General features: G+C 34.1%; 1 protein-coding gene across 1 annotated transcript; it reads right to left on the bottom strand.

Moving 5' to 3' along the window:
• Positions 1-34,801: 34,801 nt before the first annotated feature.
• On the bottom strand, positions 34,802-56,994 carry LOC134857147 (zinc finger protein castor homolog 1-like). The gene is made up of 12 exons (XM_063873523.1): positions 56,169-56,994; positions 51,619-51,703; positions 49,908-50,072; positions 49,255-49,400; positions 48,612-48,820; positions 42,415-42,513; positions 40,510-40,597; positions 40,377-40,401; positions 39,417-39,635; positions 37,208-37,416; positions 35,455-35,542; positions 34,802-35,074 (listed from the first exon to the last, which is right to left on the bottom strand). The coding sequence occupies exons 1-12, from the start codon at positions 56,582-56,584 to the stop codon at positions 35,003-35,005; spliced, it is 1,821 nt and encodes a 606-aa protein (XP_063729593.1). The 5' UTR covers positions 56,585-56,994; the 3' UTR covers positions 34,802-35,002.
• Positions 56,995-72,089: the final 15,095 nt, after the last annotated feature.

The raw sequence follows: 72,089 nt of genomic DNA, 5'->3' as shown, positions 1-72,089 counted from the left end.
GGCTTCATGTACCCAAGTAATTTGAGGAACAACAGCTCATTATGATACCAAACTTTAGATTTCAAATTTGGAGTAAATGCGAGGCTCTGAGCTTTTCCATACTTAAAGTTTTTGACAACCGTCATTGGTAGTAAGACTGAAGACGAGTGTAATCCCTTCTGCAATTCAAGGTTTACTGTGTATGATGTTTGTAGTTAATACAATATGCGGTAGTGAGTTAATTTGACCCTTCCGAGATATACGCCCCTGTAGAGCTACGGTTTCTGTCGATTCTTCTGCATGTAATAATCAAGCAGATCCCGAATCGGATACATTTTCAATAATGCTGCAAGTTGCAATGAATGCAGCAGATATGTTGATGATACTCGATACCGGAGTTGACGCTATTTACGGAGGTGCAATGCCTTTCTATTTTCCTCCTGTTTCACGATATCCGCCCACCTTTTTGTGAGAGAGCTTGAGTTACCCAACTCAATTGTATTGAAGTCTAATTAGAGAACCGCATCCGTATCAGGCACCGAACTGATGATTTCGTATAATGTCTTGTTGACCTTGAGACGAAAAAGGACTTGACGGCATTATACCTTCTGAACAATAAATTTTAAATTTTATAATGACGCAAGTGCGGGGATCTACACGTAACAACCGTTCGGTCGGAAAGAAAGACTCAGTTGGAGCACTTTGAGTTATGACCGATGTGGTTAACTCATAGAGTAATTTCGGATAGGGTACACCGTCTGCTCGTCACGCTATCTTGTTTTCGGCCGGATAGATTCGTGCAACTTCTTAGTCTAATACCGATCCTAATCTTACTCTTATACTTTCTAGTCTCAGGGTGTTTAACTAGTCTCTGCTAGGCTCAATAGATCTAGGGTATACTGGTTTGTTGCGGCTGCTGAAGTTCTCTTGGAGAGACAACTAATTTCTAAGTTAAATTCAAATCTCTCTGGTGCTGAAATTACAAGTAATTTCAGCACTTACAAATAAGTGGGTTGTTAGTTAGATGGATCATGATTGGTTAATATTAAATACTTTACAGTGGTAAAATAACTAATTTATCCAATCATAAAATGTAGTTTAGATCAGGTTCCACCCATCCGGGTTTTACAGAGTTTTTTAGAATTACCTTTCTGCAATTCAAAGGATGGATGATGAACGTTGGTATTTGGCGAACATCGTATTCTTGTCCGGTTCCTCTTGTTAGAGAAGTTCCAGGACGCTGGAGTTAGGGGCATCAATCGTTGTGTCTTCTTGTGACAACGACTGTGTTTCCCAACGAAATCAATCTGATTTCAAAATGGTTTGCTGTGACGGGTTTTTCTGTATTATGTAGAGAACTTGTTTTTTGTTCAACCTGGTCTGGGAATGGCGTGGAGATTGTGCGTGGAGGGGATGCCTTGTAACTCGGATCTGTACGTATACTTGAATATCGAGGTGGTCATTGGTCTAGTTCAATGAAGTCCTTTTCTGCGAAGTCAAGTCGTACTCTAAATCCTTTGAGTTGTGATTGTGGACGGCATATCGGTTGTGGTTAGCCATTCTTGTTCGAGTGTGATGGGATCGTTTTGTCTTTGGATGTTTGTCTTTGTTGTTGTGTGTTGATCTATATACTGCAAGGTATGATTTACATTTTATAAAATTTTATTAGTTCGGTTTTTTATTCATGAATTTAGTTAGTTGTTTTCACAAAAGCATTTTTGTTTTAGTTCGGTTTTTTTGAAGAGTTACTCACCCTTGAGTACCTCTTATTAAAAAAAGAAGTGTGGTCACAAAGCGTGGATGTAGCGCGGTGGGTTAGGCCGGCTATAGAGCATGCTCAGGACGTCCTCTCTGGTGGGTTAGGCCAGGAGTGGGAGTATGATTTCGTGCGGTTTCTTTGAGAAGTCCTGTTATGTGATAACGTTTTATGTTGGGTTTGTGTTGGTCTTTCTTATGTTCCTTTGGTTGTGTCCTTTTTTCAAAAATCAAATTGTTTTTGTTATGGGTTTGTCTTTTGACTTTTTTGTGTGTTATTATTTCTTTCTTAGACTTTATAATAGTCTTCAAATGAATAAATTATCCTGTTTTAAACTGGGTTAATCCGGTTTGGGTACCGTTGGTTTTCTTTACTTAGTCTTGCTGTTATTTTATGATTTGTGGTGTTTAGTAAGCTGCGTTGGTTAGTTTGGTTTAGTATATAATTCCTTTCCAACCGGGTTAAAGGAAAGTTTGAAACTTGTTATCGTGTGTTAGAGTTGTTGAGTGTGAAAACTTGAAATTGAAATTCATTATTTAAACAATTCTTCGTGGGCGAGCTGTGCGAGTTTGGAGAAATTTCCTGTGCGAATGAATGAAAATATCAAAAGGTTAGTACTGCATTTTCATTTTATCAATTTATTACATAGAATTTCAATTTTACTGCTAGTTTTTTTGGGGGAAATTTAAAGTTATAAATTTTCATTCTATTTAAATTTACTGCTTTCTGGGGGAATAATTTATAAATTAATTTACTACATTTGGTATAAATTTTATCAGATTATCTTGTGGAAAATATTAATGAAGTTTAGAATAATTTTAACAAGTTTTTATTTTTTATTTTTCTTTTCTGTTTTTTGCAGATGATCGTGGTATGAAGACTAAAAATCTAAAAGAAACATGAGTAAAGAATGGTTAGTATTAATTTAAATTTATTAGTTAAGAATATTTGTAAATTATACTTACCTGTTAATCGTCTGGGAAAAAGCCGTGGGTAAAGATGTCGCGTATTATGTCTGAATTTGTTAGTAATTTTGCTAGTATGCAAATGATGTTTTTAGTTTGGAGCAGTGGCCAAAACAATTGAAGTGCGATAAGCTCGGTGATTGCTATTTGATGATTCGGTGGATGTGGATGATTGTGCTAACGATGCAGTATAGGCTGAGGAGGGTGTAGGAGTAGGTGGGTTTGAGGATTCTATTGTGGATGAAATTTGATTTATAGTGAGAGTGTTAGGGTGTATTAGCTGTTGTTGTAGAGTGATAAAATTATCGAGTTCTTGGGAGAATTGGGGAGTATCGGGAGAATTAGATGATCGGTCGGAATGAAATGGAGAATAGGTTGGGGTTACTTGTGAAGCATAAGAGGGAGTAGAAACGGACGGGAGTGGATTATTTAGTGGGATCGGTTTAAAAGGGGGCTTTGAAAAAACTGAGGAGTTGGTTTGAAAATTATTGGATGGAGATGGTTCGGAGTCTGCAAATTCGTCAGGGGTTTCTATATTAGGGTTATTAAGTTGTGAAATGGAGTATAAAACTGAAACTTCTGAATTAGTATCCGAATTCATGCTTGATGTTATATTAATAGTTGGAAAATCGGGTGGCGGGAAAGCAAAAAGTGGGATTATTGTGATGGGAGTGTTGAGGTTGGTTGGATGGGAATTTGAGCGGTGTAGGGATCCAAGTTGTCGGCTCATCGTGGGCTAAAAAAATTATTATTTTGAGACTGAAAAGCGGTGGTATGGGGTTGTTCTATAATTTGTTCATATGTGTTATCATCTTGTGAATGATGTGTCATTATATGTTGTATGGGACTTTGCGATATGTTTGGTCTAAAATTTGGGTTATTTGTTATTGCTAGGTTTCGGAAATTACGTGGGACTAAGTATAATGGATGGTTATGTGGTAGGGGTGGCAACTGTGGTGCTGTAGGCGTTACTTCTATGTTATTATGTTCTTCGTTGTATGTGTTCTGTGTTGTCGCTATTTTTGTATTATATTCTTTGATTTGTGCGTCTAGAAAAATTTTGTTAATTGATGATGAAAAAATTCCAAAAAATCCTGCAAATAGTATGCGTGCTACACTTGCTTGTCTATTTACTTGTGTGTGTATAGCGCATGTGTTATAGATTCCTTTTAAAAAAGAAAAAAGAAATCTTATAAAGTTAAACATTGCGTATAGGATAGTTAATTTTTCTAAGATGTAATAGGGCCATCCTAGAAAATCGAGAATTTCATTTTTTAGTGTAACAAAGCTAAAAATATTTATAGGTGAAATATCTTGTGGTCTGTATTTTTCACTGTTTAGATATATATAATCTTTAATTTCTTTAAAATATCCGCTATAATCTTGTGTATAGATATCTGCAAATCCTGCGGTTTCGGCAAGTTTGCGTAAGTTTTGGTCAATTAATTGTCTTTGTATAGTGTCCATTTGTGTTAATAATTCCTGGAATTGTTGTGTTCTAATGTGGTGTTGGATATCGGATTTTGAATATATTCCAATTGATTGTAAATCAATATTTGGGTTACGAGCAATAGCTCTGATGCTTTCGGGTGAAAATTTTTTGAGTGATTGCATTAACGTGGGGTATGGGGTAAGAAGATAATATTTATCTTCATCAGGGTTCAATTGTACTACATTGTGGCTATTTTCAGATCCACATGGGACTGCGGTATCCCAAAAATATGTTCGTCTTGAAAGTGTGTCAACAAAAAGTACTTTAATTTTATAAAAGATAGGGATTCTTTTATAGCATCTTTTATCTTCAAAAACATATAGTGGTGACACTTTTTTGGTACAAGTATAAAACCATAAAATGTTTCCTTCGTAGTCTAGAAAATTTGATCTATTTCCTGATAGTAAATATCCTGCGTAGGGTATTTTTAACACTGCTAGTGCAAGTGATTGTAGGATTTGTGTCCTTTCTAATTCGCATAGTTGGTGAAGTGTTTCTAATTCGGAGAGTGACATTTCTTGAAAAATTCGACTAATCGTGTAGTCTAACTTCATATCTAAGTGGATATCATAGTGGATATTACCAAAATAAGAATTATTCATTAGTGATAGTTCTTGTAAACGTGTGCTTCTAGTGTCATGTGGCTTTAGATGTCCACCAGGTTGACCATTACTTTTTTGAAAGTTAACTGGTATATATGATGTTCCTTCGTGTAGAGGATGACCTGTGGCATAAGGGTCAATTTTTATTTTTCCAGTGGTCATGTCGAAACCTTTTTCGTATTCAACTAATATTTCAGAATATTGTGTTTTGTGAAGTGGGTTTCTGTATTTGCATGCGATTTCTGTTTCTTGATATATTTGAAAACGTGTTAATTTATTTTCTATATTATGGATATTTCGAAAATCAGTAATTTGTTTTCTTGATGGATGGACTTGTTCATATGGAATTGATTGTATAAAATATTTTTCGTGAAATTTTATCATTCGAGCGTGTATTTTTGCTACTTGAAATGTTGTACATGTATCTTCGGGAAACCAAACAATTGTTGCTTGTGTCCGTGTTGTAATTTCACAATAACCTTGATCGTTTTTACAGGGTAGTCTAATTCCTTGATAGATCATTGTTGTGTTGTCAGATAAATCTCGTGTGAGTTGTATTTTTTCGAGTTGTATTTTCCAATCGAAAAACATTATTTCTTGATATCCTTTATTTTTTGTGTCTACTTTGCAGTTTGATGGATTATTCATTCCAATGTGTGGTATCCAGTGCTTATCGTGTATGTCATAAGTTAATCTTCCGTGTGCGCCGTTGTATGGGTATTTTTCATCTGTTTTATATGTCTTTGATATCTTTCAAGTTCTGCTTGATGTACAGAATCGGCAAAGACTTGAAAATATACTATTTTTCTGTCGGTGTTTTTATTTCTTGTGATGGTTAATCTGAGTAGCTTGTTTTTACAATCATCGGGATTTAGATGTAGAAGTCGTTCTATATTACTTTGGTAGAATGATTCGTTGTCAAGTTGGTTTTTATTTCCGTTTGAAACTTGTGAACAATGTACTTTCTTTTCGAAAAATGTTGCTGTAAATTTATATCCTATAACTGTTGTTGCTCGGGCTTTTGAATATAGTGTCGCTATTACATTTGTAGTTTCTATAGCTTGTGGTTCCGTTTCGCATTGTGATACTTGATTTATTGCATATTTGTGTAGTGTTTTTTGTTCATTTTCTTCGCAATCGTAACTTATTACTAATAAGTCTTGGGGTCCTGTGCGGGGAGAAGGATTTATGTTCTGATCGGAGATTATTAGAAAAAGGAGTTAGAGAAATATCAATATTTTTAGAAAATACATGTGTATGATAATCCTGAGTACGGGTTATAAAATGTGATGTAACCAATTGTCTTTTTGGTATATCTGTCGTTTTTATGTATTACTTCAGTTGTTATAAATGGTGGTGGTAGCAATTGAGCTGTTGTATTTGGTGGGTTTAATGGGTAAGGATGTTGAGCAATGTTGTTTAGTTTAACCGTGATTTCAAATTTTAATTGTAGACTATTTTGTTGGAGTATTTGGATGTTATGGTCACGAATGTCTTCGTGGATGTGTTGTCTATACTGTAGTCTATGGAGTGCCCAGTTGTGGAGTCGGTTACTTTCCGGGTGTTGTCCAAATAATGGTGGGGGTGCTGTGAACGTGTTCCAATCTAATCTTAAAGGGATATTTGTTGATGATTGTTCTCGATATCTAGCGTCGAGGTTATTTGGAAAATTTAAGGGGAAAGGCGTCGGTGAAATCTGGCTGATTGATGGTGTTGACGGTAGTGATAATGTTTCTGGTAGTGATGATGATGTTGTTGTATCCGTAGAAATATCTATTGGGTCATTTATTAAATTTGGTTCACCTTGTGTGAATGATTGTGTTGTCCAATATGGTAGTCGTGATGTTTGGTTTGGGGGGTTAAAGGGATTTTCACGTATTTGTTCAGATGTTGGTGTTGAACCTAAGTAATCTGAGGGTATACTTGAGGTGCTACGTTGTGAAAGAAGTGTAGGGGTTTCCGGTAATATGCTAATTGGGTTTTCTGGAGTACTTGGTGATGGGGATTGGGATATATCAAAATGAACTCGGGGGGGTTTGAAAATTTCTATTTCGTCGTGGATGTATAATTTGTCTATTTTTTTCAACTGTATTTTGGTTTTGACTAATATTTCTTATTCTACTTAATTCTTGTGGTAGTGTTGGGTACAAGTTATATGTTGGTTCACTTAGAGGTGCCTGTCGCTGAACTGGTTCTAATGGTTCAGATAAGCGAGCGTGTCGTTCTTCAAAAGTATATGGGTTATCTTGGAAAGAAATTCGTGTAGATGTTTGGGGGTTTTGGGTAGTTGTAGGTATTGTCGGGTTTTCTTGGGATGTTTTCGGTGAAGACTGACTGTGTGATTGTTGGTTAGCAATTTTTGAGGGTTTTTTGATTGATTTCTTTTAGTGAAAAAATTTATGTTTATTGTAGTATTCTTCAAGAAAAAAAATTAAAAGGATTGTTGCTAAGGCGAATGTTATGATTGCCTTCTTTATACATTTGCATATTGTCAATATTAGGGATGATAAAAATGTTATAAAAATTACAAATAGTAAAAAAATATCTGTTCTACTAAAAATGGTTCGTATCATTTAAATAAATTTTGGGTTTTCGTACCTGTGAATATTGTCAATGACTTGGGAAAGTTGGAGATATATTTCAAATAGGGAGTAGAAAATAAAAAAAATATTGCAAAAAATGATTAAAATTATTATAAAAGCTTCAAAAGTATCAAAGAGAAATATGAATAAAAGTTTAAGTATTGTTAAAAAGTTTATGAAAATGTTGAAAATTGTGTTGACTGATCGAGAGAAGAGCATTTAAGAAATGGCTTCTTGGTCGAATATTTTTTGTTGTTTGGGGCAAGTTTCAAGTGTGGTCGAATTATTTATTGATTTTTTGACAAGTGGGTTGAGTTTTGTGAAAAGTTGTTTGGGGCGAAATTTATGGTGTTCGGGAGGTCTTCTTTTACTTTATTTTTATTTGTCAGGTGATCTGGGGTATTTTTTCGATTTTGTACTTTAGGCTAAATTAATATGGTCGTACTTTTACTTTGGGCTAATTTAACCTTTTTGTTTGTGGGGTTTTTGAGGTCTGAGTTGGGAAAATATTGTTGATTTTTGCGTTATTAGATAAGGGAGGGTTATGATATTATGGTGGTATTTATTTTAGTTGTCAAGTTTGAGTGGTTTGCTTATTTTTGACCCGGAGGTTGTAAAGTTATAGTTAGAGATATGCCTGGAGTTTAATATTTTTCGTCTAATTGGTTTGTGCTAGAGTTATAGAAGGTGACGGATTGAATGAATCCTATTGGCTAATTTTGAACTAGAATCGCTGCGTGTTTGCAGCATGTTATTTTGAAAAATGAAAGTTCAAAATCTTTCAGAGGTGTAAATATTATTTACTAATTGTTTCTGAAATTCAACTTTCTTTAATATTTTAGATTGTGGGATGAATGTTTTGTAGTTTTTACGTGGTTGATTTCTAAGTCGTGATGACTCTCTATGTTCTGATTTCTCGACTTGTTCTTGGGGTATAATTTTTTTTTAATCATTTTTCTGTTTTTCCTTTCTTTTTGAGGTATTTATTGATCTAGCTTTTTTGTATTGTTTTGGTTTGTAGTTGGTTTTTTATTTTGTTTTTCAAGGTGAATGTCATTTTGTTCATTTATTTCATTTTCCGTATGTGGGTGATTTTGAATAACTTTTAAACCTGTGAAAGAATATAATTGAGTTAGTTCGCGTAGTGCGTATTCTTTTGGGTAGTAAGGCAATAGATTGTTTCTATGTTGAACAATTTCTTTTTGGTCTGAATCGGTGATTTTATATGTTACGTCAGTGGGTTTGGCGATTATTTGGTATGGTCCTTTACGAAGGGGTTGTAATTTTTTAGAAATTCCTTTTTGTGTATTAAAATTAGGTATTAAGACAAATGTTCCAATTTTTAAATCTGAGGCTGGTGTAAAGCGTGAATTTATTTGTTCGTTAATGTTTTGCCTTTGTAACAATTTTTTTGTTACTCTTTGGTAAATTTCATTGTGTTTTTTATCTCTATTTAAAATCCATCCGGTGTGTGTACCGGAGGCTAATTTAAGGATTTGTGGGTGATGAAAATGATCTTCATCATGCGTGTGTAAAAGTAGATTATAACAAACTGAGTCTTTATTCGGTTGGCAATGACCTTGTGTACTTTATGAGAGTTTGCTGTAAACATAATTGGTTTACGTGGCTTTTTATTAAAAACCATTTCGTATGGTGACATTCCTAGAGTTGTCGTCATTTGTGAAATATATGCTAAGGGAAATAATTTTACATCTGCTGACCATTCTGTGTATCTTGTATCATTTCCATTGATGATACATCTAAGATATTCTTGTAGTGAACGGTTCATACCTTCGACTAAACCGTTTTTGATTTGTTTTTGATTTGGATAAGGTTTATTTAGCTGACATACTATACAATCCTTGCATAGTACTTTTATCCAAATTGGTGCATTTGGGAAATAAAAATTTTGTGGAAAATTTGAATATGTTTTCTCTGATCCAGAGTCTCTTTTAATGTTTTGTGTGTGTGAAATGTTAAAAGCTATTAGAATCATACTTAAAGGGAGACAGGGAACTGTAGAATCATTTAAGTGATATTCTAGAAGGTCTGTGTTTTCTTTAATTGTTGTATTATTAAAATTTCGAAAATATCGGAGGAGTGTTTTATTTCCTAAAATTGTGGTATTTGCCTTTACGGGCTTAGTTTTGTATTTGTATTTAGTTGTCTAATTACTGGGTCAAGATTTTGATATTGTTTCAAGATATTAATTGTAATTTTATCTGTTGGAGGGAGAAAAATGTTTTCAATTTTTAATTTAGATAAAGGAATTGTGTCAAGTGGGTCATGGAGGTGAAAAACTTGATTTATTGTGTATTTTGAATCATTTGTTTGTGCTCCTGATAAATTTATTTTATCAGTTAAATTTTCTTTTTCAATTAACGGAAAAAGGTCTTTTTTATGCGAGTGGTGTTTTATTCGTTTTTGTTGGGTGTTATTTTTTATCCATTGTAAGTATGGAATTGGTTTGAAAGTTGATGTTCCAAGTAGATCAACTTCGTAGTGATTATTTTGGCAATCTAAGTAAAGTGGGAAGTGTTGTAGATTATTTAGTTGTGATTGTTCAATATCAGTTTTTACTGCATATTTGCATTCTAGTCGGGGTAATGTTTCGTTTTTTGTAAGGTAAAATTTTATATTTTTGGGTATTTCAACTGTAGTTTTTCGTGTAAGTAATTCAGGTGGTGTATTTCGACTTAATGTATCTGGTAATGCAAGATTATTTCCTGCTGTCCAAACTATATGTAAGTTTGGAAATTTCATTAATATTAATGGAAATCTATAAACTCGATGATTAGGATTTGGCTTTTGTGTAAAGAGAAAAATGATTGGTTTATGATCTGTGAATAGAACTGTTGGATGTTTTGATCCAAGTATCAGAAATTCATATTCTGTAAGTGTATAAATTATAGCTGTACATTCTCTCATTAGAAATGAGAGTCGTAGCTCTGCTTGAGTGATTAATCGGGAATTTGCTGAAATAAGGTTCATTTTATTTGTACCACTGTGTGATTGTAGTGATGCTGCGCCGATGCCAAAATTTGAAGCATCGCACATTGCATAGAAAGGTTGATTTGGATCTGGGGTTGTGTTTGAAATTTGTTCAGTTAAAAGTTTTTTAATTTCTTTAAATCGTGTTTGATCTTCAGTGGTCCATTCAAAATTATTTTGTTGTCTGAGGATATTATAGAATAGTCTTAAATTTAATTGCATTTTGTAAACGTACTTGCTTAAGAAATTTAACATTCCAAGGAATTCTTGGATTTTCTTTTTGTTTGTTGGTGGTTGAAGTTTTTGAATAGCATCAATGCGTGATTTCAATGGAGTGATTGTGTTTCTTTCTATATTATGTCCTAAAAATTTAACTCGTGTTAAAAAGAAGTGTGATTTATCGGGGGCGGCCTTCAGATTTTCGTTCTGAAGTATTTTATGATAGTGTTTTAAGACTGTAAACATTTCTTCTTTTGTCTGTGATTGCATGAAAACATCGTCTAAATAGGTGATTGCGTTTTTCTTAAGTATTAGTGGTCTAAAAATTTTGCTCATAAAAGCTGAAAATGCTGCTGGTCCTATGGATATTCCATAGAATAGGCGGTTGAATTCATATTGCTGATTTCCAATAACAAATTGTGTTAAACGTCGTGATTGTTCATCTAGTGGCATTTGATTGTATGCACTATTCATATCTGCGGTTGTAAAGTATTTTCCGATTATTTTTGTTAAAATAACTTGTATTGGTTCAATAGGCCAATTGCATTTTGATTCGTCTATTAGTGAATTGAGATATCTAGCGTCTAAAACTGTTTTTAATGATTCTCCTTTTGCTAGTATTATAACAGGGTTAATAAATGTGTTACCTTTTGGTTGTTCTTCTTTGTTTACTGGTGAGATAATTTTGTATTTTTCTAAATTATCCAGTAATCTGTTTACCTTATCGTGTAATTGAATTGATACTTTACTTGCTCTTTGTTTTTTGAAAACAGCGTCAGGTTTTAACGGGAGATGTAGTGATGAACTGATTTTCCCAACATCAAATTTTGATGTTGCGTAGACTGTTGAATAATTTAACAGTTGTTTTGCTAGTTTTTCAAATTCGATTTGTGTAATTTGCGAGTGTTCAAAGTTAAACATCGTTAAAATTGTTGTTGTTCTTTTGTGTAGTTTGTTATATTGAATGTTGGTTTAAAATATGGTGTTTTTGTGAAATAATCTGTGTTCCTCTTTTCATTGCTTATAATGTTATTTATGGATAGTTCCTCGTTAAGAATTGTGGATTGACAAATATCTAATAATTGGAGTATATTATTTACGCGGTATGCTTTTTCATGTACGGGTGATATTGTAGCGTTTGTTTTGCAATATCCTAAAAGTCCTAAAGGTAATGTTACTTGATACGGTGTATTGTTATACACATGTAGCGAAATGATGTCTGAATTCGTATTTTTCAAATATTTTATAGATGGAATCGTGATTTTGAAAAACTTATGAATAGGTTTAAACTCAAAGTCTGACATAAAGAGTTGTTGTTTATTTTGACTTTTATCATATTGGTGAACTTGTTTTATTGAAAAGTTATACATATTTCCTGATAGTGGTTTCAGGTGTTTCCGTTGTTGGTTATAAATTGGATAAAATTTTGAAAAGTATGGTGGTTGTTTATTTAATCGTTGAAAAAAGGTTTGAGCTGTATTTTTTGTTTTTGTGTACTTATCTTTGATTAGTATTTTACTATTCAAGATGTTGATTGTTGGTATATATTTAGATATAAATGGTATACCAATGATATTGTGTTTAATATCAGTGATATGAAATATTTGTTTAAATGGTTTGTTTAGAATTTTATTTTGCTCCATTGTTCTTGTGGGGAGGAGGAATAATTGGACTTTTCCATAATTTACTAATGTTGATCCTTGTGCTGTTGCTAGTTTACTAGAGGTTGCAAGAGGCGTTAATTTTGGATGTAATGTTTTGATTTCTTTCCATGTGGGAATGTTAATTATGTTTGATTCTGCTCCTGAATCAATTAAAAAATCAATTTCAAGATCTGGTGGTTGAAATTCTTTGTTCCTTGGACTTTCTAAGAGAAATGGTATTGTCCAAATTTTTTCTCTGGGTTGTTCTTTTTGTATATTTTGATAAATATGATTTGTGTTTAAACATTTTGTTTTGTCATTTTCATTGGGTTTATTTACCGTGTTAATTTTGTTTATTTCTTGTGCAGTTTGTGTAGTATTGATGGGTTCAATATAATAATTGTGAAGGAGTTCCAATTGTTTTTCATATATATGTGATGTAAAAAGTTGTTCATATATAATAGGTTCGTAGTCGTTTTCGACTGTTATCATATTTACGGAGTTGGTATTTTCTGTATCACTTTCTGTGTTTGATGATCCACAGTTTATTTGATTTAGTTGTAGTTCGTTATTTCCTGTGTCATCAATACCTGGGGGGTCTGATGTTGTTTCTTCATTTGACTGTACTTGATTAATATGTTTTAAATGTTTTGGTGTACTACTTCTGTATCGATGTTTAGAATTATTATAATGGTTATTATTCCTATGTGGTGATTGGGAATAATTTCTATATTGATTATTATAACTTGAATTTCGATTTTGTGAATTATTCCGTGATCTGTTTTGATAATTGTCATTTGGTCTGTGATAGTTTGATCTGTTATATGAGTTATTTCTTGTTCGATTGTTCGGGTAATTCTGATTTCGATTGTTCGAATAACTTCTATTTCGATTATGTGAATAGTTTCTATTTCTGTTATATGATGAGTTTCGTGATTAATTATTGGAATAGTGTTTATTTCTCGGGTTTGATTGGGAATTGGATCTAGAAACAAATTGTGTTGCATTTGAATTTGATCTCGTCTAGTTATTTTGACTATTTGATCGATTATAATGATTTTGTGAAGAATTCTGTGTATTTCTTCGTTCTGGTGATCTTCCTCTATACCTTGAGTTATATGGTGATTGATTCCTTGTGTAATTGGTGTTGTTCGGAAGTGGTTTTCCTGAATTGTTGTTACTGTATACATTTTTGTTTGGTAGATTTTGATCTTTCTTCATATATTGATAGAATGATTTATTTGGTTCTTTATACTTTTGAGGTTTGTTTTGGTTATCTTGTTGTTTTTGTCTACATTCGGAAATACTATGGCCGTATCGTCGGCAATAATTACACCATTTTTTGAAAGACGGTTTGACTTTAAAATTTGGGTGTTTTTCATAAATATTTAGTATTTCAGTGATTTTTTCAACTAGGTCTGTATCTGATTCCTGTATGTTATTGATATGTGTAGTGTTTGTTTCAATTCGATTAACATATTGTTGTTTTAGATTTTCTGTTTCTTCAAGTTTCATTGTGATTTCCGCTTGCTCTTGTTTGTCTACTAGTTTTCGAAAATCTAAATCTGGCTCTCGAATTGAAGAAGGATGAGATGCTCTCTTTTTTATTGCTATTTTCCTTAATTGAGCTGTTAAGGTCATCATTAAAATTTCCGTCATTTTTGTGTTTTTATAGTCATGTGTATTTAATGAATATGCTTTTCGAACTAGTGTTTCGATACGTATTGCTAATTGTTTGATGGTTTCATTTGGTAATCTGCGAACTTCATTACATAAAACTCTTTGGTGTTGTTTATTTATTTCGGAGTCAAACATTTTTGAAAATTCTTGTGTAAATCTTTTCCAGTCTGATTTTATTTCTATCGGTAATACTGAAAACCATTTTTGAGCTGCGCCATCTAAGTTGTTTGTATCAACGCTGTGCGTCGATGTATCCAATTTTGATGTAATGGTGTATTAATTGGTTCAGGTCCTATATTTAAAATTAAATTTGCTGTTACTGCATTTAAATAATCTTCTACAGAATATTCAGGGTCTGTTCCTGTGAATACCATTAAAGGTTTATTTGATGTTATTGATGATCCACCCATAAGGTATGGATTCAATGTCATCTGTAGTGGTTCTGCGGCATTTGGCATTTCCGAAAAATTTGAAAGTTGATTTTTTGTTATTTCGTGTTGTTGAAGGTAATATGGGTGTGGTATTTCATTTTGCATTTGAGTTGGTTGATACGAGTGCATAGTCATTGGGTTTTGTGGTTGAATTGGTTGAAAAGATTGTGTATTAGTTGGATTTGGCATATGGATTGGTTGTTGATTTCGTGTATCCGTTGGATTTGGAGAAAAAATTCTATTATATGTATGAGGTCGTCGCGATCCTTGTTTGCGATATTCTTGGGTATATGGTGCAAAAATGTCTGGTTGTAAATAATCATCATCAGATGATAAGTATTTCGTATGATGAGGTGCTTGCTTTTTATTTTTATTTTGTTGAAAGAATGGGTAATTTTCACTATGATCCTGTGGAGGATGTGAATTAGTCCGAAAATTTACTGAGTTGGTTGTTGTCATTGGGTTAACCCAATAGTGAGAACATACATGATTTTATTAGTTTTTCGTGGGAGAAAGTTTGTTTTTGACGAATGTGCATAATTATAATTGTGTTCTGCAAAAGTGTTTCTTGTGAACGTTCTTCGTGGTTTTGATGGTACTGTCATAGGTCTATATGTTTGATAATCCATATGTGAATATTTTGGAGCAACCGAAGGTTTAACGGTTGATTGTAAGGTTACTTGTGCCAGTGAAGTGTTTGTATTTTTTGGTGTTGTTAAATTTGAATGTATTGGTGAAATACTTTGTTGGGTAGTTGTTGTTGTTTGGACAATTTCTTCATTTATGAAGTGTGATGGTGTTTGGATATCTTGTTGTGTAAGATTCCTAGTTCCATTAAGGTTTTCATTGTGTATGACGGTCGAATTTAAACTGCTATTTCGCGTATCAGGTAAAAATGTATTGTAGTTTAATGGTGTTGCATCAATGGTTAGTGGTACTACATTTACATAATCTCTTTGGTAAGATATTGTACTTATTGCTTGATTTGAGATTTATTGTGGGATATTCATAAATGCAGGATGAGACCATTCAGGGTCCCAAACGTAGTCTGACTGTTCTGTAATGGCAGTATCATCATTTGGATTTTGAGGTCTGAAATTTTTTCTTGCTTGTGAAATTAAGTCTATATTATGTGTGAAATAATCTATTATAAACCATGCCAAAATTTTTTGTAAGTCATGTTTTGTGTGTTGTGAAACATCGTCTTTAGTGAAATTTTCTTTGAATATATGTAGAAAAATTGAAAATAAAGCAATTTCATTTCATACTTTTGTATGTTTGGATGTTTCAGTTGGTGAGATACTGGGAAATTCTGTTTTTTCTAATATAGAAATATAGGTATATATTATTGCAAAAACTTCGTTAGTGAATATGGAGTTTGCTCTTTGTGAATTATGATATTGTATGCTTTTAATATATTCTAAGAATACTTTTGAAAATTCTAATTCAAGATCGTCTGTTTGAATTACATATTTACGATGATTCGTATTTGGTGTGCTGAATTCTATGGTGTAGATTCCATATTGTTGTGTTAAATTACATATATCTTTCAGATAATGTTCAATAATTTGTCTTTTGATTTTTACATCTGGGAATTCTGCTTTGCATGGGCTGATTCCGGGTTCAAACAAATTTACGAGTAAATTCTTGCACAAATCATGTTGCCCTCTATTATCGGGTGCATCTATGAGGAAGGGGTAAACCTCTTCGTCATCTGGACTATCGTCACTTTGAGTGTGGCTCATTTTTTTGCTTAATGACTGTTAATATATAATATCGATGTGTCTAATTGGTTGATTCCAATTATACAAGTGTACTGGTTTGTGTTTATATTGCTTTTTTATTCTTCTTTTTCCTCTTTTTGATGAATTTGAAGTTGTTTCTGAATCGGAAAAATATATTTGATCGTGAATGGGACAATTTTTATCAATCGATTCTTTTAATTTGTAGAGTTCATCTAAATTGCTGGCTTCTGATTCTGAAAATGCGTTTCTATTTTTTGAAAATTTTTTTCGTGTGATTTGTTTTTGTTTGTTTATTATTTTTCTTTTTATTGTTAGTCGTTTTGTTCTAATGTATCCAACTGTTTGTGTATGAGGTGTGATTACAAGATCGTATTTTTGGTTATCTATCTCACAGTTGTGTAAAACGATTGTTTGTTTATTTCCTAGATTTTTGAATGACATAAGGTTTAGGATGAGGGATGCAAAAAGTTGTTAGGTGATTTCTATTTTCTTAGACTGTTAGTCCTTACGATTTTTTGGTTAGCTTAACCTGGTTCTTTTTGTTCAGGGTTGGAGAAAAAAGTATATCAATTCCGAAGAATGATTTTTTACTTTCTCGTGGCTAGTCTAAGCTAAGGTGTTAACTTACTTAATCGTACTTAGGGGTAGTGATTGTGTTCAAGGGTTGGAGAATAGTAAATCGATCCACAAGGTTCAGGTATAATTAGAACGCAAGTAGTTCGTTAGATACTATTTTAAACTTACTAAGTCTAAGATTTATCCTGGGTCTGGTAAGAGGAGGGTTCAAGTGAAGGATGAATAACCGAAGTTCTTCACTGTTTATCCTAATTTTGAATGGTTAATTTTGTTGAAAAATTTCTATTAGTCTTGGTTTTTTTTGGAAGGGTTGGATAGTGAATCGACGTTTGAGGTCGTTAGACACTTGTTAAGTAGGTGATGGAGAACAAAATTGTTCTTTTTGATCCAAGGATAGGCCTTGATGATCAGGTTTTAAATTTAATGAAATAGAAAATTTATTAAGATCCAAGGATAAGCCTTGATGATCTAATTTTAAAATTAAGTGAATATAATTTATATTGGTTTAATTTTATTCAAGAAAAAGATTTAGTTTTTTATTGATATTAGTGAGCTTATGATTGCTGTTATGTTTAGGTGGTGAAGCTGAGACAACAGATGATTTTATGATTACTAACAATTTATTGTCATGCTACTAATTTTTATTTTGATTTTCAATAAATATTTTCCAAACATGTTTTATATAATACTGCAGAATTTTAGGAAAACGATCTGAGATCTTTTTATCAATCGTTATTGTATTTTAATAGTTTTGTTTAGCGCCTGAGATGATTATGAAGATTGACTTCAAGATTTTATGTTTGCAAATGAAAATCTAAATTCATTGCTAATAAAATTCTAAATATAAAAGTCTGTGTTGGCTTTTGCCGTACTATCATATAACTATTTGGTAAGTTTCTACTTTGTCGTATGTCGTTTCTGGTTCGAGGTCTTCTTGCAATTCCGGGTAGTTCTGTTATCGTTCGGAATATTGGCTCTGATCTATTGAGTCGTAGAGACATTTCGATTAAATTATCGTGGTATAACATTTTAAAAATGCTTTGTCTAAATTCTAACCTATTTTTGGTTAATTCTCAGCTATTAAGGTCTTGTTTGAGACTTATGGTCGCACCAGATGAGTTAGGACCGATGTGGTTAACTCATAGAGTAATTTCGGATAGGGTACACCGTCTGCTCGTCACGCTATCTTATTTTCGGCCGGATAGATTCGTGCAACTTCTTAGTCTAATACCGATCCTAATCTTACTCTTATACTATCTAGTCTCAGGTTGTTTAACTAGTCTCTGCTAGGCTCAATAGATCTAGGGTATACTGGTTTATTGCGGCTGCTGAAGTTCCTTTGGAGAGGCAACTAATTTCTAAGTTAAATTCAAATCTCTCTGGTGCTGAAATTACAAGTAATTTCAGCACTTACAAATAAGTGGGTTGTTAGTTAGATGGATCATGATTGGTTAATATTAAATACTTTACAGTGGTAAAATATCTAATATATCCAATCATAAAATGTAGTTTAGATCAGGTTCCACTTTTCACTATCACCGCTTTTTAAAAAATCTGTTTAGCTTTTTTTGCATATCTAAACGCACCATTTATTCGCTTAATAAGTTTCGTGTTTTTCTATAAAAAAATTTTTTCACAATGGGAAAAAATTATGAACAGATATTGTTCCAAAATTAGAAGAACGCAACGGTCCCCCTATTGATACTTTTTCAGAAATCCATTTTGGCCGACCAACCCTAAAATTTTTCTAAAGGCGCCTTTGGCGCCAATATATACTAACTTTGAGGGGGAGCGCGCGCCAAAAAAAACGCGATTTTTTGTCAAAATTTTTCAAAAAGTGCCCAAAAACGGCTTTTTTGACTGTTTTTTCAAAAATTTGCCTGCGGCGCACAAAATTTTGCCGAAATAGGGGCAAGACAGTGCTTTGGGAGAGCTCGAAAAATCAAAAAAAAAGGTCGTCAAAATTTTCGAATTTTTTTTGAAAATCCGTCCCCCCTCGAGAAAATCCCAGATCCGCCCCTGTCTGTATCTGAAAAAAAATTTTAAGTGAAAGAGTTTTTTAAGACTGTCGATCTGTATCTGATTTTGATTGCACTAGTCGAATTATATGTGATCTGAGTTGAGCATAAATTGAACATTTTTTTTTCAGTCAAGACAGTCGTGACAGAATTTTTTGATGACTTTAATATTCAAATGGGGTACGTTGATAAATACTTCCGTTGCATCAATTGTGGCATGTAGAAGCAATTTTCTCAGTCTGGGTTCAGATTTCAAAAAGATTTCTCACAATAACCTCTTAACATTGAAAAAAAACAAGTCCAAAAGCTTCGGTTTTTATACTAGTGTAACTCTAGGTTGATGGACAGAGTCAATTTTACGGCCAATTCAGTTTTGTTAAGCAATAAGTATACATAGTTTTGAACCGTCATCTTCTGTTTCCCAAATTTGTAGATTAACAGGGGAAACACTCGCAACCCGTCACAAACTAGTCTATACGTTTTCAAGACAACAAAATAAAAAAAAATCACACAGTAATGCTTCTACTGTGCTTGAGATTATGTTTTGGCCTTGCTCGAGGTACATTTGAACCTGCTTGACTAAATTGAGTATCAATTTTTTCGTTTCTTCTAAGTGTTCGAACCGTATTCAAAGTATATTTCATCCAAATTTGAGCAAATTTGGGTCGTTTTAGTTTTCCACCAGTAAAAACTACAAATTAAGACACAAAATAAAAGACATTTCCCGTATAAATTCGTTTTAAAGAAGATTTTTCTTTTGAAATAGTTATTTAATCTTATGTGGATTCTGTTTTTCAAGTTATAGCGAAAAAATTCAAAATCACGGTTCATACGCGTATAAATGTTCATAATTTTACTAGTATTTAGCGTTGAAACCCTTCAACGTTTTACAAGAACGCCTTGAAAAGTAATTGTTCGTGGACCACAAAATCTGGACCAAAGGTGTTGGTTGATGCTATAGACACACTGTGATTGAGTTGTTTTTTTGATCAGCCTTTCTGTTGCTTAAAACTTCATCTTTTTGATACAAAACTTAAAAAAATGAAAAAGAAAATGTTTTAGGCCGTGCTCGCCAACAGTACGTTTTTGGGGAACGTATAGGCTTTTTACATTAGTTATTTGGGCATTTTTACCAATTTTAGTACGTTTAAACCGTTCCGAGGTATGATTCGGCTTAACTTTTCAACCAAATTGTGTTTCAATCTTTCTCGACTACATTTGGGTGAACTAGAACGCGCTCATATTATAACAAGACTGCTCGTATTAGGGCAAAGCCCTGAATGTTCCGACTGCCTTTTAAGGTTTATGAGGCAGTAATAACATTAAAAAGTTAAATGTAATAAAACAAAAAGAAAATTTTTTTCTTCTAAAATTTGAAATTTTTTACAAAAATCATCCCCTCACACGCCATATAAAGTACAAAAGGATAGATTTCGCTCCTTGTCACAAATCAATTATGGCGAATAAGCTTCTTTCAAACAATTTGGAACGATTTATAAGACGGATTAAATCTCCGCTTACGCGTTAATAGCGCGAATTATATCGCGAGTTAATAGTCCCAAATTGGCCAAAATGGCAATCTTTGAACCCCCATAACTTTACGAAAAATGATTACATGTGAAAAATTTTTTCAAATTCGAGCTCAGGAAAACAACACCTTTTGAATGATATAAAAAAATTCCGTCAAAAAAGGCTAGTTAAAAAGTCGAAATTTGTCTGAAGAAAAAAAACCCACCACGAGCACAAATTTCCGTTACTTTCGTATCGAAAATCGGAACAATAATTCAATTTTTTTGCTCTACATAAACTCCATTCTCGAGTTACACTGAAAAATACTAAAGTTTCTGATAAAAACAACGGTCATTAGCCGAAAAACTAATAGACGCACACAAATTCAACATTTTTAACAACAGAACATCTTATGAAAGGTGTGGATCATTTGAACATACTTTGCAAAATGTCTCAAAAAAAACTAAAAATTTTAAATTTTGCAATCCGCTCGACCCAAAAATCGAACTTCCAGCTATGAATAGCTTCCACTTGATTCAGTTTCCTATGTCCTTCAGTATTATTACATTTGCTTGCTTCGCTTTCTTAATAAAAATTTCGATATATTTTCTGCGAATGTGTGGTGCGAGGAAGAGATCCGAATACCTGCTGGGTGTCAGAAGAGCTCTTCTGATGGGACAATAACACCTTGCGACAGTGACTTTGTGAAATCAGGATAGAATTTTTCGCATGGAAAAAGATTAAAAAGCCTAAAAGGTGAAGCATTAAGTGACATTGTTCCACTGTTTTTCACAGAAATTTTAGACTCAATGGAAACCAATGATCATATACTGCAAAACTGCAGCCATCCTACCGGACACGAGCTACGGTACAAACAGCCTTTAGACAAACTTTCTTCATTTTCTTCTATTTGTGTCAACATAATTGTGTCTAAACTTAAACAAGACTGCTCGTATCAGGGCGAAGCCCTGAATGTTCCGACTGCCTTTTAAGGTTTATTGAGCAGCAGTAATACATAAAAAAAAATTAAATGAAATAAAATAAAATGAAATTTTTTTTTTCCAAAATTTGAAATTTTTTTATGAAAATCATCCCCACACACGCCAAATAAAGTACAAAAAGATAGATTTCGTTCCTTGTAACAAATCAATTATGGCAAATAAGCTTCGTTGAACCAATTTGGAACGATTTATAAGACGGATGAAATCTCGCTTCCGCGTTAATAGCGCGAATTATATTGCGCGTTAATTGTCCCAAATTGGTCAAAATGGCAAAAATGGCAATCTTAAACCCTCATAACTTTACGATACTTGATCGCAGGTGAAATATCTTTTCAAATTTGAGCTCAGGACAAGCATACCTTTTGAATGATATAAAAAAAAATTCCGTCAAAAATGGCTAGTTAAAAAGTCGAAATTTGTCTGAAGAAAAAAAAACCCACCCGAGCACAAATTTTCCGTTTTTTTCGTATCGAAAGCCGGAACAACAAGACTGCTCGTACCAGGGCGAAGACCTGAATGTTCCGACTGCCTTTTAAGGTTTTATGGAGCAGTAATAATATCAAAAAATTAAATGTATCAAAACAAATGAAAAATTTTTTTTTCTAAAATTTGAAATTTTTAATGAAAATCATCCCCCCACACGCCATATTAAGTAAAAAAAAGGACAAATTTCGCTCCTTGTAACAAATCAATTTTGGCAAATAAGCTTCTTTCAACCAATTTGGAACAATTTTAAGACGGATTAACTCTCCGCTTACGCGTTAATAGCGCGAATTATATTGCGCGTTAATTGTCCCAAATTGGTCAAAATGGCAAAAATGGCAATCTTAAACCCTCATAATTTTACGATACTTGATCGCAGGTGAAATATCTTTTCAAATTTGAGCTCAGGACAAAAAAACTTTCGAATGATATAAAAAGATTCCGTCAAAAATGGCTAGTTAAAAATATTCCTTTAGTTTCGTATCGAAAGTCGGAACAATAAACCCAGTTTGAGCTCACAGCGAAAGTCAGCGTTGAATCAGTGTTAATGAGTAGGTTGGCAATTATGAATCAGACTCTGATCAGCGCCATTTTAACTTTTATCAGCACAGCAAAAACCCTTTAAAACAGCGATGACATTAACAACGATAAAATAACAACGACTTTAAAACAACGATAAAATCACTGGAAGAACAAAAAGCGCTGCGACAACAGAACAGCACCGCGGCTGTTTAATCTGCTCTAAATCTTATTAACATAATTTTTTCCCGCTTATGAAAGAATTAAATCTGTCATTATTCGAGGTACTACAACCATTAATAGCACAAGCTCGAAATAAAAATATGTTATTTTTTTTTGATTACTTGGTCCAACTTTGGAAGAGTAATGCTTGCTTTTACTGTTTCAACTTTCGATACGAAAGTAACGGAATATTTGTGCTAGGGGTGGGTTTTTTTTTCTTCAGACAAATTTCGACTTTTTGTCTAGCCATCTTTGACGGAATTTTTTTTTTATCATTTAGCGGGGTAGTCATGGCAAAAAAGAAAGGGGGCCAGCTTAGGTTCTGTTGCGATTTTCGTTACTTGAACGCAGTGACAATAAAAGATGCGTACCCGATACCGCGGAAAGACAAAAACCTCTCGAAACTAGGTCCCTCTGCGGAAGAAGGACAGAGAAAAGACCGGGTTCGCATGTGAATTGGGATTGTAACAGTGGAAGAGGTTGCCATTCGGCTTATGCAACACAACGGTCATTTTTCAAAGATTGATGGCTCAGGCTTTGACCAGAGTGACGAAGAAGTACAGGAACCTCGTGATGTGTTATGTGGATGACGTGGTCATAGCAAGACCTACCCTGGAAGACCAAATTGATCGGCTCGATGAGGTTCTTGACACAGACATGTATGTTCTTGGCATGTATGTTCCTGACACAGACGCATTAAAAGTAGCCATCTCAGGAATACTGCATCAGGAGCAGGATTGGAATGGAAGAACAGTTTTCCGTCCCATTGCATAAAGTAACGGAATATTTGTGCTCGGGGTGGGTTTTTTTTTCTTCAGACAAATTTCGACTTTTTGTCTAGCCACGTTGACGGAATTTTTTTTATCATTCACAAACTATTGTTGTCCTGAGCTCAAATTTGAAAAAAAATTTCATCTGTGATCATTTTTCGTAAAGTTATGGGGGTTTAAAGGTTGTCATTTTGGCTAATTTTGGAAAATTAACGCGCGATATATTTCGCGCTATTAATGCGTAAGCGGAGAGTTAATCCGTCTTAGAAATCGTTCCAAAAGGGTTTACCGAAGCTTATTTGCCATAATTGATTTGTTACAAGTAGCGAAATCTATCCTTTTGTACTTAAAATGGTGTGTGTGGGGATGATTTTCATAAAAAATTTCAAATCTTAGAAAAAAAAACATCATTTTGGTTTATTACTTTTAATTTTTTAATGTTATTACCGCTCCATAAACCTTAATAGGCAGTCGGAACATTCAGGGCTTCGCCCTGATACGAGCAGTCTTGTTTAGTTTTCTAATAACATAGGTTAGAAGGCCAACGAAATCCTCTTTTACAATTCTGCTATCTTGTAAATAAAAATTTTTGCAATATTTATTGGAGACAAAAAAACTTTGATTCAAATATTATTTCGGTCCCTTAAATTGATTTGTTCAAAAACACTTGATTGATTTGAACAAAGAATATATATTCCGTAATTTTCTTTGAAAGTCGGAGCAAAGCTAAAATTTGCAGCTTTGACAAGTATCACCCCAACTAAGCTATAAACAAATTAGAGAAAACTTCCAGTAAAGTCCTTGCTTCGATCAAAACTATCTCTCTAACTAGCACGAATTTTCAAAAACAAATCATAAGCATCAAAAAGAACAGGTATTCAAAATTTTGGGAAATGTGTCAAACGTTCAGCAATCCAAAAAAAAATAGAACAATTTTAATTGTAATTATGTTTCGGAGATTGAAATTATTTTCGGGGGAACATGCTACTATTTTCTTAACCAACAATCCTCGTATTGGGTGAAATTAAAAAGATTTACAGCTATTTCGTAATCAAGTGTTGTTTATAAGTTAAAAATATTTTTTAGAGTTCTTTGAATTCACCTTTGCAGGAAACATCTTTTAGGCAAACCAGGTTGTAACATGAAACGCACACCGTAATTTCCTACTCTACTAAACAAAAACAATGCTCCATCATTAGAAGAAACTTGATTTACAAAATAATTTATTTGTGAAGGAGATTTCATATAGAGATTATTTTTTACGTCGATTTGCATATCAGCGAAAACGGGTCTTATGCACTAAACGGCCCAAGTTTAGTATTTCTACATAGAACTAAAATTTATGTGGTTGAATCTGATTGGCTAATTCAACAACGCGTATGGTACTTCAACTAAAACTTCAATCAGATAAAATTGCTAGCCGAAATTACCAAAACCTAAGAAATTTTGTTCTGTTGAAACCATTTCACAAAACTTTTCTTGTCTAGGCAAAGTTTTACAATTGACGTGAATTTTGTTTTGTTATTTGATTAAGTTTCATTAAGTTCGGCTAAAGTTTTCATCTGCTGGAAACGTTGACTGAAACACCTGACCGTCTTGCTCGAGTTTAATTGGGCCAATGAGATTCGACGGCATAACTTTCAGCTCAAATTATAGAAATATTGAATTTTGGCCGTTTAGTGCATGTGACCCGGGAAATTTTTTTATCTATTAACTTCAAAACAAATCACAATAAACATCAAAGTCTGTTTCTTAATCTAATTTAATTTTTTAATTTTTAAAAGTGATCATGGTAACAAATTTAACAACAATAAAAAATATGCCACCTCAGCAAGTGATTTTTAGAACTATGAAAAATTCAGTTTGTTTGAATGCTTCAGTTTTGGAGCGAAACAGAGAAAAAATTTCAACAATTTTGCTGAGTTCATTGATTGATCAGAAAAATTAATGACGCCGCACTTGGGAAGTGTTTTGTTTGTTTAACACGCACGATCAATAAAACGACAATTTTGGACTTTCAAATTTCTGTCAATTTGAATTTGCTGACTTGCCAGTTATTTGAGATGATCAAAAACACATTTAAAGCAATTTTGGACATTGTTGAGCAACATTTGGATTTTGGTTCAGTTGTACTTCGGCACTGTTGTACGGCTCCGTCCAGCTTTGTCGCTGGGTTGCGAAGAAAATCTAAACTATACACGTTGACCCCGTAATCCTAAATATAGATGAAAGTTTAGCGAGAAAAACAAAAACTTAGATGAAACTGTAGTGATAAAAAGATGAATCTATTGCCACAAACAAAAAAAATACTTGTTTAAAAAACAACCCGTACCTACTAAATGTTCTAGATCAGGTCTGAAAAACGCTTGGATACTTGGAATGGGTTGTTTCTGATATCAATTTACATCTGAATTTTTTTTTTTTTTGATATTTCAAATCGGAAAAATCAATGATTCTGACACTATTTTTCTCATTTTGATAGTTTATTATTTGACGACTTCTGCTAGCTACTAGCAGTTTCTCAGCAAAAACTCAAATGCGAAACTGCGAGAAAATGTTTCCTCAAGCATGAGATTAACTTCGGAAACGGATAAGTAGCGCATAAAAATCAAAAATTTGATAGGTCTTTTAACAGTTTTTGAACACTTCTTAACACAGTTGAACAAGAAAATTAGTTTTAAAAAAACTGTTTGTGAGAATATTCGAAATTTTTTTTACTGCTAGCTAAATTAAACATAGTTGTGTATTTCTGATTTATTTCAGATCTGAAATTTTCTATTTCAGATCTGAAATTTTCAAATTCTAATCAAAATCTGAAATAAAGTTTTCAGATCTGAGAATCAACTTAGTTAAGAAATGAAGAATTTTAAGATCTGGCACTGAAAATTGGAAGATTTTTTTTCGGATGAGAACTATGCTGCCTTGGTTTAATTTGTTGACTAGGTTGACATGCTTCACTGCCCCCTTCCCTGGAAAGCTCTCTTTATTTGATTTTGGACAGTTTTTTTTCTGTATTCAAACTCATCTCGCTGAAGACAACTGAGGATATTTATTTTTATGATCTATTTAAAGATGTGGATTAACCGTGCAAGGAAGTGATTTGAATATCTGGGTCCCAGAAAATTGTTCAAATAAACAATATCGACTTCAAGCAAGGAATTTGGCGCAACAAAAATGAAAAAACCCAATTTTTTTTTATCATAAGTGATCATAAAGCAAGTGCCTTGTGTAACTTTATTGATGGTTATGGTTAGAATTCATGTTTCTGCACATTTGATTCCAATTATTTAAATCTTTACTTGAATACTTGATCAACCTTCTCGACCCACACCATCACCTCCTCTGCAGCACGTTATGGTGGTCCTCTCACCATAGTCGAGGCAGGCGAGTCTGCTGGGCTGAAGTAAAGGCAGGCATAGGAACGGGGGTCGAGATCGCCGCCCGGTTTAGGTCAGTGCGAGTGACTGTTGAGCGTATGTTGTTATTCATTTTTTTGTTGCACTAAAAGAGGTCCACAACAACTTGAGTTTCGGCCTGTTGATGAAATCGAAGTCGAGTGATAAAGAAAAATAGTAGACACTCACGTCTCCCGTCCTAATTTTGATTCACTGATGAAATTGATGATACATAAGAGTTAAATGGTTTTGGCTCTCATCAAAAGCAGAGTGGTTTGACAAAAGCAATGCAGTTGTGGCAATAACAGAATCCTCACATCGTGTTCACAACAATAGAACCGTTCCACTGAACTTATTGATATCGAGTATCATAATATACACAGCGGTTTAATTCAGAATTTGAGATATATATTTAAGTCAGATGCTCCAGAACTGTCACCACCTGGTCGTAAATTACAATATTAAACACCCTTGACTTCGTACGCTGATTGTATGTGGAATGGAATCAATCGTGTATAAATGTGTGAAGCCATCGATGAACTGTGTGAGAAAGTGGTGCATTGTATGAGAATGTTGTGCTTTGGTTGTTTCAAATTCCTTCGGGTGTTGAAGGAAAGACGGTTGTTGAAGAAATGGCACACTGATTTTTGCATTTGCCAAGAACTCTTAAAACGAACTCATTGCTATTAAGGCAGCTATACTAATTCGAGCTCTTCTTCTTTAGAAAATTTCTAGAAAGAGCAAAGACAAAAAGCGTTTTCTACGCCTCAAACGCAGAAAAATTCTTGGAAGAGTGGTGATTTGAAGGAACTTGTAAAAGAAGGTACGGCTGTTCAAAGTATACTGCGTCTAATGAACAACAAAAATTCCTGAAGAGAATCTTGCTCGCTCGTTCTCTGAGCTCATGGCGAAAGAAAAAATTAAAAGTGCCATACGAGTGCTCAGTGGGAGAAAGCTGGGCTTCTGAAATTAGACAATCAGACAGATGAAATTTTTTTTCAAATTGGACGTGAGTACACCGTGAAAGTATCTGTTTGCGAAGCAGTGAAATAAAAACACCCGGCATCTCGTAAATTCTCCAAATCAATAATCCTACCACTAGTGCAAGACTTATCAGACACTACATTCCATCCTATTGCGTTTAATAGTTGAATTTCTGACTGTTTTCGCCGGTGTGATCTGAACTTTTTTGGAGCAGCAGGATCTTCCGTCGACAAGGATTTGCATTGGAGACGCTTATGGACGGCATTTAGTGATGAAACTAGCTCATTGTGTGGAACATTGGCCATGACATCTTGTCAAGTAACTACCACGGTAACAAATCCTCAGGGAGTTCAGGCATTAACCGCTTCTTGTCTCATTGTTTTGTACAAAATCGATAGGCCAGACTAATTGGCATTGGAGACGTTGCACGAAGAATAACTTCCAAGAGCATACGTACTACCATCTCGTCTGAGCTGCCCGTTGCAGCTGGTACGTCCCAACTGTGGTCTGGCCAACGAAGGTCTCGCAAGGCAGCTGCTTCAGCTCTCACGTCTGTTTTTAATGAATGAGACGCTTATGCACAGCCTTATGTGAAAAATCTTGCTCATTGTGTGAAGCATTGGCCATGAAATCTCTTGAAGAGCACCGAACAGCTCCTACGGTAACAACTAGCTACTATGGTAACAAATCCTCAGGGAGTGCAGGCATTAACTACTTCCCGTCTCATTGGCTTGTACAAAAACCAGGTGTCAGACCAATTGGCATGGGATAGCTTGCACGATGAATATTTTCCAAGAGCATACTTCGTACCATCTCGTCTGAGCAGTTCGGTGCAGCTTGTACGTCTCAACTGTGGTATGGCCAACGGACATATCGCGAGGCAGCTGCTTCAGCTCTAATGTCTGTTTTTACTGAGCCGGAAACTGAAGGAGTACTGCTAGTTGATGCTAGCAATGCATTTAGAGAGCTCAACAGACAGTTTGCTTTGCTGAACATATATGTTTATGTTCAATGCCCATTTAAAGGCTGCAAACTTGTTCATAAGCCTTTTTTGGTATGCCGATGACTCTGCTGCAGGTAGAAAACTCGCAAAACTGAAGTCAGCTGGGAAGCGTTGAAAAAACTTGGACCGGATAGGTATTTCTCCAGTGCTTCCAAGTATAGCTCATTGTTACACTTGAGCAGTTGGACTGTGCAGAGCGCGTTTATCTGGAAATGTGAAAACGATTGTAACAGAGGGACATAAAGATTTGTATGCCCGGTAGGCAGCGAAAAACTCATTGAACAACTTATTCTCAAAAAGGCAGATGGATGGATAAGCGAACTTGTGAGTTTGTTTCACATCCCTGAGACGCATCCACACTGTGCCATTTCAACCTTTAAATATAGTTTCGTTCCATGTTGGAATTACCCAATGAGAGTGATTGATCGAAGCCAAGATGAAAATAATGACAATCTCACCAAACTCGAAAGCAAAACCAGAACGCAGTTTTTGCCGGAGCTGACTGGTAGAGTATCACCGAGAGAGGTTGAAAGATCTGAGCTAGAGCTTACGGCCAGACTGGGCGGCTTGATTATCATCAATCTAAAAACAGACGCCGCTCAGAAAATCAAATCTTCCGAGAAACTATGTAAATCTCTTATTGAGAAACTTTGTCAAGTGATACTGATTAAGACTGAGTTGCAAATAGGCAGAAACGTGCATCTACTGAAATACAGAAGAAGAGCGAATAGAATAAACTATGTTTTTTTGCCGAACAAAAGAATGATGTTGTGTTGCAGCCGCTTGTAGGTACTCCATACTCAAGAGCATTTGAGCTGGCTCACAACATTGCCGTTAGAAGAACATTGTTTTTGCCTGAGTTTTTCGTGATTCATTGTGCTTGCGATATAATTGGCCGCTGAAAGATATCCCTTTTCACTGTGTTTGTGGAAAAACTTTCTCATGTGAGCATGGCTTGTCTTGTCCTGCTGAAGGCTTCCCAGCTATTAGGCATTATGATTTAAGAGACATACCAGCAGAAATGTTGAGTTAAGTTTGCTCTAATGCTGAAGTCGAGTATCACTGGTAGAGTATCACCGAGAGAGATTGAAAGATCTGAGCTAGAGCTTAAGGCCAGACTAGGCGGCTTGACTATCATCAATCCAAAAACAGTCGCCGCTCAGAAATTCAAATCTTCCGAGAAACTATGTAAATCTCTTACAGAGAAACTTTGTCAAGTGATACTGATTAAGACTGAGTTGAAAATAGGCAGAAACGTGCATCTACTGAAATACAGAAGAAGAGCGAATAGAATAAACTATGTTTTTTCGCCGAACGAAAGAATGATGTTGTGTTGCAGCCGCTTGTCAGTACTCCATACTCAAGAGCATTTGAGATGGCTCACAACATTGCCGTTAGAAGAACATTGTTTTTGCCTGAGTCTTTCGGGATTCATTGTGCTTGCGATATAATTGGCCGCTGAAAGATATCCTTTTTCACTGTGTTTGTGGAAGAACTTTCTCAGATGAGCATTGCTTGTCTTGTCCTGCTGAAGGCTTCCCAGCTATTAGGCATAATGATTTAAGAGACATACCAGCAGAAATGTTGAGTTAAATTTGCTCTAATGCTGAAGTCGAGTATCACTGGTAGAGTATCAGCGAGAGAGATTGAAAGATCTGAGCTAGAGCTTACGGCCAGACTGGGCGGCTTGACTATCATCAATCTAAAAACAGACGCCGCTCAGAAATTCAAATCTTCCGAGAAACTATGTAAATCTCTTATTGAGAAACTTTGTCAAGTGATACTGATTAAGACTGAGTTGCAAGTAGGCAGAAACGTGCATCTACTGAAATACAGAAGAAGAGCGAATAGAACAAACTATGTTTTTTCGCCGAACGAAAGAATGATGTTGTGTTGCAGCGCTTGTCAGTACTCCATACTCAAGAGCATTTGAGCTGGCTCACAACGTTGCCGTTAGAAGAACATGGTTTTTGCCTGAGTTTTTCGGGATGCATTGTGCTTGCGATATAATTGGCCGCTGAAAGATATCCCTTTTCACTGTGTTTGTGGAAAAACTTTCTCAGATGAGCATGGCTTGTCTTGTCCTGCTGAAGGCTTCCCAGCTATTAGACATAATGATATAAGAGACATACCAGCAGAAATGTTGAGTAAAGTTTGCTCTAATGCTGAAGTCGAGCCGGATTTAGAAAGTTATCTTGCGAGATTTTGGCTTCAAGAACATCAATAAAGGCGACGAAGGGCGTCTTGATATTTCAGCCAATGGAGTCTGGGTAGGCAGATTTGTGAAGGCATTCATCGATGTATGAGTATTCAATCCTTGCGCCAAATCAAATTCTGGTACTCTGCCACGTGTATAGAGGAAGCACGAAGTGGAAAAAAGTGATGCTATGAGCAAAGTATCAGCGAAGTTGAACATAGTTTTTTCTTATGTCTTATTGTTTCGTGCACGCGAAGCATGGGCAAATTTGCAACCATGTTTTACAAAAGACTTGCTTCGATGATTAGTGAGAAAAAACTTCTTTTAGTCAAGTGCTTTGGCGGATTCGATGTTGTCTTGGATTTGCGCTCCTCAGATATTCGATCATAAGGTTCCACGTATGAGGAAAATAACGATCTGAGGATTTGCGCTCCTCAGATCTACGTATAAGGAAAACGAATAAATGCAGTCCTTGTAAAACTTGGGGTTCTTTTACTATTCTTTACCAAATTAAGACCGTTTACGAAAACAATTTTGCGCGAAAGAAAATTTTTTTTTTTTTGGCCGAATTGATCAGCCTTGCTTGTGCAAAAGATGGCTAATAAAAGAGAAAGATTTTGATCTTAGAAGCAGACAATGCACACAAGTGCTTTTTTGCACGGCTAAAATTTCCGTGCTTTTTACCGGTCTCTATGTTGCGTACACGCTCAGAATGTTACCAAAACTTCATGGCGAGAAGAGCCTACAATTAAAAATTGAAGTTGAAACAGTTGAAGCCAATAGTCAAACATGGAGTCGTTGTCTGATAGAGAATTGTAGCATTAAAAGCTGCACATGTTTTAAAAAAAGCAAAAACTCGCAGCCACTTTAAAAAAATCATTTACAAGAAACTTGAGAAAGCTGTTAGTTTTTAGGACATCATGACAAAGGTAGTCTTTGTAGTTTATTAAAGCACGTACTCGGCGCTCACAATCTTGTTCAATTTTTTTGAAGAAATTCAGCTTCTTTTTTATTAGCAAACTTTGATTCAAATGTGGTGCAAGTTTTAATAACTTATAACTTCAGCAAACTAAAAAAATTCCAATTTTGATTCAACTTTAAATCTTCTTCGTCACACTATGAAAACGGCAAAAAATTCTAACAAAAAATTAGAACATGAGTTTTTATTGCTTTCCCACTTTTTTGCTTCACAGCACATTATTTTATACTTCCTGTTTTTGCTGGCTCAAACAATTATAGGTGAAGACTTGTTCTCCCTTGAGCTTGGCTGGATTGTAATTACAGCTAAGTACAGCCGAATTATTTTGCATTTACCTGAGTAGATTGAATGGAATTCCTGATTTTTGATACCTTTACATTTTCTGAATGGTTTGCTTGCACATCGAAACTTATTTTCTCCGAATAATAATAAAAGTTTTTCGGAAAAAAAGTACTCGTTAGGACTAATCGCACAAAAACATAAATCAGTTTTAGTTTTTTTTAGTTTTCAACCATATGATGCATTTTTATCAAACTAAATTATGTGGTTGTTTTCTCAGGTTCAAGAATTTTTTATACAGAAAAATAAGGTTAGCGAATACAGTGCGTTGTTTTGGCTCTTGATGCTTATCTAAATTTAATCTTTAAAAATTTAAGTAAAAGATAAAATAATTGCGCCCGTTCTAATTTATTCTTCAGACAAATTTCGAGTTTTAACTAGAAGTTTTGAGTCATCTAAAAATTCTTGTTGTCCAGAGCTAAAAATTCGAAAATAAATTGTCTGCAACTAATTTTTTAAACATTATGAAGGTTTGAAAAGTTTCAGTTGCCTAACTTGGGACAGTTAAAGTCCATTCTAATTCCTATTGCTAACGCATTAGCGGCGATTAATTCATCCCATAAATCGTTTCAAATTGATACAAATCGTTCTTTCTCGTATAATTTAAACCATTAAAAACATATACTTGTATACCCGTACCCAATGAAGGCTGTTATATAAATTACCTAGCCAATTTTTTTTGTATTTTCAGAACAGAAATAACCAGAAATCAGTTCACTGCTCAATCGCAACTCAACAAGATAAACATGCTTCGATTATACACAATAGCCGTAGCAATACAATGCAAATTGACTCTTGTTATAACAAGGGTTGCTTTGGATTAGAATTCTAAAACTATCATTAATTATCAGGTCATGTGGCCTAGCGGTTAGCACAACCGCCTCCGGGAAAAATCTGGCGGTAGTTTGAGCCCTAGCACGATGAATTTTTCTAGCTCGAATTAGCCTAGATTGGGCTATTTTTTGATCAGAAGCAAGATCAGTAATTAGCCTAAAAATAAAGAATTTTAAGAAAATCCCTGCTTTATTTAAAAATTTCACAAAGAATTTCTGAACAGAAAGATAGATTAGATATAAAGTATTCATTTTCAGGGTATGGGTTTTTTCTCGGTATGGGTAACACTCTGGCATCAAAGCTTTTTGGCTCATTTCCAAAAAAAAACTCATTTTTTTTTATTTTCATAATTTTATCAGAATTTAGCGTAATTGGAGTGCTCTCTCTCTCTCTCTCTCTCTCTCTCTCTCTCTCTCTCTCTCTGTCTGTCTGTATTGTAAAGTAGTATAAATTCGGCCAAACAAGATAGTTCACAATATTTATTTTGTTCACCGCGAATGTTTTCTTTATATTCCAAAGCCCTGAATAATCCAAACGCCCTTTGCCCTTTGATTGGTCGCATGTGTTTTTGGTACAAAAAATATAAACTAACAAAAGTGCTCGTATATCATGGCAAAACACAAAAATTGAGACAATTCTTTTCTTTAAGTAGTTTCAATAGTTTCAAAAATATATTCTTTCAGTCAAAACTTTTTGGGCTGCCCAGTTCGAAGATTGGGTATAAAAGTTCGAGCCATGTAGGGAATTGATCTGACCAATTGTCTTGCCTCATTTCAATGTTTGATCTACTTAGCAATCTCCCTAAACCCTATGGTATGTACTAATGTATCTTCATCCCTATAAATAAAAACAGAAAGTTAGCAGAGAACTTGTATTGAGAATTCGAATTTTGCTGCATTCTGATTGGTCGAAATTTTTTTCTAACTTTATCTACTTAACCATGCCCCTATCTTGAAGTGGGCGAGATTTTTAAGTAGATCCCAATGTTTTTCAACCCAATGAAGAGGCCGACTAATTGAGCTCAACCAAAGGAAGTCTCCGATTGTTTTTAACAAGTTTTGGGGCTCTGAAAATTGCCAGTTTGGCCATGTTCTTGGCTTATTTAAAGACGCTGTGAAATGACTTTTTAATACTGATGCTGAAAGCTTAACACAATTTTTTGATGCGTGGTAAATTATCCCAGGCTACAAAGTTTTTCCAAATTGAATTGAGACGGCAAGCTAATCGGTCGTATTAATTTTGTATAAATCAAATTTTCACTCTTGATTTTGACCAAAATTGAAGGTTTTTCATTTTTTATCTACCAAAAACTATTCGAAGCCGTTACAGGATTAGTCGAAACATTCAGGGCTACGCTAGTTTACGAGCAGTTTTGTTATAATTATATTTTTCTTTAGGCACCAACCTTGATGGCTATATTAATTATTGCTCAGTAGGATTATTTTCAAAAAACTATTTTTGTGAAAATTACAAATTAATCTTGATCACATTTATTTAGTCTTTAAATAATGTAAAAACCAAAAACAATTTGTTGTATAAATTTTGTTTCATAATTTTTCTGTTTTGTCGCAAGTACTGTGTTTTTTCGGTTTGATTTGCTTGAACTTTCTTGTCAGTTTTGAACGGTGCAAACCGCTGTAAATTAACCACGACCGTCAAACCGCTAAAGTAAATGATTTAAACTGATACGTTTCTGAACTAGTTTAGAGTATGCTAGGTGATAATTTTTTCTATAAGGAGTATCTTTTTTTAGCAAGAAAAAAGCTTTGAATCTTCGCCTCGATGGTAAGTTAAGTAGGGCTTGAACAACAACAACAGCATGCAGGTATTTCAATTTTTGGGAAAAAATTTGCGCTACAGTCAGATATAGAAATTAAATAGATGAAATATGCAAAAGAATAGAACTTTTATTTTTAAACTTTATCCTGGATAACAAAATATAACGTCACACGTAATGTTTTTCTATTGAATACAAAAACTATGGGAAATTCTCCGTTTCGCTGCCCTTTTTTGTCTGTTACAATTGAGTCAAGATTTCGATTGTCTTTTTCCAAACTGTGTCGGCTATTTTGTCCCTCGGTTCGTTAATCAGCTCTTCTGCCAGCCCCCATCTTGCCAAATCATCTTAATCTTCATAGAATCCTCACTTCCATTAGTTTTCTAGTAGGGATATTTCAGAATTGGCAATTTCATTTCATTTTTTTTGTTCGAAAAATCGTTCAAAACACTTTTCAAAAGCTCTTTTCCACCCCCACTCCCCACATTTCGAAATTTAAATTTTTATGGCTAATTGTCGGTCGTATAAGTTATTATGGCTAAGCGCGATCTTATGCGCGATGTTATGAAGAAGGTAAGAAGAACAAATGAGTTCATAAAAATTGGTTTATTCACCATTTTTTCCACCGTAAAAACCGTTTCCAAAAAAATACCTAAAATGCGTGTTTTTGACCAATGAAGTTGCTCAAGGTCACCGAATTGCCAACAATTGGACTTCAATTATAAAAGTGCCACCAATTTGGCATTAACTATTAATTGCTAACTCTGGTATGTTTGCTCATATGTGTGCTTGTGATGGCTGAATTGCAGAAAGTGTACTCGCACAGTCGACAGTGAAAGTGGGCTGTGTTTCTAAACACAAAAACAAAATTCTAAAATTTCTATGCATTTAATGACGAGCCCTTATGAAAAACTTCTTCATATAGACTCCTGCGTTCTTGATAACCCACCAGCAAAATCAAATCCAATTGAAAAAAAATTGAAAAATGCGGACTAGGATAAACATCACATTTTTCCTGAGCATGGTCTAGTAAACGATTGTTCAAATGCAAAGTGACAATAGATAAAAAAGATGCTGCACCCTTTTAAAAAATTTTCTTTATATTTTTGCTTTTTTCCTCATTCTTAAAACCACTTTTCAAGGCTCCTTTCGAAATTTGTCCCTATCGTTAAATTATAAATTAATGTGGTTCCTGCGAATCGCAGAGGAGCTATCAGTAGACCTTAACAGTCCTGTCGAGGATAGTCGATTTGAATTATCTCCCGACATTCCAGACTGTGTTATTTTGCCGGGCGAAGCTCTTTTTTTGCGACTCAAGGCTGTTTTTTTTTTTGCGTGGTATCACTATTGCAGGCGAAATTGGTCAGGCTGTTGTAAGCCTGATGCTGGAAGTCAAGTGAGAGCTCGCCTTCACATAATATTATTGCCATGCCATGGGATCGAGTACACGATCTGACGATTTCAAAGTGAACGCCTTGTCACTATGCTAAGTGCCTCTAATAATCGTAAATTATAATAAAAAATGTTTTTTTTTTTACTTATTTCGCCCAAATTTCTCAATTTTGCGATTTTATAATATTCAAAGTATAAATGCTGAGAACAATATACTGATAGCACTGGTTGGTTTGGGTAATACAAATGCTATCACTTATTCTTAAGCCGACTTCTAATAAGGGCAAACTTCGGGCAGATACAAAGGTGTCATTCCCTGTTGTCTGTGTTTTTCTAATCTGGATAAAACTCTGGAGCAAATTTGAAGCATTTTTGAGTAGTTTACCACACATTCTTCTTTTTAGGCCGACTCGGCATATTTATAAGTCGACTTCAAATTATGAACAAAACATTTTGAGATGGTACTGAAATTTGAATGGATAATTCTAGCCAATCAGCTTGAAGCACAATAGTTTCAGTTCAAGATGTTGAAATATTGATTTTTGGGCGAAATAAGTAAAAAGACCCAGAAAATTGCCGGGAAATTGCTCATACGAGGAGTTTCACAACATTACAGTTTTTGAATTCTGTGCATTCACTTGTTCACGCTCATACGTTTAAGTTTCATCAATAGCAAAAAAAAATCTAAATAGCCTTCTGTAGACCCGATCAAAGGGGACTGGAAATCAAACAAGGCTGGACAAAATGCGTCAAAACCAGGGGCGGATCTAGGATTTTCACGAGGGGGGAGCTGGATTTTCAAAAAATTTTGTCGACTTTTTTTTAAGTCGACCAAAAAGATTTTCGGAGCTCTCCTAATTTTCTGGGCCGCAGGCAACTTTTTAAAAAAGAACAGGTCAAAAAAGACGTTTTTAGGTTTGGAAAATTTTGACCAAAAAATGGCGTTTTTTTTTGGCGCGCGCTCCCCCCTCAAAATTGGCATATGTTGGCGCCAATGGCGCCTTTACAAAACTTTTACGGTCAGTCAGCCTAAAATGGATATCTCAAAATAGTACTAATTTTGACGCCCGCCCCCATCTTCCCCCCCCCCCTCTAAATCCGCCCCTGGTCAACACCATCATTACCTGTTGTATCTGCAGCCGGGCATGCTGCAGTCCTCGTATCGGGTGAATTGTTGGAAGCCCTGAGCGACCTTTTGAGCCCTGTTGCGGTGTCGGGCGCTGTGTGCAATTATGTTCTGCTCGCTCTTAGTCACGTAGCAGCACCCTACCTCCCCACAATGGAAGTGTTTATTGCGGAACAACGCACACTCTATAGAGGGACACGTCTGTCTCTGAAAGGCAGCACATTTATGGAGAAAAGTGACAATAAGATATATGGATATCTGTATATATATACAGGGGCGGATCTAGGATTATCTCGAGGGGGCGGATCTAGGATTTTCTCGAGGTTGGCGGGTTTTCGAAATTTTGTCGACCTATTCTTCAGGTCGAACAAATTGATTTTCAGAGCTCTCACAAAGCGCTAAAAAGTCCCTGTTTTGGTCAAAATTTTAGCACCGCAGGCAAAATTTTGAAAAAAAACGGCCAAAAAGGCGTTTTTAGGCACTTTTTGGAATTTTGGGGGGGGCGGACTTTCCCCTCCTCAGGGATTCGATTTCCTGCCGACCCAAAGGGTCCCGACCTTTGTAGTATTTTGAGATATCCATATTTGGTGACGGACCCTAAAAAATTTCTAAAGGCACCTTCGGCGCCAAAATATAATAATTTTGAGGGGCAAGCGCGCGCGAAAAAAGCGTGACTTTTTGGTGAAAATTTTCCAAAAAACGCCTAAAAATGCCTTTTTTGGCCTTTTTTTCGCAAAATTTTGCCTGTGGCGCAGAAAATTTTACCAAAACAGGGTAATTTTTAATGCTTTGAGAGAGCTCAAGAAATCAATTTAGTCTACCTAAAAAAGAGGTTCGCCCCCCCCCCCCCCCCCTCGAGAGAAATCCTAGATCCCCCCTGATATAGATACTTATTATAACAATAAATCTCTCTCAATTATCGAAACTTTTTGTATTTAAAATACGTTTCACATGAAACTAGCCAAGTTTCAGAAAAATTTATCGATAGAAAACTTTTTTCCACTCGGAAAGTAAGTTCAATGGCATTTGTTAAGCTTTTGCCCTATTTGTCATTGGATAACGTAATTTGTCTTCGATTAAGGTGAGTAATGGGAAATGAACTAATAAAGAAATATAAAATCAAACCGCTAAATTTGAGCGTAAATAACCTTAAGACATCTTCCTGGAAAAAACGACAAAAACCCTGCCACATAAATTACCCGCATCCAATTTCAAGCGTTAATAATCGATTATATTACGATTTTAGTACCAGTCTCACTAAAATTGAGAAACAATCGATTTTAATCAATTAATAATCGATTATAATCACTCTTTTTAAAATCAAATTACAATCAATTATAACCAATGATAATCGATTATAATCGATTATTTATTCGTCTATTTTTCGAAACAATTATAATCGATTATAATTGATTATAATCCATTAATTTTATTCATATTTCTATTTCATTAGTTTTGCACACCAATCCATTATAATCGATTATAATTGATTATAATCCCTTTTGTTTGTCCATTTTTGTCTTCGAAGTTGCATCTAAATAGCTTATTTTTTATGCTTTTTGTGGACATTTCCAATTAATTCAAAAATAAAAGTTTTTTTCATTTCCTCCCCATTAGGGTTGTTTTGTGATGCATATTTTAAGCTTTTTTAAACACCAAAACATCAGCAAATTGATTCAGTCTCATGATTCATTCGGAAAATTTATTTTTCATATACCGCGAGAACCTTTCCACTCATGTGAAAGGATCTCTATGAAACTTTTGTTTCGTGGTAAAACTTTGTGTTCAGATGAACCAAAGTGTTCAAGAGATCTCTCTTTTAGAGATTTTCTTATTGACACAAAATTAATAACCCATAAGATATAATTCGAATAAAGGAAAATTTCGGCAAAATAAGATATTATAATCGATTATAATTGATTATAAGGGTTTTTAGTAAGAACTATAATCAACTATAATCGATTATAAGAGATTATAATCTCTTTGAAAATATCACGATTATAATCAATTATAAATCACTTAAGGACCTAATTTTGGTAATTATAATCGATTATAATTGTCAAAAAATCATCATAATAATCCGTTATAATCGATTATTTACGCCTAAACTTGGATGCGGGTAGTGTCTTATTTCCTTTCGTTCCTTAAAATACTAAAAAATTCAATTCAAATTATCCAGATGATCACCATACAAGATTGCTTCTTACCAAATAAAAGCTGTAATTTAAATCTGGCTGTGGTTCAATCTTGTTCATATCGCTAGATTTCAATTTGACATCACGAGTGGTTTTGTCAAATGAAGACTTGGTTGGGTCAATTGGATTTATTTTAATCAGATTCTGCTGCTTCGCTTCTTGCTCCTCCATTTTAAGCACAGACTGTTCGATGTTTGTCATGAAATCCGAAATGACGTCTTCATTCGAATCCTGTGAAAATCGGAAAAACACGGTAGCTTATAATTATTAACGACCACCCCTTAAAAATAAATGGAAACGATTTATGGCTTCTTTTCACTTCGGTTTTTGGGGAAACAAAACGCTTTTACGTGAAAAAGTAGAAAAAAGTGGTTGATTATGAAAGGAACTTTGGTGAATTTTTTTGGTGAAGAGATAAACGTCAGATGATAGATTTCGGTGATGATGTATTAAAGCGCATTCAATCGTGATTCGTATTATATAAAATAAATTTCCAAACAATTTCCGCAACGGAGTTCCATGGCTTTATATTATATGGCCTTGAAGTTCTGTAAATTTCAAGAACAGTTTATCATCGACATTTTTTTGATAAAATCAAAAAAATTTGAAAAAAACTGGATCAAAAGGAAAAATTTCTATTCGCTGGGAAATCTTAAAACCACTTTCTAATCTACATGTAGGAGTTCATCACTTTTTTGTGACCTTTCTACTTTTTCTATTCGATAGTAGTGTATGCCTTCATTTAATAAGGAAATGTTATGAAAAATTAGACAAAATTTCAAGTTAAGAATCGAAGTTCGTCGCAAGAGGAAAACCGACACTCAGCACAAATGTTTACCTTCAAAATAAAGAAAAAAAACTTTTTAAAAACGTCTTAAATAAGTGAATGCTGTTAATTTCAGCCATTAAAAATGACAAAAATGACCATTTATATAGTTTATTTTCAAATGAGTAGCGCTGTGTTTCACTTACATTCAGAGCTGGTTTCACTGAACGGCTAAAACAACAAAAATCATAAACAACCACTCAGGTTTCTGAATAGTGAAAACAAATAGTTTGATTTTTTTTTCAATTTTAGCCACATATGCTGTTAAAATAAACTAACCGTCTGCTTCTCCTTTCAGGATTGTGAGGCACTGTTTTGTCAAATAACTCCATGCATTCTTTTGTAGACAGCTTAGCCGTTTTGTATTCTAAATATAACATCAACCCTTAGAATTTAGCCTAAAAGTAAGCATTATTGAGACCACGCGTTGTTTAGTTCGTAATCTAATCTTAAAAATATCGTAATCTAAAAATATCGTAATGCGACAACTCGCCTGAAAAGACAACTCGCAATAAAAGACAACTCGCAATAAAATACAACTCGCAATATACTCACCGCCGCAGTTGCACCAACGTTTTGCGAGCTTCCCAACAGAGGGGGTAGGACTTTATACGAAATTTAGAGCCGGTTATCGCCGCGAAGCGACCTTAAGCCGAGAATATAAAGTTTCCCTACTTAGCTTCAAAAACTTAGTTGTCACTTTCCTTAAATTTTGCGATTTGTCTTTTCTTCCGAGTTGTCGCGGTACCTAAAAATATTGGGCCTTTTCGGTTATACCCCCCAGCCCCCACTTAATGATGAAAAATGAAAATAAAAACTTTTAAAACAAAAATGGATCAATATTATTACGACAACAGAAGGTTGATATCCAGAGGCTTGAATCAACTCGGAAAACTGCCAAAATTAGAAACACACGGCAATTCAGAAAGCATTTGTGAAAATTATATGAAGAAAACGGCAAAAAAGACAGGGACAATGACCTGTTTGAGGCTAAATTAAATGAAGTTGCTTCGTTTTGGCCTGCACCATATTGATAGCCAGCATTTCTTAGTAATATTGATCCGATTTTGCAAAAAAAAATTGCAAAAAAAACCAAAATACCCAAATTAGTTGCCTTCAGATTATTCGACTTCTCAAAAGATAGTAATTTGACTTTTGAAAGTGTTCAAAATGAATGAACTCTCAAACTTTTGGCTGCAACCTTCTTCAAATCTCTACCCTAAACCTAACAGGTAATTGCCAACGTATCCTTACCTCATAGTCAGGAGCCAAATATTCTGATATTTGAGCAGTCGATCAAAGATCAAATCATGGGCGGTGGGGGGTGTATTGTGCATTTTTAAAAAATATTCACAACTATATATTTGAGAGCTTTTGGAACAATAAAAAGGATGTATTACACGGTAATGATCAGTGCCGGAGGCAAATTTTTGGATAAACGTTTAAAAATATGACGCTTCTGAGAGGTTTTTACAATCGTTCACAAAAATTCTCATTTTTGGCATTAATTAAAGCAAAGAAAAATTTAGAAAAATTTAAGAAAACAGAAAAATTCAAGATGGTCTATTAACCAGTCGACGAAAAGTGGAAGTAAAAAATAATACCCAAGAGATGCCTCTTTTGGTGGTAAGGGGCTGAAATCCCCGAGAAGAAGAGGGGGCTGGGAAGGCCTACCTCTAATCCAATCCTCGTCTAGATAGTGAAAAAATACGAAAGATAATCATCTGAAACCCTGCAATACTTTGGGTCGTTTTCGACAATTAACAATTTTTTAAAACTAAAACTTCATTTCACCATTACATACTTTTTAGTGTTTCAAATTCCGTACATCAAAGAAAAGCTATACAAAGCAAACAGGTGCGGATCTAGGATTTTCTCGACGCGGGGGGGGGGGGGCGGTTTTTCAAAAAAAATTTAGAACAAGCCCCAAAAAATCACGTTTTGAAAAAATCCAGGCCCCAAAAAAATTTTGAAAAAATCAGGCCCCAAAAAATCACAGGCCCCAAAATTAGTATGTATTGGCGCCAAAATTAGTATGTATTGGCGCCGAAAATTAGTATGTATTGGCGCCAAAATTAGTATGTATTGGCGCCGAAAACGACAGAAAATTTTTTAGGGTTAACGCTTTCTGACCAAAAAAATCATTTTTGTAGCAGCTAATCGAATAGTAATTAAGTTGCTCACCAGTAACCTTGACTCCTTTCGAGATCAGTTTTCTCAACTTCTCGTGGTGGACCTTATGGCTCTCTGCTTTGGAAGTGCACACGGCTGTGAAGTCACATCCTAAAATAGATATGACTCATCATCTTTGAGACCCTATTACAAGTCCAAGAAGTAAGTGTTTTTTTAAAGTATACTGAATTCCTAACAATTTGTTTTGATCCAATCACCCTCCTCTAACAAATTGATGAAATATTTTTCTCCAATCAGGGAGCAAAACCAACAGACAATAGAAAAAGTAACAATGAACTAAAAGAAAGAAAATGAACTTTAAGTTTTTTTGAAACGGTACCGCGACATTTCGCAGCAAATACAGCTTGCAAAACCATACAAATTGTAAGAATTGTTGCAACCAAGTCAAATTTTTTTCTTTGTCTGATTTTCCCATTAAACCTTTTTGACGAAATTTTATTTCTGTCTGAAACATCAGTAACCTGAGCTCAAAATCGAAAAATTGTTTCGCCAGTAATTCTTTTTCACGAAGTTACCGGTAAAAGTTCTCAAAAAAGCCTATTGGAAGTGGCGGATTATTTCACTCAAAAATCATTCTAATTTGTGTTGAAGTATTCTAATTGCTCCAAATTCGAAGAAACTTACGCAGCATTTGAGTGCATTGAACCTCTTTCAATCGAGATCCAAATGTTTTCCAATACTGAGATAAACCGGTTTGAAGTTTTCGAATTTTGTTTCAATTTCGAACAAATAAAAAAAGCAAGCAGGCTTACAATAGCTTATTTATGCTTAATTTAAGCCATGAAAACTAAGTTATTCGCAAGTAAAGTTGATTTTTGGAGTTTTTTATGATTATTAATATGAATATTTTTGCGATTACTATGGTTATTACAAATTTGATCATGATCATTTTTTATGATTTATACCCCAATAATTTTTATCATTTGCCTTCTTTGAATTACAAAAAAAATAAACCGCAAGAAATCAAATTAGAAAAAAAATAATAAATTTTTTCTTAAGAAAAAACTATGAAATCATCACGACCTAAATAAGTGAAAATCACTTCGTTCTCTTAAACCAAAAATATGCTTTAAAATGACAAAAAACCATGATGTAGGATGGGGTTTTTCTTCCTGATTTCGACTGCCCCAACAAAAAACTTGAGGGGGTCAAGTTGAACTCATAAAACCGACAATTAAGCCGTTGTTTGGACTACTGTTTGACTTGCTGTCTGTGGCGAGAAAAATTAACACTTTTTACGAATATTTTAATGTTTATGAAATTAAACATAGCTAACATACAGTTGAAAAAGAGTCAATGATCGCAAATAAATAGAGAACAAGTACCGACTTGTTTTTTGAAAAATCTTTCGAATTTCAAAGAAAAAACTAAATGCCCTTAAAAATCTTTGAATTTCTACAACAGTGTATAAATGGAATTTTTTAATTAAAAAAAATAACCCAATTTGAGAAAACAGGATCATTAAGTAATTTTTTTTTTCGCTGGCAAATCTGAAAAATGAATTCCCCTTCGATACTAGAAGTCGATCACAATTTTCGTGACTTTTTCACTTTTGCTGCTTGATGGTGTAATTGGTTTTCCTTTTAACAAAAGATGTGAGCCGGCTATGCTTGTTTTTTAATTGAGCTTTGTTAAGAAAAAGATTTTGAAAAGCGAGCTCCAAAAGTCTAACTGGAAGACAAGGATATTGCATGGAAGACAAGGATATTCGAAGAAATTGATTTTTAAAGTTGTCTTATATAAAATGAGAGCATGAAACAAAACTTCAAACTGTGTTTCAAAAAGAAAACACAGCCAACAGACTGTTGGAAAAGTGTCAAAATACTCAAATAAAACCGAAAAAAAAAAGATTTTTACAAGCATTTAACTTTCGAACTTCGAGAAAGGTTTGTCCCAGTTAAAGCTCTTTAAAATTTTGAAACCGTTTATAATTGGCCTTTTTTGGGGCATTCGAGCTGAACTTGAAAAAAATTGGATTAACAGTTATTTTTTTTATTCCACTGGAACTTCTATAACTTAAAAATCACTATCAAAACTAGAAGTCAGTCACGTTTTTTAGCGTCATTTGCATGTTTGTTTTTAAAGGGCACAAGAAAACGAGTTTGAACTCAACTTAAAAAGAAAAATCAAACCGCGAAAAATCAAACTTGAGCGTGAAAAAATTTTAAGACATTTTCCCGAAAACAAAACAAAAAACATCAGCTTGCCTTATATAGATGTTGTGATTTACATCAATGTTTTGCAATTACTGCAAAACATATTAGTTTAATTAACTGGTCACTCTGATATGACCTTCATTGGCCATTCTCTCCGGCGGAGAGAATGATCTCTCATTGTTTTAATGTTTTAACTTACCGACTAATTCATCTTAATTCCATATTCTTTTTAATAGTTTTAATTTAGAATTAGCTACAACAAAGTAACATTTTATCATGGCGCAGTCAACTAACGAATCTAACGTGAGAGGAACACCTCCTTTTTGGCAAAACCATACGGTAGACCCCCCATTCCATGGGAAGACTGGAGTGATCTGTTTCAATGAGCTATAATTGCTAAGGAAAACATAGACATAGAAAACCTACTCAATCCGTTGGAGAGACAACACCCACTACCTCCAAATTTGGAAAACTCGACGGACGGTGAAACAGATGCTCAAAGACGCTCGAGAATGGAGAGAAATACTCAAGAACAAAGACGTTACGACGAAGAAGAAACAGCTTCGATAAAAACTGAAACCAAGAAATTTAACAGAATGCGAATAGAAGAAGCGGACAAAAAACTACGTTCAGTCTTATATCTAGCACTGGGAAACGAAGGAAAAAGGATCTTCGGACAAAAATTCACCAAGGTGAAAGTTGTACAAATTTCTTTTAAAGAATTCTGGGAGTTCCTAGCGATCGCTTTCGTAAGAAAGACAAATGTCACATTTGAACGACATAAACTGTTAAATAGAAAACAACGCGACAGAGAATCCCTCGAACAATTTTGGGGTGCTTTAGCTGAAATGGCAAACAAGTGCGACATAACCGCAGGAGAAGAAGAGTGGATAAGAGATATTTTCATAAATAATATGAAAAACTACGACATCCAAAGGAAATTGTTAACAGAAACCCTCCCTCCACGCGAAGCACTAAATGTAGCACTCATAGACGAAAAAGGAATTCTAAATCACTTGAAGTTAACTAACAATTTTAAATCCAACGGATCATCCGTACACACACCAAACAACCATTTTAACGTCAAAAGAGAACCAACCCTTAACATCGAAAGAAGTAACAACTGTATGAAGTGTGGCGGATCATTCTCAAAAGGACACTTAGCAGTTTGCCCAGCAAAGGACACGACTTGTACTACTTGTAAATTCAAAGGGCATTTCACCAGACTTTGTAGATCTCGTCGTAAAAATGTAAACATTGTAAATACTCAAATTGTAGATAATACAGATTTTAATCCGTCGGATATTCCGGATGTATATACTGACCACACGGATAGAGAATGTTGTGGCGTCATAAACGCATGGTCGGAATCTGGACAAAGCGAAAACGACGATTACTCTGTACTAAATGTAACTACAATTTTTGATAACGATGGAAAAGAATTGAAGAAATTACTGAACATTGGACTCGGAAAAGAAAACCAAGTAATTTTAAACATTCAAGTGGATTCAGCTAGCCCGGTGAGTTTCCTCAAGAAAAACGTACTACACGAATTAAAGTTACGCGACCCTTACTTGAAAATTTATCCTGTGGATAAGACAACTAGAGACCTCTACTGTGGATTCACAGATAATGCCATAAACATCACTGGAAAGGTGAAGCTCCCGATATTTTCAAATGGTGGGTCAGACAACGACTGTCAATTCCTCCTAACCGAAGGACACGAGAGAAATATCTTAGGAAACGATAACCTTCCAAAAGTGGGGATAGAAGTCCCTCAGAAACACTTCCCACATTTCCAGACTAACAAACAGTGTAAGTCAATAAATTCCATCTCTCAAACAAACCAAGATAGGGAAATTCTAAATATATCAAAATCATTCAAAAATTTATTCCTTCGGATCGGAAAAATTAAAAATCAGATGAAAATCACCTTCGGAAATCTAACGGTAACATAAACCGAGACTGTTTCTATAAGGAACTAAATAAAAGAATTATAAATTCATCCACTTCGACAGTAGAGTTATCCGACGGAAAAATAATACAAAATCCGACATTGCGATTCCGATTTCTACCTCAAATAAAATCAGACCTTTTAAAGGAAACATTTCCTTCCCGTATTTTCCTAATGCTAATGTTGAAGTAGGTCAGAAGCAGGAAGGCCCAACACGGAAACCAAGATCAAAAAAGCCAACCAAAAAAATGACCAGACAGTTGGATCCGACCCCATCCGACAACTTAACTAGGACACGCATATCAGGGTCATCACACAAATCTACAAGAAGACAAACACGCCACTCAAAGAAGTCTTCAACTCCTCCAGGTTACCTTGCTTCGGATGAATCTATGCTAATTCCTTCGGATATTTCGGATACTAGCGAATGGGAATGGATAGCGGGCGGTTTCCCTTGTAGAGACGTAGCCAGAGAACGCTTTATTTTAGACTCAAATACACCTCACCTCTCAATCGAAAATAATTCTAATTCCGCTGTAACAAATCCTGAAATAAAATCTGAGATTTTAGAAAACGACATTGACCCTAACAGAGAGCAACCTATGGACCAATCTTACGAGTGTCCAATAAACATAATACCCGCTTGCCGAACACCTAGTACTGCGGAACAGAGAACCGTGAACCAGGGAGGGGACAAAGACACCATCGAACAACAGGACCTGCAAGACGAGTGCAATCCAACGGATAACAACTCAGTTACAGATTTCCCGGTGTACGAGATAAGCGACCCAACTGACGAGTGCACTGTACCTCCCAATCTTACTATCATATCCGGTAAAATTCCTCCTACCATCCGCCGTTCTAGTAGAAATGTCGGCCCAAATTTTATGGCAAACGTTATTTTATTGATGCCGTAGAGAACGTTCAAGAAGCCTCCGGTTCGGCGGCCGATCCTATCGTGATTGAAATTGAGGAATCACACGAGACCAACAACAAGACGACTCCGGCGGAGTTAATTGTCCTAGACTCAAGTCCAACATCTTCAGACCAAATGTCAACCTCATCAACTGACGAATCGCTGAGGATGGAATTAGAAAATTTTGGAGATCATTCTGATCTAGACAGCGAACTTTTTAATAACGAACTTGAAAATTTTCTAAATGATTATAAAACTTCGTAAACATTTTGCTTTACCCTAATTCTGTTATATTGGCATTTCAACGAGCACATATTACCCTATAAACCGGTGCTAATCTTCAGGTATCAAAATGTTCTTCAGTAAACTTGAGTACTCTATCAAAAAAAAATCCTTCGCATAAACCATCAGTAAAGGAAAACATCATCTGGTGCTCTTATAATTTCTCTAAGCCGACTTCCTTATAGTTTGTGTATCGCAAATCAATGATCCACCCATAAAACTTGGCGACAACCTCTTAGCATTCTAACTTCTTAACCCAGCCCTTATCCGTCGGAATCCGGATAATCATTTCTCACAGTTATAGTTGTTGAATTTAATCCCATAGAGGCGCTTCAGTTAGTGTCAGTTCCTTATTTACGGCGCTTAATTTTTTTTCTTTTCCTTGTCCTTAAAGGGGGAGAAAGGAGTCAGACTTAGTTAGTCATTGTGCTTTATTTTATTCGTAATTTAAAATTTTTTCCTGCTTAGGGGAATGTTGTGATTTACATCAATGTTTTGCAATTACTGCAAAACATATTAGTTTAATTAACTGGTCACTCTGATATGACCTTCATTGGCCATTCTCTCCGGCGGAGAGAATGATCTCTCATTGTTTTAATGTTTTAACTTACCGACTAATTCATCTTAATTCCATATTCTTTTTAATAGTTTTAATTTAGAATTAGCTACAACAAAGTAACATTTTATCAATAGAGCTCTTCACCACTTTCACTGACAATTGAAAATATATAACCTGCTTAAGGCTTTTAAACTTATTTTATTATCTTTTTAAAATTTAAACCATAATACATACCGAGGGGCGACTCTAAGATGGGTCAATTTTTGGGGAGGGTTGGTACGGGCAATTTGTATAAAAAGAGTAATTTCGAAGTGGACAAACCCTTGATGAGACAATGGAAGTGATTGAGATTTTGAGAGTAGTTGCAGTTCATGAACCCACACGAGTTGTGTTTGGAGAACTTCTTGCATCCGAGGTCCTGGAACTGGTCGTTCTTCGAGTGCAATAACTTGTGAGGTTTCAGCAGTGTTTTGTCTTTGAAAGCGAAAGTACAGCCTTCGCGCAAGCAATGGAAATGTGTAGTTTTTCCCCTTAAAAATAGGGAAATTTGAATATTCTTACCACGTCAAAATTGGTATCAATCTAGATTCTATAGACACTGTAAACTAGACGTCGTCCCTGGAATTTGTAAATGTTTGAACAATTTTCATAATTTTCACTAAGGAATTCAAACAATTACAATAGTTGAGTTTCAATTACAGCTATCACGGAACAGCCGAATTTCCATGTTCAAAATGACAGTTAAAATATGATATTTCCCACCAAGTAGTTTTCCTGAATTTTTGTAGAAAAAAAATTTATCCCATTAGTTTAAGTCATTGTATATCAGTCTTCATCCTCTGAATAATGAAATTAGGCAGATCGTTATTCTGAGTAAATTATCGAGTTTTTTTCCTTATTCTGTGTTATTTGAATTGTGGTAAGAAAAATAAGGTTCGAGTATCCAAATTGCCCTGATTTTTACCTGAAGAACTGACAAAGAGGGTCGCGACAATTCTCGCTTCTGGAAAAGCGCACGAAGCCATCAGTTTGCGTCTGTTCCGACCGAAGGTGGTGCTTCTGATGAGCCTCCGCGTCTCCCAACCCCAAACACACCCGCTCACAGTTGGGCTGAAGCGATTAAACCCGCTCATGAACACTTTTTACGGACCACATAAACATGGTTACCAAATTTAGAAATTTAAGCTCATAAATGCGTAAGTTTCAGAAAAATATAATTGGGTTGAAAAGGATTATGCGTGAGATCTTTCGAGAATTTGTGTGAGATACGTTAGGGGCGAATTGGGTGAGGTGCTAAAGGGGTCACCTTGCTTTTCAACCAATCTATATGTTTCTGAAATTACCACAAAAAAATCAATATGACTTATATAAAAGCCTTTACTACGGTCATTTTCACCCATTATTTTTGCAACACGCTGCTTCAATCCCAGCTATGGACTACTATGGGTCGAAAATTTAGTCTGTGTATACAAAAATTCCATGAAAAACGACCAAATAGTTGTCGAGATATTTCAGTTGGGATCCTTTTTGGGAACCCCTGGGTAAAACACATGACTCGTATTTGAGACTTCTATTCAACCCCCTTTAGTATGTTATAGTGAAGCTCATTAAGCTTACCCGTATACAATGATAGTGGGTCTTGCAGTGGGAGTGGGGACAACCCCTCTGCACAGACGCGCATGACTCATAACTGGAGAAGCGGATGAACCCCCTCTCCCTCCACGATTGCTTCTTCTGATGGAAGTTCATATGACGCTGTAGCTGCTCCTTTGGGAAAATTTTCTAAAACCAAAAATTTTTTAAACGCATTTAGCTCCAACCGCGAAATAAAATAGCAAGCCGACAGATGAAAAAAGTGATGCTGTAACACGACTGCTCTTAACATGCAGATGCCTTGAATGCACCGATTGCCCTTCAGTATGTCTCAAGAAAGTTTATATTCCAATTAAAAACAAAAAAACTTGCAAAATGGCGCTCGCTTAAGTGATATTTTTGTGAAAGAACTCTTAATTTATAATTTTTTGTGTAATGACGTATCATTTGGAAACGGTTTATAATTTTTACTTAGAAAAGAAAAAAATTTAAGTCAAAAAAAAATTAAGTCAAAAATGCAATTTATGGCTTAACTAGATTGCATGGCCTCAATTCATTTTTATATAATATCTGAGCCAGCTTCATTCAAACTTTACGCGGACAATTTTCAAACCTCAACAAGACTGCTCGTATCAGGGCGAAGCCCTGAATATTCCGACTGCTTTTTAAGGTTTATGGAGCAGTAGTTACAAAAAAAAAAAAATGTTATGAAATAAAATGGAAATTTTTTTTAAAATTTGAATTTTTTTTATGAAACTATCCCCCACACGCCATGTAAAGTACAAAAGAAAAAATTTCGCTACTTGTAATAAGTCAACAATGGCAAATAATCTTCATTCAACCATTTTGGAACGATTTCCAAGACGGATTAAATCTCCGCTTATGCGTTAACAGCTCGAAATAAATCGCGCGTTAATTGTTCCAAATTGGCCAAAACGGCAACCTTTAAACCCTCATAACTTTTTTAAAAAAATAATCACAGGTGAAATATCTGTTCAAATTTAAGCTCAAGACAATAATACCTTTTGAATGGTATAAAAAATTCCGTCAAAAATGGCTAGTTAAAAAGTCGAAATTTGTCTGAAAAAAAAATTACCCCGAGCGCAAATATTCCGAAAGTCGGAACAAAAAAGATTGAATTAGTGTAACGAAAAAACATATCACTTTGAAGAGCTTCGATTTTGGAGAAAATACTAAGTTTCACTCTGCTTTGATAAACCTGCTTGTGAGAATTTTCCTGAATCCAGTTTCAAGTTTTTTTGATAATCGATTATATTATGATTTTAATACCAGTTTTACAAAAGTTGAAAACAAAATCAATTTTAATCAATTAAAAGTCGATTATTATCTCTCATTTCAAATCAAATTGTAATTTTCTATAGTTTATAAATCCTTTAAACACCTAATTTGGTAATTTTATTTGTTTTTAAATGTCTAAAAATCAACATATAATCCGTTATAATCAATTTGTTACGTTTAAACTTCTAAACAAAAGATTACGTTTCAACCCGGAGGGAAACCTGATAACTCAAATCCGTTTTTGAAAGCAAAAAATTGTTCACGCCAACGAGATATGTAAAATGCCTTCCTTTTAGCAAAACCTTTTAGATAAGTAAACTGTTTTTTTTTGGCTTCAACTTCTGCTTTGTGTCTTACCCAGAAAAGCAAAAAACACTTAATAACGTTGAACTCCTTTTTCTCTTGCAAAAATCTTGACCCACTGATGTCAGCTTACCAATTTTTTGCATGTTTTTTCGTAGCAGTGATAATGCTCCGTCTGAAGCTTAGGGCATCTGCGGCAGTACCTGACTGAATTGTCACTAAAACAGAAGAAAAACATTGGTTAACAGGTTAACATTTTGGTCAAAACAAAACTTTCGAAGAAGAAAACCTTTGAATGTTTTTTTTTAATTTTCCCCCACGCGTAAACCGAGTTAAAAATCATATTTTTTGCGCCTTGTAATGCATAATTGGCATCAATTAGGTTGCCCTAAATCAATTGGGATTGGTTTCTGAGCCGCACTAATACGTTGCCTATTCTATTATTTGTGGAAAATTCTACATTATAAACCTACCTTGAAGAAGAAAAACAGCACCAAGCGCATACTTTCTCGTTTTTTGGAAGTCATTGCCTGCAGAAAATGGAAACATTATAATAAACACACATAAAAAACAAATAAACCTCACCTTGCGAGCTTCAGAAAAAAAACATATGACGGGAACCTTAAAAGACCACAAAACCTAAAATAAGTGATAAATCACCTTGACGATTAACCCTGATCCATCTTTAAGGTAGCTTGCATACTAACATTTAATTCTGACAAAACGAAGTATTTCCTTTACTTCGTTTTGTCAGAATTAATTGCTAGTATACAAGCAACTTTGAAGAGGGATCAGGGCTAATCTTTAAAGTGATTTATCCTTTATTTTAGGTCTTGTGGTCTTGTAAATTTCCCGTCATATATTGTTTTTTTTTCTGAAATTCGCAAGGTAAAAGATTTAGTCGTTTTTTTTTCTCTGTGTTTATTATAATGTTTCCTTTTTTCTGTTGGCAATGACTTCCAAAAAACGAGAAAGTATGCGCTTGGTGCATTTTTTTAAGTATAGAAAATAATGAATTAGAGAAAATAAAGCTATTTGAAAATTCCTTTTCATTTGGTTAGAAGTTCAAAATGAGAACTCAAACTAGTATAGAATTTTCAGAAACTGCTAATTCAAAATTCGGTTACGTAGCAGTATTTAGACAACCACGTAATAATTCTCGTCAGTAAGCAGACAAATACTACATTAACCAATCAGAACCAAAACGAGGAAAAAATTGTTAAGTACTAATTATATATTTTGTAAGTTTGCTTTCCCATCTCGATTCTGATTGGTTTTTATAATATTTGTCTGCTTACTGACAAGTATGAATGCGCGGTTTTCTAAACACATACCGCACTCCCGAAATTAAAACTCATTTAAATTCGAAATAAATTCCAGCACCTGATATAGGCAGCATCAAAATCTAAAAGTTATGTAACCTTTCTATATCAAGATCGATTGACTTTCAAAGCTATCAGATTACTTTGTAACTTTTTGGAAAGCATACAAAGAACACTAGATAAAACAAAAAAAAATTTAAAGTACAAAAAATGGTTTCTCAAGTTATGAGACGTTGAGCTGATATTTTAAAACTAATAGTCGAAAGTCAATTTTAAAAAAATAGCAATTGAAAACAATTCTAACTCTGACACGTTTGAGCGCTCAATTTTTCGTTTTATAATGATTTTCCAACCCTCACGTTTTTCTCTCTCACCACGAAGAAGTAAGTTGTGCAATTTTTGAACGTTAGAAGCACAGAGACTTGTTTCATTCAAATTGAAAAAGTAGATTTTTGTTCCGATCATTTGAAAATGGAGAGGAACTTTGTCTTCGGGTGTGTTTTAGGTTTTTAAAATTTTTTTTTTGGTTTTCTTCACAAAATCAGCTGCTACAAATAATCATCGGAGAGAGTTGAATGGTATATCATATCAACTCCCTTTTAGTTTTGAATTAATCGACCTTCCAAAATTTTGAAATTATTTTCCAAGTGACGAGAAAAACCGGTTTGAAGTTTTTGATTTTTCATCTCATTTCAAGCGAGCAACAGGTTTATTTTAATGGCTTAGAAGCTTACAATAGCTAAAGTTACGCCATAAAACTTTAATTTTATCCATGGAAAATTAGGTTTTTTTTAGTATTTAAGCGCTTTTTTGCAATTAAAAAATTCGAACATTTAAAAAAGTGCAAAAATAATTAGAGAAAATTTTTGAATTTTTGTTTTGTTTTTATAGTCAATTTTCTATAAAAATTATTTTGCACTTTTGGTATTTTACTATGACTGTCGAACATTTCTAAGCTTTAAAGGATTCGTACGGATCCTTTTATCACCACAAGACGCCGAAGAAACGAAACTAATTTGAAAAAAATTTTTGTTGTATTTATTTAAGACTACGATCGGAACCTTCTGTGCTACTTGCACAATAACCGGCTATCCTTATTTTTAAAAAAGACTGAAACAATTTTGATTTTTCAGTTGAGCGGTTTAAACAAATTGAATCAAAAGGTGATTTGGGTCTTTTCTGTTATACGGCCCGAAATTCATCTTTCATTATTTTGAAAATTGGATTATAATGCTTAATTTTGATTGGATGAGAACAATAAACGCGAGGAAAATCTGAAGCATTTTCAAATACATTAGCTCATTCAGCGGTTTTGTAAATTTGAGCCTTTTAACAGCAAAAAATCTGATAATTCTTTTTTACTCTGGTAATAAAAGAACTCAAAAATAGTCGCAAATAGTTAAATTTGAGCGTGAAAGAAATTGTATAAATTTCATTTACTATTTCTTCATTTCCAAGTAAACAGCTTACCCAAAACTGTTTGTTTAAATTGAAACTGTAAAACCCTTAATCTTGAAATAATGTATCTCAATTTTTTTTTTTGCAATACTTTGATACTTAAACATAATTCCTAATCAAACTTTTAAGGTAAGTTCAGAATTTTTTTGTCTGTAGTTATTTTTTAAATATCATATACATACCAGCATGTTTTCTTTGGAAATATCAGCAAAATTTGGGATGAGTATCGCGCAACATTTAGCGTTCTTATAACACTTGTAAGTGGCGGAGTAAAGCGTTTCCAAATGAATTGAGGCAAATTATTTGATCTTATAATTAAAATACGAGACGACTGAAACATTTTTTTGTACTTTTTATAGCGTGTGGGGGGTTTAACTGAAAAACGAAAATGAAAAAAAAAGTTTTACTTCTCCTACCTCCCGAAGTAATTAAGTCCTCTACCGCGTATAGAAATACATAATAATTCATGCTGTCAAAATAATTACATATGATTAAAAAACTTTAAATTCTTACTAGATGTTCAGTTTTTATCCTTTTCCTTGAACTAAAAAACAATCCGCGAGTAGCACCAAGTTTTTGTTATAACTGTATGCATCAAAAAAAACTTTAAAAATATGGGTGCTCGTTTAGAAGTATGGTTCGGAAAAACTAGCTGTGGTCCCATCTGAAAGTCAGACAGAAAAAGTAGGGTCTTTTCGGTTATATGGCCCAACCGTTATCAAACTGTTATATGAGCTTGTTCTTATGGAAAACGCGAGGAAAAAAATTTTGCACGGATACTCATTTCAATCAATCAGATTCAAGCATCATGATCAAACTTTCAAAATTGCAAAAAGAATAACTTTTCGGTCGAATAACAGGAAAAAAAACAAGAAATTGTTGCAGGTACAGGATCTTGTTAACTATTTCCCCCTTATTATAGGGGGGGTGGGATAAATAACAAGGTACAAAACTCGTATCTGCTTAGCTGTTCAATTCTTTCTCTACAGGGGGGGGGGATATTCGTTACAACAAGGTACCATAGGGGGAAATAGTTAACAAGATCCCAGGTAAATTCTATAAGTTTTGCGAGTGAGTTTTGGTTGCCAGCGATTTTTTTTTAGATCAAGTTAAAATCCTTAACATGGATTTTTTTCCTTAACATCCTTCCCCCTAAACGGTTTAACTTGATCAAGTTAACAACTTCTTAACATCCTTCCCCCTAAACGTTTTTTTTTGGGTGGGGGGGGGGGGAGGGGGGGGGTGTTAACTTGGTTCATTTTTTTGATAATTTCAATTTCTATAAAAATTAAGTGCTAAATATGACGGAGAAATATTTACAAGGAAGTTATCTTTTTTGTTATCTTTTACTTGAAGTACTGACTGAGTCACAATTCTAAACGAGATTTTGAAAGGCGGGACGTTCAAACATCAAAAACGGCGGGACGTTACTTCTAAACTAATACCAAAAAATGTACTGAGAGCATTCAAATTTCTGCATTATATAGAAACGGTTATAAACTAGCCGTTTTTGCGACCATTGAAACTTAGAAATAATGTGGTACCACAAACCTGGTACTAAGCTCGCACAGATACGTATCAAGTCTTGCACAAATACGTGCCAGAGATAACAATTAAAACTGTGTTTATCGCAAAAACCTGTCAGAAACAAATTTGAGTCATGAAGTGACTATGAACTAGAAAGACGCCTTTTTCTCCAAATGTCTTCCAAAAATTTTCGATTCCGAGAACTCACCGAAAAAAAAAGTAGAAAAAAAACTCGAAAATGTTCTCCGTTTGAAAAAATTGGGCAACATTTTTCATTGAAATATTCTAAATTCAACGGACGTTCCGATGGAAAGTGAATGAATATACGGCAAGAATGTATAAAAACCAAACACAAGCGCAGAATATATATACTAACACTTTTTCGGTATTGGAAACTTGAAAACCACTTTTGCACTGAGCATTTGTCTGCTTCTCTGTTTCGCTAGAGCGCTTTGGAACTTTGACTGTTTCCACCTGGTCCTTTGATGTCGAAGCTAAAGGGGTGTTAGGCGCTGCTTCTTGTAGAACCGTCACAATTTTGGTCGGTTTTGCCTTTCGTTTGTTTCGTTTCACTAACTCGACTCTAGAAGTAATCGCTACCTGGCTGGGTAAGTTTTTGTTGTCTTCTAATCCAATTTCACTAACTAAATTTGAAGAAATGCAAACAAACTGCTCCTCATTGTCATTATCTCGTAAAATTTGCAAGTATTTTTCTATATCATCGAAATAGCTAAGATCGGGAGTAATGCGAGACAAATTTGAAGGATCTTCGTCGTAAAAACCTCCATTCATTTTGATTTTGAGCAAAATAAAGCAAAATTTTCGTAATTTTGAAATTCCAGCTTAGACGTGAAAAGTCAAATTTAATTTGTGCGCGTTTTTGCAAAACTGAAATGAGTTTTTGTTGTTCACACTTCAAATCGTTTGCTCAAAAGAAATTGAAAACAATTGAGTTTTAAACTAAAACGTGATTTTTTCCGAATAAAACGTTTTTTTTTCAACTCAAACAAAGATGCCAAATGAAATCATTTAAGTTCTCTCGGTATAACCAAAAAAGTAATAAGATAACCAATTGCAACAAAAATCAAATCAATAGTAAAATGTGAAATAACTTCTAAACGATAAAATGTGCAAAAAATGCAATTTTTGTTCACAATACGCGCAAAAATAACGCAGCAATGTTTTTCTCTCGATGTGCATACGCTCGTTACTTTTATAAATGAAAAAATGTGCGTATAAAATACCAGAAATGTGAAAAAAGCTTGTTTTCAACAAAAAAGAGAAAACAAGTAGAAACTGCGCGTTTTTACAAAATATGAGAAATATAAAAGCAAATCTATTTAACACGCTCAAAAGAAAATAAAAAGTGCACTTTTAGATTTTCATGCTTTTTTGCAGCAAAAAAGCAAAAGATGTTGCAATTTTTTTGCAAAATTATTAAATCCACCGGGGTTGGAAAATTTTCATTAGAAAAAAACGGTAGATTTTTTCGCATTTTCACGTGATGGAGGGCGATTTAGTTGCCAATTTATGTGGAAGCTAAATAGACAAAAACAATTTTCCGTAATATACTAAAAGCACCGTATATAAATGCATAAGGTTTTGAAAAATATCTTTTTTTTCACAAATATATATACTGTTACATTTTGCCGCCAACTAACGCAAAACAGGCATACGTTATATTCAGGTCGCAATCTCTTTTCCATAAAAAATACCAACTTTCCATTTTCACCAGAAACTCGATTATCCATAAAAAAATTCAGCCTTTTATGGAACTGGCCTCGATTTGAAACAGTCAGATCTAGGATTTTCTCGAGGGCGAGGGGCGGATTTTCAAAAACTTTTTGAAAGTTTTGTCGACCTTCTTTTTTAGGTCGACCAAATTGAATTTCCGAGCACTTCAAGAACACTATAAAGACCCTATTTAGACCAAAAGTTGTGCGGTTGAAAAAACGACCAAAAAACGTTTTTTTTTTTGGTTCGCGCTCCCCTTCAAAATTAGTATATATTGGCGCCTAAGGCTCGATCAGACGAAAATAAACGCCAAAAAATTTAACATAGGGGGCCTTTTGGGCATTCAGGGGGTCGAATACCTGAAGAAAACAAACGTCTACCCCCACCCTTTAGGCGTAGCAGACATATAATAGCAAAAATCTGCCACCGTAGCATAAAGTGCTGTTTAAGCGAGGCGGGTTTCCTCCGCTTATTTTGTATTAGCTGACCTGAAAGATATTTTTGATTCATTCACGGAGTTTCGTTGTCAACAAGCTACGACTAATTTTTAAAATGGAGTGATTAAAGTCAAACTGATATTTTGCGAGCATGATTTTGGATCGTATTAACACAATGTGGTTAAATTTTTTGCTGGGAAACCAGCCGCCGTCTTTTCAAAGACATAGGACAAAAAGAAGGGAATAATTCTTGTTTGTTCTCAGCCGATCAATTATCTCAACATTTTCGTCACATGTTTGTTTGTTGTCTTTTTCTTTGAAACAAATTAAAATAGAAGGTTGACTCAATTCACTGTATCAATCAAAAAATGAAAAATAGTGTTTTGAAAAAATATTTTACCGCTCAATTTTTATTCGTTAGAGCTGTTCTAGTAGTTGTAACATCCCCCCAAAGAGCAAAATGAGTTTGAATCTATAGACCCAAAAATTTTTTCCTCGGGATACTGCTTTTTCCTGGTATTCTATACTATAATTTTAAACAATAAATTCGTTTACGAATCAGGTGCATTAAATAAAATAATTATTATAATTTCAAAATCATCTCCGAAAAAGGAAAAAAGTTACAGGGCTATTAGGCGTTGGTTGTTTGATGATTATTTTGAGTATTTCTGGTCTGATGAGTGAACTAGATGATTCTAAGAAATTTCGGCTCAACCGTACAAGCCCCTACCCTAATCGATTTTGGAGGGATAAAATACAGGTTTTTCAAAAATCAATTTTCAGGGCAAACTAAATTGATGTAAGTAACCAAAAAAATTAATTCAAAATGAACCATGAATTAAAATTTGGATAACTAACAGTATATGATACGCATTCCTTTGTTTGAAACGAATAATCTACGTGAAATCAACTTTCATATTAATACGTGGCTAGGGGGAGATTCTACGGTAGGTCACTTAGGGGCGGGGGGAGATTGTACGGTTGATCCGAAACTTCTTAAGATGCCATTTGTCCGACTGATGCATAGGAAATCGATGAGCAATTAAACAGATAACAAAATTAATCTAGTGTGCTAGCCAAGCGGTTCAGCCGCATTAAATTTAGAGCTAAAAAAAGAAAAATAACAACAGCAAGAGGGCTTGAGTCACGCAAATGTCTAGATTTACCCATCATCCGTAATGTACGTTAAAGCTTTTGGACCAAGTGAACAATCTCCTCCTAAGTCAGTTTTGGGAGGAGATACTTAACTTGGTTAAAAGTAAACAATTTTCAGCCAATCAGGTTTGAGCATAGTGCTTGCAGTCCTTAGTGCTTGAACCTCCATTTAACTTTAGGGAAGAAAATGTTCACTTGGTTTATTAAGGAGAGAGATTGCTCACTTGGGCCAAGCTTTTGGTTAAAAACGACAAAAACTTCGGACAAAAACAAAACTTTTTTAAAATTTTGTGTCAATTTCAATTATTCAAATACATTATGAAGGTACACTTCCAAATTAGACTCACATTACAAAATCCTATCAAGGAAAAAGTGTCAGCGAAAACAGCAAGACCGCTAGTATAACGGTAAAACTGCTTAAATATGCTTAATTTGGTTTACCTTTGTCAATTTTTTTTGGTTAAACAACAATAAAGATTCAAATTGAGATTAATTACTTGGGCAAATTTCCTTGTTTTTTACAAATCGGGGCCGTATTTTTGCGCGTAGAGTTTTTATGTACAAACATTGAAGCTAAAAATAATCATTTTGAATTGAATTTGAAGTTATTGATAAAAAAAACTTGTTTTCATGAGTGTAAACAAATCAGCTAAAGTATAAGCCAACCGAAAAAACACAGTTTCGATACCAGCCAAAAATTTTTGTCGAATGAAAGAAACTTGCATAGCTTTCGTAACCTTTGATGCATAAATTTTATATTACTTTTATAGAGCAATTACGTATTTTTGACTGGTTTATACATCGGATAAATGGTTCATACATTGGGGGGGGGGGGATTTTCAAAAAAACTTTGCGAATTTTGTCGACCTTTTTTTCTAAGGTCGACCATAATTGATTTACTGGGCTCTCTCAAATCATAATGAAGGCCCCATTATGACCAAATGTTCTGCGCTGCAGGCAAATTAAAAAAAAAAACAGGCCAAAAATGGCGTTTTAGGCATTTTTGGAAAATTTTAACAAAAAATGGTGCTTTTTCGGCACGCGTTACCTCCTCAAAATTAGTATATTTTGGCGCCAAAGGCGCTTTAAGAAAAATTTAAATGTCTGTCAGCCAAAAATGGATATCTCAAAATAATACAAAGGGTACCCTCTTGGTCGGCAGGGGGTCGAATCCCTGAGGGGGGGGGGCGTCCGCCTGATTGGAATACAACAATAAGGGGGGGGGGGGGTAGTTAACGAGGTCCGACAGGGGGGGGGGGATAGTTAACAAGACCCTATTTAATTTTTTTTCAGTTTTTCAATTTCGTGTTACGATTTTTATGCTAGTCGATACGAGTTTCAGTTTTAAATTTTTCATGCTAGTCGAGTTTATGCTATTCCAGTTTCTAACGATCTATTAGCGAATGCCTTATCACGTAGATGCGCGCCTCTTGCGAGCATGATTGGCAACGCAGTATTGGACAAATTCTAATAAAGAGAGTTTCAAAGCCATTCAAATGTACAAATTGTGATAGTTCTGAGTGAAAGCTGTAACATTTCTTACTCGTTTTAAGAAACTTGATAATTTTTTCGAAGTATCGGACTTGTCGTTTTTCTACTTCTTCCGCCTAAATTTCCAGTTTCTGCAATTTTGTAGTATGCTCTGTATAAAGAGCAAAACACTGATTGCACTGATTCATTTTGTGAATACAATTGCGATTGTTTTAACCGTAGCTAATCAACTTGAAGCAAAATAGTTTCAATTCATGACGTTAAAATTTCGATTTGTTGGTGGAATAAGTAAAGAGACCCCAGAATTGCTCTAGATAGCAAACTATGCAGCATATATTTTGTCATTAAGGAATAGCATATAACCAAGTTGCATGAAAAACTGATGCATTCTAAAAAATTTGACCGTTTGAAAAAAAAAACTGAATTGGTTTCAAGGTCAAAAATTTATCCAAAAACTGGGAGTTTTTAAGTACAGTTTCATCGACAACAATGAGAAAAACATTTAGTTCAAAGTCAAATCTAAAATCGTGGGCTTATCCTTGGAGATTTTTCTACAGTTTCGGTCGTAAGCAACAAACTTGAGACAAAATCAAAAGTATATCACTTGAAAGCAACCGAAGTTGTGATTTCAGGCGCATGGAAACTGCAAGTAAATAACTAAAAAAATAAACTACTAGTTTTTAAAAATATTCAGAAGGAGCTTTTGTGACCTCAGTTAACGCAAAATTTTCCAAGCAGCTTTTGTCCTGATTACTTTCTGTATAATGTCAACCTAATTTGAGAAAAAGGCGTATAAATTTTCCAATTTTGCGAGGTTTGTTCTGATCCTTCAAATCATCACTCTTTTTTGTTAAATTAGACCAGCTTCCAAAACCAGGTCAAGATTTTTAAAATGAAGGCGAAACCTTTCTAACCTGTGTGACAAATTCTTCGTTTGTCATAGAAGAGTCAAATCCCTTCACATCAATCAGGCCTGGAAACTCATACGCAATAGGGTATCCATCTTTGTGGATACTCATACGCAATAGGGTATCCATCTTTGAAAGCAACCGAAGTTGGCCAAACCTTTTTCTGTTGTTTTAAACTGAAATCTAGACAATCAGTTAAGAACATAAATGTTTTGTTGAAAAAAAACCTCATCTTTTTTTCTCTCAGAAATTGAGTGTATTTTTATTTGACAAGAGTTGATGAAACCAATTGAGTCCCGTTCAGAGATTAATTTATAGCTAATTTTCGCTTTTCAGCTTTCGACAGTTTTTAACATGCTTGTAAAAAGTATATGATTACAAACTTTGTATATAAAATATTTGTAAAATATGGATTTTCACAACTACTTTCTAAATAAATTTAAAAAATAATTCAGCGTCTTTTTAATGCTTTTGGAGAGCTCGGAAAACCAATTTGTCGACCTAAAAAAAGTCGACAAATTTTCAAAAACTTTTTGGAAACCCGCTCACTCTCTCAAGAAAGCCTGAGAACAGCGCCTGCAACAAACTAAAATTAAAACAAAATAGATTGAACTGTTTGGATTCGAGCGAGTTCTTTTTCTCAAAAAAAAAACAATTGAAAAATTTGTGTGAAGCGTTGGTTTAAAGTCCCACCAAAAGCAGTTCTCATCTTAATAGCACTTGTCTTATTTGTCGTACATCGTATAACGGGACCTAATTTGGTTTATATGATTATGAATCCCACAATGGGAAAATTTCTTGCAAAAAATGCAAGGAAAACGTAAAGGTCAGAAACGTGCGAGTAGGATAAAAGCAGTATCTTTTGAGGTTGCTCTGCAATTAAAATTCATTTGATTGATAGAATTGGACCGGCACATCATGAATAATTAATACTTAATTTCATTTTGTTTAGAAACCTATTTTGTTTTGAAATTTTGTTTTAAATTGATTAGAATTGATTTCATTTTGTGACTGGAAAAAATCCGTTTCCATCGACTTGAAATAAACAAAACTGATCTCGTATCAAAAAACGAATAATTTAAATTCATACCAGAACCAATAATAAATCAATTTGGCCCAAACTTAAACCAATTGAAATTCATGTTTTTGTTTTTCCGAAACGGTGCACCTTTGAACTCGGGTGTGTTTTAGTTTTTTTTGTTTTTTTTCTCACGTAAAATCAGGTGTCACAAATAATCAGTGGTTTTTTGTGACATAACAATTTAGAACATTTCAGTCGTGATTCAAACATAAGAAACAGTAAAAAAAAATTCCAGTGTCGAGAAAAACATGCCCAAGTTTTGAAGTTTTTGATGCGAGTTCATATTTCATGCGAGTTGGCAGTTCATATTTCATGCGAGTAACGAGATCGTTTAGCTTTCGTTTTTTTTTAATTTTTTTTTGTTTGCTACAAAATTTTGAAATTTGTGTTTGTGTATTGCACTAAATTGTTTCGCCTTTGTGATTTTGTTGAATCACAACACGCTCTAAAAACGGCTCTATTTTGAAGAAAAAGAAAACAAAAAATTTTTTTTCTAACCTTTTACTGAATATAGTCGAAACATTCTGTGCTACTTGCACAGCAGCCAGCTCTCCTTGTTTTTATGTAGCTGTGATTTTTTGAGAGATTTCAAACTAATTTAAATTGGTTCTACCCTTCTCTTATAGTATCAAAATTTGGGATGCGAAATTTTAAAATGTGTATTTCTGTAGTTTTTCGTGCTGATACATGTTTTGAAAAGAAACTGTTAGATCAATTATTAGGAAAGCTTTGTGCAACAACATTAATCGTTTTAAAACGCTGTCACAATTTTTTATTGGGGTTCACAAAATTGCCTAAAAAACATCTTAGAGCTAGCATTAGAAAGCATCCGCTTAAAACATGTTCAATTTCTGAAAAGATTTTGGTTTGAAAAACATCTACAACAATTGACTATAGAAGTTCACATATAGTGAACGGTTTTGCTTTAATACGATTGCAATTCCATTTTGATTACGTTTTTACTTTGATTCCAAAAGCGACGATATTAATAGTTTTAAAGTGCGTACATCAATTTTTATTGGCCTTTACAAAATTGCGCCCAAAAATGTTGATCTTAGAAAAAAATATTATAAAGTATCCCCTGACATTCTTTTCAGTTTATGAGTTGATTTTGGCTCAAAAAGTCTACAGAAAATGTCTCAAAGAGTATTCATGTCAGGGTTTTTGCCCTAATACGGTTTCAACTTTGATTTGAAATATGAATAAATTATTTTGTAATATTTGAATCATGCATAATTGGTTATGTTTTAAGGAGCTTCAAACAATGAAAACATTATGAAAATTGATCGCTGTGCTAAGGGAAAAAATCAGATCTTGAAAATAAAAGCAAGCAAATGAAAATGTTTATTATTATTTTTTTAATAAATATAAATGTTTTTTAAAGATGCTTTCTGATTTTCTACAAACGAAAAAGACCCCAATACCTTGAGCGACAGTGACATCCCTCAATGATTCCGCTTCACTTTAGTTGTCTCGTTGGTGATCAATTTTCACAGCTAAATTACAGTCGCAAAATTCTCGAAAACAGGTTCGAAAAAAGTGTTTTCGTTTTTACTCTGTTTTGCACATACCCGGTTTGAGGTCGTGGTTTTATGTTTTGACTTCATAAGATCGGATCAATTCGCCTTCGCAAAAAATTCATTGTCTTGACGCACATCGAAATCCGAAAAGTCTAAACCTAAGTCTGCAAAGTCTGAACATGTCTACAAAATCTGAACACAAGTCTGCAATGTTGCTCATAAGTTAGCTCAAAATTCTGACCTTAAATAGTCAAAAAACTTTCAAGTTAAAACCTTTGGTTAACTTTATTTTGCGACTTTACGAAATTTTTGAGTTTTTGCCGGCCCTTTATTCAGATATAAGGCGTATTTCTTGACTTATTTTGCAATTGTGCGCTCCTTTATGTTGCAGCTCCACCTTCGGCTCGAATGGCTTAGCTCTGTTTTTGCCTAACTAAAATAAAGAGTTCGAAAATGATCCCCTGATTGTAACAGAATAGGTGATAATTTATCGGCCATAGAGGCAAAAAGCATCTGTCAATAAAGTAGTTAAAGAAACCTTCGAGATTATTAGAATTTTATTCTTATGTGGATCGCAATCTTTTCGTTGGCTCGGATTGACCTTCATACACTAAAAACGCTAATCATACAACTCCATACACTAAATCTATGAAAAATGCTAGTCATACAAATTTCTTTCTGTTATTTTGGCATGTAAGTCGATGTATCATCATACGTTACTAGAATTATATATAGATTGTGGTTTGAAAAACTTTCACAACAAATGTTTCAAGGAGTAGTCATCTATTCAGGGGCTCTGCCCTAATACAATTTCATTAAACTTTGATTTGAAACATGAATAATTTTTTATGGTTTACATTATGTTTAAAGATTTGTTTATGAGGTAGAAAGTATTTGATTCTGTTACAGAGAGCTTCAAAAATTGAAATGATTATAAAAATTTATTGCTGTGCAACTAACAGAAGAAAAACAGACCATTAAAATAGCTGCAGAAAATCGAATCATAATTTATCTTTTCTTTATTTATTTGATTATTAATGTATTTTAAAAAAGATTTTCTGTTTTCTACAAAGGAAAAGGACCTTAATACATTAAGCGACAGTAACAGCCCGTAGTAGTTCCGCTTTACCGTAGTCTTGTTGGTTATCAGTTTTCAAAGCTAAGTTGTAGTGCAGTGTTTTTTGTTTTTTCTCTCTTTTGCGCATACCCGGGTCAAGGTCGTTGTTTAATATTCAGTCTCAATAAGTCTGATCCGTTCCGCATTTGAAACAAAAAATTAATAGTCGCAACGCACGTTAAAGTCTGTATAGACTAAACACAAGTCTGTAAAGTCTGATAATAAGTCTGCAAAGTCTGACCACAACACTGCACAGTTGCTCTTTTATTAACTCAAACTTCTGAACTTAATAGTCAAGAAACTTTCAATTTAAAAATTTTGATTAGCTTTATTTTGTGGGCCCTTTTTTCAGCTATAAAGCGTTTTTTTTTCTCGACTTATTTAGGGATTGTGCGCCCTTTTATGCTGCAGCTTCACCTTCGACTCGAGGTGTAGTTTCACCTTCGACTAGAACATAGATGATGAAAATGATCCCCTGATCAGAACAGAGTAGGTACAAACTTATCGAAAGTTGCCAGAAGGAATAGACTTAGAGGCAAAAAAAATCGGTCAATAAATTAATTGCAGAAACTTTTTTGCTCGCTCGTGTTGATCTCCATCGACATCAATTGGTAAGCATACAACTCCATACACTAAGTCTATGAAAAATTGCTAGTCAGGTAAAATTCTATTTTTTTTTGTTTTTCTGGCTTAAAAGTCGATGTATCGTCATGAATAAAAACATGGCGGTGAAAAATGCTCATCACACGTTCTCATGAACTGTAAATGGTATGACTAGCATTTTGTTTGATCGCTACACCAAAACAGTTATAAAGTAGTTCAAAATTGCAACAAAAAAAAATTTGTATCTTTTTTTTATCTGCATAGCTGGTTTTAAAATTTTTAACCAAAAATTGAAGTTATAAAAACTTTAAAACATGAAAAACTGTACATTAAAAAAAACTTAATTCTAGAAGAAATTTTATTTTTGCTTACAAAGGACTCCATACAAAACCAGTACGCTAAAAGCGAAAAAAAACATAAACCGTAATTTTTAACCAAAACTAAATTTTCGAGTAAACTATCAAACAAGATAAAAAACAATTCTACTCGACCATGAGTTTTAAAATGCAAACCTGCTCGAATTAAGTCTATTGATGATTGCTGGAAAGTTCTGTTGGGAGTTTTGTAAGTCCTTAGGAGACAAGACCATAATCATTTTGCGAGTAAAAAACCTTAAGTACATTTTCTACACACAATAGTCATAAAAGCAAGAGTTTTTTCTAATATATATATTTTTTCCATTTTTGTATCCTTTTAGAAATAGTAAATTCTCGCTTGATTCTAAAAAAATGTTTTGACGCCTTCATCATTGAAACAAATGGTTGGAGAATATTAGGTCATGCGACCTGTTTCTAACTCTCCTGAAGAGAACACATACGAATACCGGGTTCAATAAAAAAGACTGAGGGCCAAATTTTTCTGTTTTTCGCGTTGTATTAGTTTTCTAAAAGCAGACAAATATCTCTCGAACTCGCTGAAAGAATACAATCGGAAGATTTCAATTAAACATTAACACCATTTCAGTTTTCAGTATTTATAATCTCTAATTAATTATCTACATGACTAACTGAAGATAAAAATGATTCACTTTTTTGTAACTATAGCGCAATAATCTAACTAGATGTGTGGCGATAAGAAAACCAGACGGCTCAGATCATAGACCTGCGCTAAATCCCTACGCGTACAGCATGAAAGGTTTCGCAAGATTCGTTCCTTGCCTGTTTTCCAGACACTAGCAGGAAACACATCAAATGTCATATTCGGGTGGGATCTGAAGGTATCCTCCTTCATTTCGGGTGGGATCTGAAGGTATCCTCCTTCATTTCCCATTAGACCATGGTTGTTATTTTTGCGGGATCAGACGGTGCATATTACAGATTTTCTTAGCGGAGTGGTTTTTCAACCTTGCCAGCAGTTCTTTTAGATCTACGAAAATGTTTCTTTGATCTCTCACGTAAAACACTGCACACGCCACTCCATTTTGCCCGAAAGTTTCCGAATAGTACGGTTTTGGAGATACAATGGGCAAAAAATTCCAGTTTAGAGCAATTCGATTTTTTTCCTGAAAATTTATCTATATATTCTTCTTCAATTTTGAGTATATTGGTGCTGAAACCTGTTTAGAATTTTTTTAAGGTTCGCCGGCCAAGGATATGGTTTTGTAAAGTAATAGTAAAATATCGAAACCAATATCCCACCCTCCCCCCTCCCCCTCCACGATACTTTTTGTAGCTTATACAATAAATAACAATATTTTTGAAGCTATGAATGATTTTCTACAATCAGTTTCAAGGCTAAATAAAATTTTCAACTACTAAAAATCATTTTCAAGGCCAAGCAAAATTTAAATAATTTTCATAGCGATATTTATTTGTTGTCTGTTTTTTCGTCCAATACAAGTATGATACTTCGGTCCATGGCAAAATTAATGACGATGTTGTCCATTTCTTCGTCTGGTACAAGTATGATATTTGAGTCCCTCGTGAACTCATTGGCAATCTTGCCGATTTCTCTGCCTGGTACAAGTATGATATTTGGGTCCCTGGAAAAAATAGCTAAGAAAGATAAGTCCTCAATTTTTGTGAAAAAATTTAATTCACAGCTACATGCAAAAACGACTCGCGAGCCATTGAAGGCCCAATATTTTTCTTTGTGTACCCATTGATATTTTAGTGACCCAAGTATCATACTTGTACCTTTCATATTTCTTGCTGTCGCGCATTTCAACGAGATCTCGCATGCACTCTAAAAACAAAAATTTCTGGTAATTAAACGGAGTTATAGGAAAAAAAACCATTATAAAAACTGAAAAAATTTGCAAACCTCCCATTTTGCTGCAGAATTTTTGTATCCAAAAGCAGAACTCTCCAAAAGTTATGTAGTCCTGAATTTTTGCTTCCTCCGAAAGATCACATGAACTTCGAAAGTTATTCTCTGGCCAAAGATACGGGCCCACGTCATGAAGTTCTCGAATCATTTCTCTCAACAGTAATACTGTTGCGTTTCCTAACTTAAGGTACTTCAGGATACTTTTGGCGGCGCTGCAAACATCCAACATGCCTCCAATCACGTGTCCAAACTTAACCGAGGAGTGAACATCTTCATTTTGACACATATTGAAGTCAATTTTTTCGCTTCCAATGACACACATGTGAGTGTTGACTCTCAGAATATCAGTGAAAATTTTGGAAGTAATCTCTTCTAAAGTTTGGGGAGCAGAAAAATGATAGAGTTCTGTTTGTTCAGGATTGTTGACATATGGGAACAAACTACATGAAAAAATTAATAGTGCGAGGATAAAAAACATTTTTTCTCATACTTTTTTCAATTTTGCTTAACATCAAAGGTTCCTTGTTTTTTTTCCAAACAATTTTGCTTTATTTCTAATTCAAAACTTTTTCAAACAAGGGGTTAAAATGTCGGTTAAATTTTTTCAACAAGCAACAAAATAATTGAATCTAGAGATTAGTCAACTTAATAACGACACAAAATTGAAGTAGAATGTTATCAGACAATTTTTTCTATAAATATCAACCAAACGATGTTGCAAGAGTTCGCTTTTTAAGATGACTCGATGCTTTTTTTAGCGATGTTGCAACATACGCTCGAGATTTGATGCAGAACAAAAATTATATTTTTTCCATTTAACAAAAAAAAAGCTGATGCAATTCCACAAAAACTTGAATCAGGTCGAAATCACCATTTAGCCTGTTTTTAAACACAAAAAAGACATGTATGGATAAATTGTTCAATTAATTTAAATCAGCCACAAAAAGACATAGAAACGTCATAAGAATTATTTCTATAAACAACAAACAAAATATTTTGAGCACGCTATCTTTTCAGCTGATGATTACTCGATGCTTTTTAGCGGTGTTGCAAAGAATTGACGTTCGAGACTTATGACATTACAAATGCTTTCTCTTTTTTTTTCACAAAAAAGCTGATGCAATGACACCAAACATTAAATTAGGTCAAAATCACCACTGAATAGATGATCCGGGATGAGCAAAGCTTTCAAGCTTAGTTTCGTGCAATTTCAACATGCTTTTTTCGATGGAATGATATAATGCGGGAAACAATTCTTTGTGGTACTTGTCTTACTATATTGCTTTAAAGCTTAAAAAACAATGGTGTAAAGAAATCAGGTTAAGCAAAGAATCTATTATAAATTTGCAAAAATTTCTCATAGTAAAGCATTCCACTGGAGCAATCGGACAAAATTTTATGAAAAATAAAAAGTATGACGAGCATTTTTGGCATAGATTGAATCAATTTTTTTGTGTGTTTCTCTTTTAACTTTTGTGTTTTGCCCTGAAACTAAAAAACCAAAGTTGTCGCAGATGGAAAAATCATTAAGTTAAAGGCAATGGCCTCACACTTGTACAGATTAAATTACGTGTTGAGAAATTTCAAGCAACCCGGTTCACCTCCAAAAACCGAAAATGCTTATGTTACAATTCCATAAACCGCAACCGTTTATCATACAATTCCATACATCATATGTATGGAAAAATGCTAATCAGACAATTTTCATACAATTTCGAAAAATCATTGAAAAAAGGTTCGAACTAGTTTCTGCGGCTATTTGAACCAAATAACACAATCTGGTGATGAAAAAAAAACTATGTTTCTTTTTTTTTCGGAAAAAAATGGTAATCATACAATTTCCATATGTGAAAATTGTATGACTAGCGTTTTTTTGATGATGACAACAAAATTTTTTTTTGTTATATTGAAACTGCCCCAATGTTTTTGGTTTATCTTTCCACCGCAAATCGAATTTTGTACTCAAACAAACATTTTTCAAAAAAAAAATTTTGTATGCAAATTTTAATTTTTTATCTGCATAACGTAGTCCAAAAATTGTATTTTAAAATTTTCACAAAATTAAATTTTACAATGAGCGTTTTTTCAAAAAAACATATTGCAGTATAGTTTATTTTAATAAGTTTTAGTCGCTGTAATGACAGGTAAATGTTACGACACTCAGTTGGTTTGATTTCTTATTTACTTTTTTTCGCAAAAGAGTTTTTCAGTTTATAGCGACAAATGAAAGGCACGACACTTAGACAGTAGCGTTTCAATTATTTGAGTTTTCCAACACAATACAATCCACCACATAAAATCCAACACATTTCATCCGACAAGCCTCAAAAAGCGAAAATGTAAATATTTAAGGCAGCCGAGTCATTAATGGTTTTAAATCGAGACCCAAAATTTCATAATAGCGCTCTTACCAATATTTATTTTTGTTCTTCAGTAAACCCAAAATTGATAATTTGCATTTGAATTGCAGTTCAAATTAAGTATTGAGATATGCCGAGTAAGTTATAACCCTGTTTTTCTCGCAATTTGTTGTATATCTCAATGAGGCCTCTTTTGCAAAAACTCAATTTTTGATCAAACTATATAAAAGTGAAACGCATCTTATGTAATTCAGTAAAATGTAACAAGTGTGTTGTTTTAGTCAAAATCTTGAAAAAATTTTCTGTTAAATAATTTGTTGTTTTCTGGAGCCAAAAATTAAATTTGATTATCAATTGAAAACATACTAAGAAATTCCTAACTTGTAGAGGAATTGCCATTCGTATACTTTTTTGTTCTTCATAAGAGGGTCCTTTCGGTATGAACTCTTAGATAAACAATTAAACCGGTACTTTAGGCCTAAATGAAGCCTAAATAAATAACTTCGATCGACTAAATGAAGCCAAAATTGTCGAAATTTTTAAACTTTTTGGATCTGAACTTTGCAAAAAAAACCATGCGTTTTGATTTTGATTCAATTTGAAAAAAAGTAATGTCTGCATCTTTTTTGTCTAAGAATTGTTTTTGGGTGCATGTAGTCAAGCTTAGCAAGCTTAGATCATATTCTACAGCAAGCTTAGATCATATTCTGCAAACAAAAACAACAGCAGAACTTATGAAAATCAATCAAAAAACATTCGAGCAACATTCTAGTTTTTGTCAGGTTGTTTCAATAATTTTATCATGCTTTCAACATTTTTCTATACATATACTGAGTGATTTTGAATTAAAAATTTTTATCACCTAAAACCTAAATTCTGCGTTTAAATTTGGCCAGGTATGTGATGAATGAAACTTTCAGGATATTTCTTTTCTAGCTTCACAGTTTTTTGACTGTGGATGGGTGAAGTATGAAAACAAGTTACCCTGAAAGAAGTTTTGAACAGAAAAAGCATTTTTTTTATAAAAAAGCAACAAAGAAACAAAAATAGTTTTTTGTTTTCAAGTGCCAAACTTTTTAATAGAAAGCTGTCAACTTTACTTTGCGAGGTTTAAAGTAAATTGATAATTGTCGTAAGAGATCAAAGACCTCAAAGTTTAGATCTCGAATGGAATAATTTATTATGCTACATAGATTTTAAAAAAGCTAACTAAGATCAAAGTTTTGAAACAACTTTTTTGAAGTGAAAGCCAACTGAAATTTGTTTAAATTTTTAAATAAAAACTGTAGGGCGATGTTTTTGATGCTATTCTGCAATCGGGTAACATCTGCAATCGGTAACTTCTGTTACCCTGCAATCGGGTAATTTTTCGATGCAACCCTCAAACCTCGGCTAAACATTCCGCAATTATTAATCGGGATCAAGTGTTTCCGATTGAATGATTTCTTTTAGAAGCTGAATTATAATTGTTTCTGAAGTTTGGCGACATTAAATAATTGCACTACCTTTCTTTTTAACAATTGAGGTTTGAGTAAGTTGCTCCCTTGAAAATTTCAAAAAAATGTAAATAAAGCTGACAAAAACACAGGAACCAACCATGTTTTCTGATGTATTAATTCTTAA

This window comes from Symsagittifera roscoffensis, chromosome 1 (genome assembly GCF_963678635.1).
Source record: "Symsagittifera roscoffensis chromosome 1, txSymRosc1.1, whole genome shotgun sequence".
Lineage (NCBI taxonomy): Eukaryota > Metazoa > Xenacoelomorpha > Acoela > Convolutidae > Symsagittifera > Symsagittifera roscoffensis.
The sequence above is the reverse complement of the archived record's forward strand: the minus strand, read 5'-3'. Positions and strand labels throughout refer to the sequence as shown.

Bases quoted from the DNA above. Each gene is read 5' to 3' on its own strand.
- LOC134857147 (XM_063873523.1), bottom strand. From the start codon at position 56,584: ATGAATGGAGGTTTTTACGACGAAGATCCTTCAAATTTGTCTCGCATT. The intron at 40,402-40,509 runs GTTAGTTTATTT...TTGTTGTTTTAG, and splicing joins CCTGAAAGGAGAAGCAGACG to CCGTTCAGTGAAACCAGCTC. The intron at 37,417-39,416 runs GTAAGAAGCAAT...GCTGCCTTTCAG, and splicing joins TAAATTACAGCTTTTATTTG to AGACAGACGTGTCCCTCTAT.